This window comes from Quercus suber, unplaced genomic scaffold (genome assembly GCF_002906115.3).
Source record: "Quercus suber isolate HL8 unplaced genomic scaffold, Cork oak 2.0 scaffold_104, whole genome shotgun sequence".
NCBI classification, from domain to species: domain Eukaryota; kingdom Viridiplantae; phylum Streptophyta; class Magnoliopsida; order Fagales; family Fagaceae; genus Quercus; species Quercus suber.
The window spans coordinates 792,201-855,881 of NW_027069569.1; the positions used below are offsets into that span (position 1 = coordinate 792,201).

Consider the following 63,681-nt stretch of genomic DNA (forward strand, 5'->3'; position numbering starts at 1 on the left):
TCTCTAGATGAACGTTATATTTAATATTATATAAGTTGAAATGGGCTGTGTTACATTCGTATCAATCCAACACAACTCATTTATGAAGCGTGTCAAATGGGTTGGGTCGACACGAATATAACACAACCCAACCTACATAATATTAAATATAACCCAATACGACTCGTTTATTAAGCGTGTCAAATATGTTGGGTCAGGTCAACCCGCTTTATTAACAGGTCGGATTAGGGTTGAAAGATAATGACATGATTATTAAATTGGTCGGGTTAGGGTTGAGTCATATAGTCAAATACCCCACCTCGACATAACACAAAGCCGACATGCTAACCCGAATTGACACCTTTAATGTGCTTTAAGAATAAAAAGAATATATAATTGTGAGAGACTGCAAACTTCAGGTGCTCTCAAAAAAAGAGATTTGTGTGCTTTTTAAGGGCACCTCTCTTTTTCGGTAAGTGGTGTGGAGTCGCCACTTTTTTTTATACTAAAAAATAAGAAAAAAATTAAATACAACTTTACATGACGGAATTGTTCAATTCTCATTGATTGAATAAAAAAGTACAAACTTGATAAATTGAGTATTACATGGCTTTGGATCCTAGTTACGAACTATCAAAAATAAAAACAAAGATAAAGTCCAGGTCTACCTATCCAAAGACACTAAATTCGGAGGCTAGATTATGGAATAGGAAGGTGTTAGGCACCTATTCCACCCAAACAGAGTTTGGTCTTCTAGACTCTCATGACCAATGTATCCCTTTATGCATGATATGAATGATATGTTGCATACATGAGACACTCAACCAAACTAAGTCACATAAATCTATTTATGAATGTGTCTTCTTTTTTTAAGAAAAATTTAGATATGTTTTTGTGAATAAAAAATTCTAATTTGATTCATTAGAAAAAAGGAAAGAAAGAAAAAGAACCAGATCTGTTTTGGTATAGATAAAAAAAAATAAAAAATAAAAAAAAATAGTTTTGGTGAAGAAAAATCAAATCTGTTTTATTAAATAAAGCAAGGCTTTTTGCTTTAAAAAAAAAAATCAGATCTGTTTTGTAAGGTAAAAAAATAAATAAATAAAAAATCAGACCTGTTTTTATGTGAAATAAAATAAAAAATAATTTTTTAAAGGAGGACAACACTCATAAAGTAAACCTACACTAATTGCATTAAACAAAACAAACAAGACATCACTACTTATGAATCAAACAAACAAAACATTACTTCTTATGACTTTCTTTTTTTTATTTCAAAATCTATTATGTAAAGGAAGATACATATCTGTTTTTATGTTTTAAAAATCTCAAATCTTCATCTAAGGAAGATGCAGATCTATTTTTAGTCTTGAAAAAAGAAATTGTTAATGAGCAGATTTTGAAACTCAAAAAGGTAAATCATGATAACAAAAGCATTAAGAACATATTTCAACAAGAATATTAACAACACATGGCATGAACATTAGAAATTAAAACTAAAAGAATATTTATATCATGCATCATCAAAATAAAAGAAAACTTAAAAAAAAAAAAAAAAAAAAAAAAAAAAAAAAACACACACACACACACACACACACACACCTTGCATGGACGTACTCTTCTTATTGAGGGAATATTTTAGGGTTCAAAAAAATTTATTCAATTATCTTTGAAACCTAAAATACCTTGCTTACAAAAAATAAATTCTTAAGGCTAGAACCTCTAGAATGTCTTTAATGTAAGAGGGAAAACAATAAAAATGAGAGTCAGAAAGAGGGGAAATCAGAGAGTGTGAAAAAGTGTGCTTAATTTTGAGATGCAATCTCTATTTATAGACGTTGGGAGGCTCGAAAAAATAGTTAAATGATCAGAATACAAACTAGGACACATCCTTATCTCTAAAAAATTGAAAATGATGAGTTTTATCTCAACCTAAGTGCCCTCAGGCCGAGGCCCAAATTTGTGCCAATCGGCACTCCAAAAGTGCCGAATGGTGCCAGACCCACTTTTGAGTTCTAGTCCATTTTGGACTCCTTTTTTGAGATTTTTTGAGCCGAGACTTGCACCTAGACGCGTTTTTAATCCACTTTCTAAAAATTAAGCTCTTTTCTCAATAATTCAGATCTTTTCGGCAATGATTATCTTATAGCTAAATACTCCAAAAAGTCTTAATTATCCTCAATTTTATTGTTATCTGATTATCCCATTTATTCCTATGCAATCAAGCCTATTTTTAACACTCACTAACAACTAATCACAAAATTATTTAACTAATTTTAATTGTTTAGCCAATTAGAATTAATTTAAATTAATCATGTGTGGTTGATTCTACCTAAACACAATGCATGCTAACCGTGCAAACTTAATTATGCACTATCGTTCAATCCGACGGTCCAATTTGGAAATCGGGCATACCGTCACGAACATTAGAATCTCAAGATCATTTTTATGATATGCATTGAATGAATTAATGCATGTAATGCAATCATGAATTTTGGGTATTTGATTGGTCATTCTAGTCATCTTTCTTGACTAAATTATGAGTGCAAAATCGAGTGTCTACAATAATAAATTAAAACAATTAAAATTTTCAAAATTAAAACCATAAAAAGTTATTAAGTAGTAGCTTAAAAGTGGAAGATCTACAAGGAAAATCATAGCACCACATATATGTTACTTACCTCTTTTGCTATTACCCCAAAACATGGCCGAAACAACTTATTCTCTTGTAAGCCCTAGGCCAAAAAATTAGAGAACATGAAAATTTAAATGCTTAAAAAGCCCACTTCTTAAAGCACTAGCATTCGAGAATGTACAAAAAAGAAAAACATATTTTGTATCCCCAAACACTACTTTATCTATTTTACTAACTCACCCTACATCTCAGTTTTTATTTTTACATATAACCCAATAAAATAATATAAACAACCTAATAAAATAATAAAAAATATTTTTATCTCTCTCTTTCTTCCCACTATCTTTTTCTCTTCAGACACAACCATAAGATTTTTTTTTTTTTCTTTACAACCTATGAATAGTAAGGTTGCATATATGCAACCATACTATTCATAGGTTCTAAATTTTTTTAGGTATACAAACCTGGATGGAGTGGGTTTTTGCAGTTTTAGATTGTAAAATGGCAACTGGGAGGTGTTTACACCCCCCAATGCTAGTGCTCTTAAGATCATGTTGCTAACTCCTAGCGTACAATCCCTACCTATCAGAGCCAATTATTTTCCAAATTTGCCACTTTTTTAAGAGAGAATAATTTACCACATTTAAATCTTACTATAACCTTCATAAACCTTTTTTTAGGATCTACTAAAACTACTAAACTAATAATGTATCGTTACCAAGAGTCCTGTAGCTCAACTGATGTATATCTTTTAGTGTTTCCAATAAAGATATCCAAAGTTCAATTCCTCCTTTCTCGTTATAACTATCAAATAAATAAATAATGTTACTCTTCATTAATAGTTACATGAGGTATCTACACTTACGCACCCAATAAGCTTATCTAGTTAGCCATATTCTTGCATCTAATTAAACTCTAGTTTTGTTTTTAGAGAAAAAATTACCTCATCTAAATCTAGTTGGCCATATTTTTTTGAGAGATGCTATGTCCACAACATTTTTACAATATTTTCATAACAAATCATAAGTAGTTAGTTATTATTGGTTCAAATTTGAACCTAACATTAAAATTACTTTTTTGCCCTAACAATAACAACTAGTAACAACCTGCCACTTAAAATTTGTTGTAAAAATGTTGTGAAAATATTGTGGACATATCATTTCTCTATATTTTTTTTTCCTTCCTTTTGTAATAACTAATATGACAAAAACAATTTAACTTTGCAATTAAATCACATGGTCCACACATTTAATTTAATTTTTCAAAAAAAATAACAATAGGGAAATGTGGGATTTCACATTAATTTCACTTAAACACATTTTAAGATAAGATCTAGAAACCAAATTGCTTAATCAACCCATCTCGGACTTTGGATCGGAAGTCTATCCATAAATAAGCAACTCCACTTTTCAAGATTCGAGATCCAATGTGAGCAAGGAAGTTGTCTTTTAAATATTGGAAAATGAGTCCGATGTAGACACCCTATTTTGTGTCAATAAACTTAGAGAAATGATATGTCTATAACATTTTTACAACAAATCCTAAGTGGCAGGTTGTTACTAGTTGTTATTGTTGAGGCAAAAAAATAATCTTAGTGTTAGTTTTAAATTTGAACCAATAACAACTAACTACCTATGATTTGTTGTAAAAATGTTGTAGATCCAGCATCTTTCATAAACTTATGCCTTTAGTCTCAATGAGAAATAATCCCAACACGTTGAGAAGGCTTAACTAAAAAATAGTTCATCTAAAAAAAAAGGGCTTAACTAAAAAATAATATTTTTTTTACAAACATTAAAGCAATCTTGGTTGAAGCGTAACACCACTTCCTAGCAAAAACCCCTAATTTTTCAAATCCAATATTCTTTTATACTCATTGTGAGGATCCTAGTCATTTCCATTGTTTTTGGTCCTATATACAATTGAAGAATCAAAAAGTACATTGTTTTGGTCCTAAATACAATCTAAAATTAAAAAAAAAAAATACATTACTTTGGATTCTAGTTACAATATGGGGAAAAACAAATATTACATTGATAAGAAATGGTCTACGAGCTCAAGATCTAAATTTGGAGGCCACGTCATGAAAATGGGAAACGTGTTTGCAACCATTTCACCCAATTCAAAGATTGATGCTTGAAATTAATAGCCATATTATGCTATGAACTTATCCAATCATATTATCATGCTATGCATTGTGAGAAATTCAATATCCTCAACATGTGAATTTAAACACACACAAAAAAAAAAAAGTGAATTTAACATAAATTAAAATCTAGGCTTATATGCATGAACATGTTAATCAACCCGTATTGTTAAAAATTATGATTTCATACAATCAATGATGATGAGAATTAAATTAATTTTGGATCCTTACTGACATGCACGGCCTCTTGCAAATGATATGATGGTGGATCATCTAGCAAATATGAAATAAGTTGGTTGATCAACGTCCGATTGCAAAATGGAATGTGTATGCGTATATAATCTCATCATATTTCATTTCATCGTGTTTGAGTTTTATTCTAAGAAGCATGTTAATTATTCAACCCATGTCATCAATGCGAAGCATGTTATGTGTAATTAATTAAAAAATTATAATAATAATTGTAGGGTTAGGATTTGTGGCCCAACCCCAAAAACAATAAATTTGTAGAGCGTGGGTGATAGAGCTAGGTTAACTATGGAGCTAACAACGGTTGATCACAGCATACAAGTATAAACTAGCATCAAAATACACGTAAAGACCAAGTAAGTTCAAGTCCGAAGAGACTTATGATAGATTGGATACGGGTTACAATTTTTTTTGTTACAATTTGACCCCCTTCTCATTAGGAACCCTTCTTCTTTATATATCTTCCTCCACTACCATCCCCATCGTCCACTTGTTCTTCATCCAGCTCCCTACTTGAGTGCATGTCATGTCATGTATCTCCCTTAACTTTTGTGAATGACGGTAGCTCAAGTTGTACTGTTCAAAGGTCTTCTCCACATAAATGCAGCCAGAAAAGTTGCTGCAGTGCATTTAATACGGTGGTGGCAGCTTTTCCTTTTAGATATTTCTCCGTTCCTCTTATCTCCAAGCGTGTCTAAAGTTTATCCAAATTGCTGAAGTCATTAGTAACTCATTTAAACCCCTCAGATATTTACATGACCCCAAAATCCTTTCATCCGAGGATAGTCATCTCTTCGGAACACTGATACTCTCTTCGGACGGAGTTTCTTCGTCCCCATGTATCCTTCTTACACGCGAAATAAACCTCGACAATTTTATCCTCCTCGGACATACACTAATCTTTACCTTAGGCTTTAGGCCCATTACGTATGCCTGGGCTTTACCCCCCCACAATAGCCCCTCAAAATTTTAATTTTTCCTTCACCTCCGAAGAGAAAAAATGAGATTTTGATTTACTACAAAATAAAAATCAGGAATGCACAAATATCTTAATTCACACGTGTAGTAGCATGGATTTGCGCGCTTCATAATTGCTGCTGTTGTTTTAAGGTTTCCAAAGCGCCATTAATTACTCCAGGTGGCATTTTGTCTTTGCCATCTAACAGTGGGCTACTGGTCCAACGGACGCGATCCTTCCTCGAAATTTGGGCGGGATAACTCCTTCTCCCTCGTTTGTCTCCATATAAAGCCCTAGAGGAGGTTTTTTCTCCCTTACTTTACATATTTTCAGACTTTCCAGTGAACAGAGGCATTCAAATCGACCAAACTCTACGATCATCAAATCCAAAATTTCCAAGCATCTCCACAAGCTCAGATATCATTTTCGATCCGGTTCGTGTAAGTCCTCATATATTCGTCTTTATTCCTCTCTTCAGACACTCTTTTTGTCCTTCGAGTAGTCACCCCCTAGTCACCACGTTTAGAGTTCCTCCTATCTCGTTTGTTTAGGATGGGTAAGTATCAGTATCTGGTGGACAGTCCCGCTCAGATGGAGAAGTTTAGAGCCACATACCGCATTCCTGAAGACGTGGGTTTGAGATATAGCCCCCCAGAAAAAGTTCTAACAGATCGGAAAGAGGGTGAAGTAATAATCCCCATCATCGCCTTCCTGGAAGGAGGAATGACGATTCCTATGGGCTTTATCACCACTAACTACTTTCTAAACCATAGGCTTAGCCCCGAGCAGTGTGCACCAAACGTTTTTAGGATATTAGGGGTCGTTGATGATCTGAACCGCCATCTGGGCTTGGGGCTCACCTGGCTAGACGTGGAGCATATGTACAAGTGCCATAGCTAGAAAGGAGCGAGATATTATTTGAAATCCCGATCCGACGCTGTTAGGCTCGTTTCCTGCCTTCCCAAGTCTAACAAGGGAATGAAAGACAATTATTTGATCGTCTCGGGTGCGTTTCACTGCCCAACCACGCTAGGAGAACTAGGTGGGGGCATCTTAGATTTAGGCTTGCTAACATTAGATTTAGGATTGACTTTCATTGCAACTTAGTCTTCTCGGTCTTATTGTTGCCAACTTTCTGATCGAGTTTTCCTGTAATGTTGACAGATAAAAGAAACGTTACTCCTCGGCTGAGCCTTACCAACACTGTTGCGCTCAACTATTTGTTGCGATTGAAGATTTTTGTAAGTGAAGATGGGCAACTCTGATCGGTCCCCCTTATTCTCGGTTACAACTCCAAACCATCCGATTTGCAGCCGGTCGGGAACACGATAAGGCAAGGAGACTATCGCCTCAACCGAATCGACGTTGGTCTGAAGGACTTTTTGGCCCCATTTGATCTCCCTCCAGTGCCACATCCAAACCCTCAGGGTGTACCACTACTCATCCAGCTAGTTCAGCAAGTCCCCCTTGAACCGGTGGTGGTAGGCGAAAGGATTGGCTCTTCGACCTCCTCAGTAGAAGAGCAGATAGATAAATTTAGATTCAAGGGAGAAGCTTCAGGAGGGGTTCAGGTGATACCATCCTCAGAGTCCAAGGAGGATATTGATAGGCAATCCAGTGTCCATCCTCCAATTCTGATAACTACTCTTCTAGAGGACTTCTCGGAAGAAGAAGAAATGTCGAATTTAAAGGCTTTAATGAGGAACAGGGGTAAGAAGGCCGAGCCGAAAGGCATTAAGACTTCCCAACCCGTGGTGAGTCTGCCTCCACCTTTTCCTCAGGTTCCTGACCTTGGCTTAAAGCCCATACCGGACCTGAAGAAGAAAAGGCCCCTCAAGACTGAGGAGAGGGAGGTGGTGGTGCCACCGAAGACAACCAAGCAACAGAAGGTGGCGAGAGACCATCGGAGCAAAAGGGCCTCATCCACAGAGAGCCAGGATGAGCCTCCTGTTGCTGATGTGCGCCAAATGCTACGCACATGGTCTCCCAAGTTTGAGCTGGATGGTGCTCCTATTTCTTGGGAGACCTCCCTCAGAAATTACAATGGGGGAAGANTTATTGTTCTCTTCTTCCTGTTTTTCTTTTATGTAAGCGATTGTAAACTATCCTCTTTTGATCAATGAAACATTTTCTCTTCTACTTTTGGTGTCTTTATTGCATATCATATGACTTACTTTTGCTACAAATAACTGTACTTTGTAATTATGGTAATGTAAGTAAACATAATCACCATATCATGCTAATAATGCACATAACTAAGATTGGCATTGAAAAGAACAGTTTGTATAAGAACTACTACTAAATACTGAATACGACAAGTATTATAAAAGCTTCAAAGATCTTTTTGAACATGCACAAAGAAGGCTAACATAAGTTAGAGTTAATTTAAATACATTCAAGGATGTCAGACAAGACTCATTCCAGAGTTAAACCTCAATAATAATAACAACACAATGGTGTTGATTAACCTATACTATCTGATCCAAGGATTGCAGGCATGTGAAGGAGTGTTAACTAATCGAAATCATCTGGTCCGAAGACTGCAGGCATGATTGGATTTTAGTTTAAACACTTAGAGAATCAATAAGGATTGTTAACTAACCTAAATCATCTGGTTCGAAGACTACAGGCATGATTAGATTTAAGTTTAAACACTTAGAAAACCGATAAGGAGTGTTAACTAACCCAAATCATCTAGTCCGAGGACTATAGGCATGATTGGATTTAAGTTTAAACACTTAGAGAACCGATAAGGAGTGTTAACTAACCCAAATCATCTGGTCTGAGGACTACAGGCATGATTGGATTTAAATTTAAACACTTAGAGAATCGATAAGGAGTGTTAACTAACCCAAATCATCTGGTCCAAGAACTACAAGTTATGATTGGATTTAAGTTTAAACACTTAAAGAACCGATAAGGAGTGTTAACTAAACCAAATCATCTGGTCCGAGGACTACAGGCATGATTGGATTTAAGTTTAAACACTTAGAGAACCGATAAGGAGTGTTAACTAACCCAAATCATCTGGTCCGAGGACTACAGGCATGATTTGATTTAAGTTTAAACACTCAGAGAACCAATAAGGAGTACAAATTGTCATAGTGGCTAAAGAGAAGATTCAATTAATAATAGTACCTTTTGAGGTTATTTACATTCAAAGGGTGCGGTATTACATGACTATCTAAGTCCTCCAGGAAATATGCCCCAATGCCAGCCCCTAAAGTAATACAATATGGCCCTTCCCAATTGGGTCCTAGCTTCCCCCCTGTTGGGTTTTTCGTAATGCCCACAACTTTCCTAAGTACCAAATCACCAGGTTCTAGGGGCCTTAACTTTACGTTGGCATTATAGCCTTGCCTGAACTTTTGTTGATAATGCGCCAATCGAACCATTGCATTTTCTCTCCTTTCTTCAATCAAATCCAAACTCCTTTCTAGAAGTTCATCATTGCTGGTCGGACTGAATAAATTGGTTTTCAGAGTTTTAAATCCAATTTCCAGAGGGATGACAGCTTCAGCCCTATAAGTCATCGAGAAAGGGGTTTCTCCAGTAGATCTGCGAGGCGTAGTTCTGTAAGCCCAAAGTACGTGTGGCAACTCTTCCACCCACTTGCCCTTCACATCATCTAATCTCTTCTTCAATCCATTAACTATGACTTTGTTAACTGCTTCTGCTTGTCCGTTCCCCTGGGGATAGGCAGGGGTGGAGTATCTGTTCTTGATTCCCAATTCATTACAATAATTCTGAAATGCTTTACTGTCAAACTATAGGCCATTGTCCGAGATGAGAATATGAGGAACTCAGAAACGAGTAACAATATTCTTCCATACAAATCTTTGCACATCTACGTCTCAAATGTTGGCCAGAGGTTCAGCTTCAACCCATTTGGTGAAATAGTTTGTGCTGACCAGAAGATACTTCTTGTTTCCTACGGCCTTTGGGAATGGACCCACTATATCTAAGCCCCATTGAGCGAACAGCCATGGACTAGATAGTAGGTTGAGGACTCCACCTGGTTGATGTATGTTTGGCGCAAATCGTTGACATTGATCGCACTTCTTAACATACTCATGGGCCTCTTTTTGCATATTTGGCCATCAATAACCTTGAGTAATGGCTCGGTGAGCTAAAGATCTACCTCCGGTGTGACTCCTACAAATTCCTTTATGCAACTCCTCTAGTAACAACTCAGCCGCTTCAGGATGAATACATAACAGGTACGGTCCTGAATAGGATCGTTTGTATAATTTTTGGTCTTCGGACAGCCAGAATCTGGTCACCTTCCTCCGAATTTTGTCGGATTCCCCCTTTTCTTCAGACAGAATGTCTTCTTTCAAGAATTTGACTATAGGGTCCATCCAGTAGAGCCCGGTTCTGATTTGGTGAACTTGGACTGCATCTCTTCCTACCTCAGTAGGCCCATGCAAGTCCTCGACGAGGATAACTCTGAACAAATTTTGTGCCGAAGAGGTAGCGAGTGTGGCCAAAGAATCAGCATGTGCGTTCCCACCTCTGGGAATATGTAGCAAGCTGAAAAATTCGAATTCCGACTGCAGACGTTTAACTCGACTCAAGTATCCCTGCATCCTTTCATCCTTTGCTTCAAACTCCCCCTGTACTTGACCCACAACTAACCTTGAGTCCGAGAACAACTCCACTGCCTTTCCTCTCATTCTTTACACCATAGATATTCCCATCAATAGGGCTTCGTACTCCGCCTCATTATTTGTTGCCAAGAAATCCAACCTTAACGATTTTTCAATGATGATTCTCTCTGGAGATATCAATACTAGCCCCACTCCAGAACCTTTCTGGTTCGCTGCACCATCCACATACACTTCCCAGCGAGTATGGCCTTGTTGAGAAATCATGCCAACCGATTTTCCATCCATGTCCTTCTCTACCGTTATTTCTTCTAAACTAGGTTTCGTGAACTCGGCCACCAAATCTGCAAGGATCTGCCCTTTGACTGAAGTGCGAGGCATGTACTTGATATCGAAAGCCCTCAGGATAGTGCCCCACTTGGCTATTCTCCTTGTGTAGTCGGCACTTCGAAGTACGGATTTAAGCGGGAGTTGTGTGAGCACGACGACCGTATGTGCTTGAAAGTCATGGGGCAATTTTCGTGTTCTAAGTACTACTGCCAAAATAGCTTTCTCCAGTGGCAAGTACCTAATCTCGGCCTCATGTAAAGATTTACTCACATAGTAAACTGGCCTTTGCACACCTTGATCCACACGTATCAATACTAGACTTACAGCATAGGGAACCACAGCAATATAGGCAAACAGGACCCCATCTGGTTCAGGGCTAGACATAATCGGTGGCCGAGCCAAGTAGTCTTTAAGTTGTTGAAAAGCCGAGGCACATTCTTCAATCCATTCAAACCCTTTCCACTTGTTGATCAGTGAGAAGAAAGGTTTACACCTATCCACGGACCTAGAGACGATCGGTTCAGGGCAACCATCATCCCTGTCAACTTTTGAACCTCTTTCGGATTTCGAGGAGGTTGTAGATTTTGAATAGCCTTTATTTGATTGGGGTTAACCTCAATTCCCCTGTGTGTCACCATGTAACTCAAAAATTTGTCTGACCCTACACCAAATGAGCATTTGGAAGCATTCAGGCGCAACTTGTTTCTTTTTAGGATTTCAAAAGTGTTGTCAAGGTCCTTCATATGCTCAGAAATGACTTTGCTTTTTACCACCATGTCATCTATATAGACCTCAATACTTTTGCCTAACTGTGATTCAAACATCCTTGTCATCATTCACTGGTAAATAGAGCCTGCATTTTTCAGACCGAATGGCATCACTTTATAATGGTAATTACCAGTAGGGGTAACAAAAGCGGTCTTCTCTTGGTCATCTGGGGCTAATGGTATTTAATGGTAACCTTATAAAGCATCCAAGAAATTCATTCGAGGATGGTCGACAGTAGCATCTACTAGCTGATCAATTTTCGACATGGGGAAAAGATCCTTATGACAAGCCTTATTTAAGTCAATGAAGTCTACACAAACTCACCACTTCCCGCTCTTCTTCTTCACCATCACAGTATTTGCTAACCACTCGGGGTAAAATACTTCTTTAATAGCTCCAGCCTGTTTGAGCTTCGTTACTTCTTCTTTGACTGCATCTGCATGTTTTTTAAATGGCCACCGAGGAGGCTGCTTCTTGGGGACAATCAATGGGTTGACCCTCAGATGATGGCAAATGAACTCTAGATCTACTCCTGGGGCTTCGTAAGCACTCCAAGCAAATACGTCAATATTTCTTTTAAGGAAATCAATTAGCTCTTATCTTTCTGGTTGAGGCATCTAAGATCCGACTTGAAAGAACCTTTCAGGATTGTCCCTAATTAAAACTTTTACCAAATCCTTGCATCTAACGCCTTCATCAAGATCTTCGACGGATGACACCTGACTTTTTAACTGCTATAAGTCTCCCTCAGCCCTGACTGAGGACTTAGTTTCGGGCTTGTGTTGGATGGCAGTCACCAAGCATTGTCTAACTAATGATTGATCTCCATGGATTTTACAAACCTGCCCTTCGGATGGATATTTAACTTTTTGATGTAGAGTCGAGGAAACAGCCCCTAGCGTATGTAGCCAAGGTTTGGCTACAATTGCCGTATAAGGGAAATAAACATTTATGACAATGAAGTCTACTTCCACTACTTCCAAGCTAGTTTGTACAAGCAGCCGTATTTGGCCCTTCGGGGTGACAATTCTTCCCTCGAAACTAACCAAGGGAGAACAGTATGATGTTAAGTCATCAGGTTTGAGGTTCAACCCCTTGTAGAGGTCAGACTACATTATCTCCACCGCACTACCCTGGTCTACCATTACCCTCTTCACATCATATTCTCCAATTCTGAAGGTGACTACCAAAGCGTCATCATGAGGTTGAATGGTTCCAACCTTATCTTCGTCTGAAAAGCCTAAAACTGGCTGGACAACCGATCTAATGCTCCTCAAATCTCGACCAAAGTCCCCTTCCGGTAATTGAGCTACTGACTTAACCTTGGACGGCCAAGACCCTGTTCTTCCTGGTGCTGCGAAAATGACGTTAATAGTTCCTAATGAAGGTCTCACAGAATCAATCCTTTCAGGCTCGGAATTCATCTGACCTCCTTGGCCATTAGAGTGATGCAAGAGATGCCTCAACCTGCCTTCGCGGACCAGTTGGTCCAAATGATCCCACAAACTTCTGCAGTCTTCAGTGGTATGCCCATGGTCTTGGTGGTATTGGCAATAGAGATTGTGATTGCACCTCTCAGGATTTCCCACCATCTTACTTGGCCACCTAAAGAATGGTTCATTCTTGATCTTTTCCAAAACTTGGTGGACTGGCTCCTTGAACACTGTATTGACTACTTGAGCATTTGTTGATCCCGACTGCCTAGCGAAATCTCTCCGTGGCTTGTTGTTGTTGTAACGATCTGACCTAAAATCCTTCCTCTCCTGGGGGATAACCTTGTCCTTACCCTTCCCTTGTTACTGATCCTCTTCAACCTTTTTGTACTTTTTAATACGGTCCATGAGTTGACGCATGTTAGTAACAGGTTTACCGGACAAGAACGTCCTTAAACTGTGGTCAATAGGGAGGCCAAGCTTGAACGTGTCAAGGGCCATTGCAACAAAGTTGCCCTCTATATCATTAAACATCTCCCAATACCTATCTGAGTACACCTTCAGGGTCTCACCCTCACGCATGCTCAAGGATAGCAGAGAAGACAAGGGCCTGGCCACTCTTTGGCATGTGACAAAACGTAAACCAAAAGCTTTAGTGAGCTCTTAGTAGGAATTGATGGAATCTGCTTTCAGGCTGTCGAACCACCTCATAGCAACCGGTCCAAGACTAGAGGGGTAGACCTTACACATCAGAACTTCATCTCTAGAATAGACAGCCATCATTTGATTAAAGTGGCTCACATGCTCCACAAGACCCGTTTTACCATTACAAATGGTAAAGGTTGACTGGTTAAAATGCCGAGGAAGTCTCGCTCCTTCGATCCTGTGCATGAAGGGTGACCTAGAGATTTGATTCAGAGCCTTACTCATAGCATCGTTTCCTACCCCTCCACGTGATGGGCTCCGAAGTTGCTTTTTGTGACAGTGCTCCTCTTCGTATGAGAAGGATTCACTGATTGGTGTTCGAGACCTCTGCTCGTAAGTGACATCTTGCTCTTCATCCCAATCCTCATCAAAATGCGAAGAAATACGTTTTCTTTTTGCATGGCGCAACTCCTTCCTTAACCTCTCAATTTCCATGTTCTTCTCTGCATGAGACACGTGACTTCCTCCATGCAGTTGACTTCGCTCAGGGTGCATAGTATGCATACTGCCTCCACGATCTTGTCTCTGCTCCAAATTGAGAAAAGGGTTTATGTGTTGGGACACCCCGGATTCTGCTGGTTGTTGCCCTGGTTCAGCCATTATCGACTGCTGTTGCTTCCACTTATACTCAAGCTTTTCCCACAGACGGCGCCAATTGTAGGGTTAGGATTTGTGGCCCAAGCCCAAAAATAATAAATTTGTAGAGTGTGGGTGATAAAGCTAGGTTAACTATGGAGCTAACAACGGTTGATCACAGCATACAAGTATAAAACAGCATAAAAGTACACGTAAAGACCAAGTAAGTTCAAGTCCGAAGAGACTTATGATAGATTGGATACAGGTTACAATTCTTTTTGTTACAGTTCGACCCCCTTCTCATTAGGAACCCTTCTTCTTTATATATCTTCCTCCACTACCATCCCCATCATCCACTTGTTTTTCATTCAGCTCCCTACTTGAGTGCATGTTATGTCATGTCATGGATCTCCCTTAACTTTTGTGAATGACGGTAGCTCAAGTTGTACTGTTCAGAGGTCTTCTCCACATAAATGCGGCCAGAAAAGTTGCTACAGTGCATTTAATACGGTGGTGGTAGTCCTTTTAGATATTTCTCCGTTCCTCTTATCTCCAGGCGTGTCTAAAGTTTATTCAAATTGCTAAAGTCACTAGTAACTCATTTGAACCCCCCAGATATTTACATGACCCCAAAATCCTTTCATCCAAGGATAGTCATCTCTTCGGAATACTGATACTTTCTTCGGACGGAGTTTCTTCGTCCCCATGTATCCTTCTTCCACGCGATATAAACCTCGACAATTTTATCCTCCTCGGACATACACTAATCTTTACCTTGGGCTTTAGGCCCATTACGTATGGCTGGGCTTTACCCCCCACAATAATAATAAAGAGTTTAGAGATATACATGCTTGCACTACCTCTTGCAAAAGACTTGGTGACAGATTACCTTTGGTTTCTCTCAGTGCCTTTCTCTCCTTTGGATAACTGTTCCCTTGCTTGGATGAAAGGGAGTTCCGCCTTGACTGTCTTTGATTGTTGGTTAGATGAATGTGACCGCATGCTCTTTTAGATTTTGATGATTGGAATTCTCTGAGAACTAAATTGTGTTTCTTAATTATTTGTGGTGATTCATGATATGTGATTTTTATATGGTGGAAAAGAAAGAATTGTGTGAAGTGTAAAAATGGTCTCTCTCTCTCTCTCTCTCTCTCTCAATGTTTAACTTTCCATTCCCTTGAATCCCCCTTTCTCAGTTGATTAAAGTTAGGTCGTTTAAATAAGTGTGCAAATAAAAAAACATAGGCCAAAAAACATAGACCGCATACTCTTTCGAAGTGTTGTTTGGCACTCTACCCTTTGGGGATCAAAGTGTTCAATCTTTATCTTGTTTTAAATTTATATTATTTTCTAATAAAATTTTGGGAAAAACACGAGTTTTGATATAATTTTTAGCTACTTTTTAGTCATATAATGCTACGGATTATATAGGATTTTTAAAGTTTAGCTAACCAATTAGTTTTTAAAGATAATAATCAATTAATAATCCTAAAACCCCAATTATCTGTTGGAATTATCTTGCAATTCTTATGCTAAAAGTTGAGTCAATGAGATTTTGACTTGTAATTAATTAAAGTTAATTAGTTTAAGAATCAATCATAATTAAATAGTCATAATCCCATGCATTTACCCTAAATTCCAAGAATTCATGTGGATTGATCTTTTAATCCAGGAATCTGATTTTAGCATTAAAGATGTCATTTTGAACTCTAATGTGATTTAAAATTAATTGCTTGCTTATCTAATGACTTAAACGACATTTTTATTCTTTCCTTGTTGGAACTACCATTTTACCATTAGTTTGTGAACTGACCCCAATTATAAAATGGGGTGTCTACAGTTCGACATAATGGCGGCACTTCCAATTGGTGGTTGGTGGTTGAAATAGAGATAGAGGGAGACAAATTTTGGCAAAGTAGGTTGAAAGGGAAAAAAGGAGGGGAGAAAAATGTACTTACATGAATCTCATCTTTTAAAGATATCAGATTGATGTGGACCATATTTTTTTAAATTAGCCACATCAATTTACCTTGATTAGCATGATGCGTTGATGTCTTGTCTCTTGAAAAGGCGAGGTACAAAAAAATGCTACTTCTCCAAATAACTTTCAAAAAGTGCTATTTCACCAAATTATTTTAAAACATGTATTTATAAGAGGGAGGAAGCCTTACATCCAAACCATACAACATTCTCTTTTTTAAGACATTATATCCTACAAACTTTAAACCACCCCTTTAGGCTTCATTTGAGAGTTCACAAGAAAATGAAATAAAATGATCATAAGGAAGTAGAAAGGAATTAAATGGAATGGAATGTATTTAAGTAAGGAAAATGAATGAAAAAAAATGGAATGGAATGGAATGGAATTAAGTAAGCTTGATTAGATATTTTAAAATAAAGGAATGAAAATGAATTAAAATGAATGGAATATAAGTAATTTTGTTTTGGAGTAACATGGAGGGAATGGAATAAAATTATTTTATTACAATATTACTATTAGACCCCTATTTTAAAATAAATTGTTGAATATATAGGGGTATTTTGGGAGTTTTAGTAAAAAAATTATTAAATCTAATTTCATACCTTTCCATTTCTCCCAATTTCGGGATGAGTGAAAATTTAACGTTTTAAGAGAATAGAGAGGAATGAGTATTCTCTCCTATCCATTCTATTCTTTCTTACTTAAACTCTCAAACAATGGAATAGACTTTTTATTCTCTCCATTAAAACTTCCAAACAGGGGAATGAAAGAATATTCTAAAGTTATTCTTTTCATTCATTTTCATTTCACTACATTTCCTCCTCCCAAACGAGACCTTATTTAAGAACAAATAAATAAATAACAAGTTCACAAATTTTTTTTTTGGGGTCCAATTTTTTTTATTATAAAAAATATACACTTTTTTCCATAAGCACAACCATCACTTAACATCGTTTAATATATTCATCTACTCTTTTACAACCAAGACAAGGCATTGGAAGGAAGTAGAAAACTTAAAAAAAAAAAAAAAATAGGGGGCTTTCAAACTGTGCTTAGTGTTTTTATTTATGTTCTTGTTCGGGAGCAAATCAGATATTTTTGAGAAGTCTAGGTAGTAGCTAGTTACCCTAGACCTCACAAGTAGTTTTTGTATTTATTATGAGAAATTCTTATTTTACATTATATGATACAATATAATTTATATTATAGACACATAAAAAGTGATAAATATTAAGCACATTTGCAAATAGAGATAAATATTGTACATTTTTTTGTAAATATATACGATATTTGCAACCTTTTGTATGTTTTACGGTCTAAATTTATATTGCAAATACAATAGAAGCATATAGTGGACCTTTAATTTTTTTTTTTTTTTTTTTTTTTGAGGTAAGAGGACCTAATTAGTAATTAGTACGGAGTACAATGTAAACATACAAAAAGACCTTCAATTATTTAATTTCTTTGATTCTAAAATAAACACACACAAAAAAAAAAAAAAAAAAAAACCCCACTTTCATCTCTTCTTTTTCATAACTGGAAAAACTGCATAGAAAGAAACCTGACATATGCTGATTACACCCCAAGAGGGGAAAAATACATCACAGTTCACAAGTAGCTTTCAGGCTCTCTCCTATTTTTCCTTTTTCGTGCGCCAACTGTTTCTCTCTCTCTCTCTCTCTGAAGTCCGTGGGGAAGATACTGTACCATCTCATCGTAGCCAATCTGTGTCCATTGCAAGAAAGCTAAGCATTTCCACAAAGAGGTACTCTCACTCTTACTCTCACACTCACAAGCATTCAATTTTCACATAATCCCCATAAAACATTTCTTGGGTTTTGCTTAAAATTTTATATAGCCTTTATTTTGCTCAATCTTTTCATAAATGAATACCCTTTTGTTCATAGAGAAATAAATACCTTTCTTTTTACAATCAGGCATTATTATGTGTAATGAGGCAGCTCAGTCTCTATTTTTTTTTTAATTATTGATTTTTTTTTGGGTTTAATTTTAAGTCTTGGTTGGTGTGAATGTTGGAAAGATGGGTTGTCGATTTTAGCAAATATACCTTGTTCCCTCAAATGGGTTTTCTTGATTTTTTGTGTTCTGAGTTTGGTTTAGGGTTTTAGATTTTTGGGTATTGCTTTGTTTGGATCCAACGAAATTGCTGATGTTGCTTTGAGGATCTAAATTTTTCCAAAATTTTGGGATGCAGTTAGACATGTCAGCTTATGAACTCACAAATTGTCTGGCTCTCAGTTTTGTGATTTTCTTTGAGTTGATCTTTACCTTGGGGTTTATGTGAGAATGTGGAGATTTATGTATTAAAGCCTGGTTCTTTGTCCTTTATAAAGAATGTGTTTTGTGTTTGTAGCACTTGCTTGCTGTGATGTTAATATCTATAGCCTTTTGTTTCTAGCTTTGTGAATGTGAATTTTTTTCCTGACTGTTATTTTAGTTTAGTCACTCCCGATGCCAGTTCCTATAGTAGGGGTGTAAGTGCTTGTAATCTTTTTAAAATCCTATCGCGTTCACCCTTAACCCACCCATCAACACTCTGTGGCAAAGAGAATAAATGCTAGAAGCCATCTTATTTATGACTGGTTTTTATCTTTGTTGGATCACATTGTGGAGCTTCTTTTAATGAATAATAGAAATTTTATTAAGGGTCAATTACATTGACATCTCTGAGGAATGGCAAAATTAGACTTGTTATAACCATTTTTCAAGAAATGATGCTCTCAAATGGTCAAAGTAATTGACACTCTACCCTCATTTTTGAATTATTTTGGGTTGGAGTATCATTTCTTAAGATTTGGGTATAGCGGTCTAATTTAGTTATACCTCAGGTTGCTCATTGTAATTTACCCTTTTATTAAAGACAAAGCTTAGTACATGCGAAGTATACAAGAGCAACTCAAGAAAAAACTAAGACCTAAAATTATGATGATTTAAAAATTTTCGGCAAAGAGGAATTTCCCCCAACCAATCAGACAAAGATCTGAGAAATAAGAGTTTCAATTGAAGCAAGGAGATCTCCATTCTGAAAAACATCTACAAAGGAATCACATGCCACACATTTAAACTTTGAAGTCTCTCAAAACTGTCTCTCCAACAAAAAGCTCATTAATCAATTTAGGCATTACCTAATAAACTCCCAATAGCGTAAAGCTCCAAGCTATATCACAGTGTAGAAAAAGTTCAACTAACCAACTCTCCAGCACCAATCAACAATGATTATATTACGCTTTCTTAGATTGTCCATTATTAGGATTTTACCCTGAGTGACCTTTATCAGAACTTTTGCCTTCCATATTGCTTGTCATGGGAAGTCCACAACACATCCCCTTGTAAAGTCTGATTGCCAGACCTCACATCAAACTTTTTATTCTTAGATATTACCACCCAACCCATCCTATTCATTCCATTCCCATTTCTATGATCCACAAAAAGTGAAAAGAATTCTCAACAGATTCAAGCTCCTAATCATGCAATTCCTGAGAGAAAGTGGGACACACTCTGTCCATGTAATTTGCTATAGCAATGTCTTTATTCACTGCAATGGCAAACAAAGTAGGTAAAAGAACTCTTAAGAGGCAAATCACTACACCATAAAATCATGCCAAAAACGAATGCAACTACCATCCCCCACTAAATATCTAATTTACTTCAAGAACCTCTCCCAACCATGCCTAATATTCTTCCATAAACTCACAGCATGAGCACCACTAACCTCCGCAAAATGCCTATGACCCCCACATCTCTTTGTACTCAGCCCCTATGACCCTCCTACATAGACATAGCTTTGTATTATTCTGGCTACCTCATTTTTATTTTCCCATGGAGTAGTCTTTTTTATTGATATCTTATTTTACCTATCAAAAAATAATAATAATTTGGGTAAAAGTGCCAAGCTTTCCTCTTCTTTACTCACCATTCTCTTATCCCATATCAAGAACACACCCCTTGCCTGACCCAAAGAAACCCAATCAATCTTCTTTTTTATCAACTCAATGGGTCTCCATTGCTGCAGCCTGCAGCATATTCTTAACCACTGCTCTTTTCCTAGTATCATTAGTCTCCCTAACATTGGATAATATTCAAAGTTTCATTTTGTAACTAATCGATACCCTGTGACTTTTGCCTCCTCCCTACCATCATAATTGGTAGAAAAAGATAATCTCCAATTCTCAATTACCCTTTACTGTGTTTTTGTCCCTTTCTTCTTATTACTAGAGGAGCCATCATTCTCTTGCCATCCTTTTTCAATAGCAGCTAATCCTCATAGGAGATGCCTAAAAACTCACTCAATCCTTGATACGCTTCATGACTCACTTTGAAACATCATCATTAACCATTTTCTCCTTTGAAATAACAACTGCATGGGGATCAATAAATTGCCACTGGAGTACAGGTGATCGGGCTCAGTCAATTATCATCACCATTCATGGAAGGAAGCAATTTCACTTCCAAATCTGTTCTCGAGAATATCTGTAATGGTGACCACAAAATCTTTCTGTTAATATCAATTTTTTTTAAAGAAAATCTTGAAGGTGTAAAGACATCTCGTTGGTTCTTGCAAGTCTATTGATTTGTTTAGGTGCTAACAGAACATTGGTGATTATGTCATTAATATCATTTAATCGTATCACAGCAATAATGTGATTAAAAGTAAGGCCTGTTTGTCTCGCTCATCTGTTGGGACCTAGATATTCCATGGTTTGTTGTTTTTCAATTTTTAGTGGTTTTACTTTTAAGAGATGTGGGAGATAATTTTGAGTATTCTTGTTCTGGCATTTCAACAGATGGCCTTGCAAACTGCAAATCCTCCTACTACCCCCAGTGCCAAGTGGTTGGAAATGCTTTTGTTGAGCAGTACTACCATATTCTTCACCACTCACCAGAATTGGTCTATAGATTCTATCAAGATTCAAGTGTGCTAAGCCGGCCTGATTCTAATGGTGTGATGAGCTCAGTGACAACCATGCAAGTACGTTTCTTGATTCATTACTAATTGGGTTTGTATAACTTTTTCAGTGAATTATCCGAAAGATAAATATTGGAATCAGTTATTGTCAATTGAATAGAAGAGCCATTGTTCATAGTTCTTTATGTTGTTATAACTGTTTAGGTTAGATGACAAGGTCATTCTATGGCATAGAAATTGATCAAGTATTCAGAAGTTATCATCATTTGCACAATATGATACACCAGGACTTGTTTTCCTATTTAATGTGACCTTTTGTTGGCTTAAAAAAAAAATACTTGATGTATGCTGCTTTAAAATGCTCATACTGCATGATTCTGCCAATCAAAAAGGCTAAGTGCTCTGTTTATTATAGCATCTAGGCAGCTAGCTTATATCAGATTCTAACTAATGCCTTTGGTTAGAATAACTTGTTGCAAGTTAAACAAATTCATCATAAGGATAATTTGAAGTTAGAGAAAATAAATTTTATATTTAAATATAATTGTTAAATTACCGATTCTCCCAAAAGTTTAAGCTGTTAGGAAATGATAAATTTATAATTTAACATGATATCAGAGTAGGAAATATTGAGTTAGATTCCTGTCTCTACTTTACCTCCCATTTAAAATGTTAAAACCCCACATGTTGAGCCCTATTTATTAAGAGGGAGTTTAAGCAACACAGGAAGGGGAGTGTTAAAATTGTGGTTAAATGATTAAATTTATTTCCTAATAGTTTAAGCTTTGGGAGAATCAGTAATTTAACAATAACATTTGACATTCTATTTGTGAAACCAAAGTTGATAATTTGTACCAGAGATCATTTAAGTGGACTAGTGTACCGTTTCGGGATTGTGTGTGTGGTATTTATACTGTTTAGTGGTCAGTACAGTAAATATTGATTGGTACAGTATGGTGTTGACAATTTTATGTGGAACTTATATATATATATATATATATGCAGATGTAAAATGGACTATTAAAGTAATTTACTAATATTCCAATCTTGAAATAAAATTTCACCAGTAAATAGAGGGTAACAATTTACTAGTTTCATTTTTAACCATTCCATGACAAAAACAACATTCAATGTGCTGGTAAATTTTGACTTGGTTGCACCTTGTATTTTAGCAACTCTCTCTAGTAATATTTAAAACCTAGTCTTAAAGAAATATTTGTTAACTTGATTGGCCGTAAACCATTCTGTGGGATCTTTAACAACTATCAGCCAATTGAAACTGGTAAAGGGCATCACCTGGTGTTAACCTGTAAAGGTGCAAGGTGCAGCCTGGTGGTTGGAGGCTTGGGATGAGATTTAGACCCAGATATCCTGGGTTCAATCCCCACTAGGAGTTCTCCTAGATTACCTAATACACGGTTTTGGCGTTGTGGTCATGTATCCCTACCTTGGTGAGCCACGTCATAATAAAAAAGGGCATCACCTGGTGTAAAGACAATAACAAAGATATAACAGGTTATTATTTTCTTTAGATGCTTAACCCACCCCCCCCCCCCCCCCCCAGCGGAAAAAAAGAAAAGTAAGGGTGATAATTGGGAAAATGACATAGCAAGTTATTATTTTCTTTAGAGCCTGCAATTTTGCTGCACTTTGTATCATAGCTACTCTCCCTGGTGCAATCACCAGATACTAACTGGGCCCAGTTGAGATTATTATACATTATAAAATTTATAGGATTTAATTTTTATTTCCACTTAAGTAATTGGTCAAGAATTATTTATACCTATTAGGTTTAGGACTTTATATTCTTTACTTGCTTGGTTAGAAATGTAGCTTGGGACTTCTATTGACAGCCCCAAGTTTCAGTATTGTTATGCTTGATTTGGTTATAAGATTTCTTTGGGATTTTCTAATTGCTTGGTGTTGACTCTAAGAATCCTACGTGCTGACTCATCAGTTTTCAATCCCACTTGGTGCTGACTTCAGGCCACCCACTCTAGGTGTTGACTCCTAAGTTTTATTCTTCTTCTTCTTCTTCTTTTTTTCTTTTTCTTTTTTCTTTTTTTTTTTTTTTTTTTTTTTTTTTTTTTTTTTTTTTTTTTTTTTTTTTTTTTTGAGTTTTACTTTAAAAAAAAAAATTCTTTTTGAGTTGCATCAAATTTGGTAAAAGAGCAATCCTCGATCCACCACAGTCACCACCCGCAGACACCAACATTGAAACACCACCTTTGATCAAGAATTCCACCAGCAACTCCCACGCCCAGATGATAAGCCACCCACAATCTAATGAGTCACCATCACCCACTCAAGTAACCAAGGAAAATCACCCATACTGTTATCCAACAAAATACACAAACAAAAAGAATGTACCGTCCTTCCATTGATAAAAAGTCAAAAAATAGCTAAGTCAGCTTCAATCACAAGACTGACACTGATAGTGTAAGATGAGTTGAGAAAAGTGTCGTGGTCTTCAAGTATTGTCGTTTCAGTCATTGTCTTTGTGCATCACTGCCAAAACCAAGGTTTGCACCCTGAGTGCCTCCTAAACTGAGCTATTCAATTGTCACTTAAGTTGAGGCTTGCCACAAGGACATCTGTAATCATCACCGGACTGGCTAAGTCAGCTTCAATCACAAGATTGACACTGATAGTGTACGATGAGTCGAGAAAAGCCTCATGGTCTTCAAGTGTTGTTGTTTCGCTCCTAGTCTTTGTGCATCACTGCCAAAACCAAGGTTTGCACCCCAAGTGCCTACTAAACTGAGCCATTGCCTTGAGCATCTCTTCAAATTGATTTGCATTCGTAAGCAATTTTATTGTAATATTTGGGAAACTTCCCCATTGGTTCTTTAATTTCAAGGTTTTGTTTGTAAATGTTGATTTGGAATTGATTTGAAAGGGAGGAAATCTTTGTTAAGTGATGGACAGGAGGTCCTTGGGTATGAAAGCCCATACATCTAGGTCCACATATCCTAATGTTGGGCCCTTTTGGTATTCAAAAAGTACATAGCTCTTGTAGTAACCAACAGGGACGGAGATAGGGACGGACCCAGGTGGGGGCCCGGGCCCCCTGGGTCCATAATTTTTTTTTATTTTTTATAGTTATTATATATTTCATTTTTACAATTGGACCCCCTTCCAAAACCTTAGGGCCCCCTTCTCCTTAATAAGCCTAGCTAACCTCACCCAAATAACAACTATCCAAACCCAAAACTTAACAAAAACAATAAAAACATTCACAATGGTGATTGTATTTTAGCTAAAAAAAAAAAAACTATTTTATCACCAAAGAACCAAAAAATCATGTGTTATTGGAGAAGATAAAGCTAAATTTTTTGCAATTACAGTAAACTGATATAAATACTAGTTGACTGTAGCAAGTTGTTAAAAATAAAATACAATATTTTATTAAGATTATCTCTTCAATTAAAAAACTCAGATTCTCTCTCTTCCTTTATTATTTTAATGAGTTGTTTATATTATTTTAAATGAAGTAAATATAAAAATTGAACATTTGATATTGGGTGTATTGTAAAGTAAGGTGGTAAAATAGATAAATTAACTTTTTGAAGTGTTAAAAGCTAAAATTTTTATCACCGCCGCTGTGAATGCTCTAACTTCAACAAAAAAAAAAAAAAATTCGTAGCCAGCCTAGTATTAAAAAATATATATATATATATATATATTACTTTGTTTTTGTCTTTGTCTTTGTTGGTAAATCTTTGCATCTTAATGTATTTAGAAACAACGATTTTGTGTATTTATAAATTTTTAATACTATATAGATGCCTATTTAGAGTTTTTTTTTTTTTTCCCCCTTTATACTCCGGCCCAACTTAAAATCCTAGGTCCGTCCCTAGTAACCAATCAAGTCCAGGTTAGCAATATCCTTTAACCTAGGTCTGAACTTCCTCTTTCTATAGCGGATTCAATTTACCATTTAAATCTCATCATTATTTTCTTTATGTAGGCACTTAATCCTCATTATTAACCATTGAGCTAGCTTAGAAAGTTGACTTTGATTTGGACACCTTCTGTACTGTGAACTCTATCACTACCTGATTGCAATTTATCAGTTTGAAGTATGGACCAAGTTTCCTGGAAAATTTTGTAAAACTATATTATTTAATTACAATTATTTATATTGGTACTGTTTTGAAGTTATTGGGGGATCTAGCCTTTTCTTTTTTCTTTTTTTTTTAAAAAGTGTTTTGAAAACACAACTTCACTTAAAATTCTACTGAATTGGATGAGCTAATGTGAAATTATGTTTTGAAAAAACTTGATTTTAACACTTAAAATCATGTTTCCAAAACATGATTTTAGAAATAAGGCCTAGATTCCCAAATGATTTCAAAACAGTGGAAATTTAAATAATTAATATTAAAAAGGTATTAGTTTTCTAATTTTGCCACTTGTATTTGTTAGCCTTTATTTTATATTGAAAACTAAACTGTGAAGGGTTTTGTTTATTAATCTCAATTGCAGCTATATTGAGCATGCCCCATGAATGCATTTGCGTAGTGGTCTCATATTTTCTTGTTACGAGTCTTAGTTTACCATGGAACAAACTCTAAATATTTTGAAAGTTATCCAAGATTTGTTTGCAAAGGCCAAGAAGTTGGACACTAGGTTTGATTCCCTTGATGCCTGTTTGATTCATCAAAAGCGTCCTTCCAAAGAAAGGCCTATAGCAATGAAGGCACATTCCACGCAGGAGGCAATAACATACCACCCCTCTGGGCAAAATAGTGAAGGTAATTTTAATAGGGATCAAGGCATAGGTCAGGGATAATATAATCATGATGATCCCAGGGAACCTAGAAATTCTAATGGAAGGATAAGAGGGAACATAAGAGTTGAATTGCCTACATTTGGCAGTCATCTTGATCCACTAGTGTTGACTAACTGGTTACATGAGATGGATACTTTGGCCAGTGAATCATAGCTGAATTGTCAGCTTGTTTTCCCATAATAATGGAATGAAGGGTGAGGTCATGGATTCAAGACCCACTGGGTGTATGTGTAGCTTACCAATAAAAAAAAAATGAATTGCTTCATTGAGTGTTATAAGTTGCTTTAGGAATTAGGACTAAGAGTCAAATTTTCCAAAATAAAACTCATAAGTAGAACAAAACTTTTATGGAAAAGTATTGAACAACTATTTGCTTGAATATACGAACCCCTTATACTTTATTGGGAAGAAATGAAGGCAAAGCTCTATGAGAAATACCTACCCCAAATCTACCAAGTTAAGCTTCCTAATCAATGGAACAACCCGAGACAAAGAAATAGGCCTGTCTCTGACTACATGGCACAATTTGATGAGTACATGATGAAATGCAGTATACTTAATGATGAGACAATTACCTTGAGGATGCAGAAGGTTTAGGAAAGGTCTGAATAAAGACCTCAAGAAGGAACTTGTTCTACAGGAGGTCAAACACCTTAGCCCAAGCATATACCGTGTTCAAAACTATGAATTGGTAACCAGACCCCAGTTTGTGAGGTGACTTGAAACCCAACCCACATATAGTAACCCTCAGTCGTCAGGTAGCAAGTCTTTGGTAGGTCCACATAAGCTCTGGCCCAAACCCAACAACACACCTTTAAGCAAAGATTACTAAAGAAAAGTGGCTAATGAACCTCCTAAACAAAATTCCCAAGCTTGATGCTTTAGATGCCTAGTCTCTGGTCATGTACTAGCCTGTCCCAATAAAACTCTCCTGTTTAAGGGACAAGAAGAAGAGGATGCAAGGAAATTCTTGAAGAAACCAGTTAATAAGTCTAACATTGATGAAATCCAAGGCATAGATGAAGAGTAAGAGGGTAACCCTAACTATCAAGGTAGCATTTAAGCTATAGCACCTCAATTAGAGTCCTTAGAAAGTAGTCTTGATGCACCTAAGATGAGTGAAGTTGACTGTACATTAGAACTGCCTAAAAATGTAACTAAGAAAAATGGCTTAAAGCATTATAAAACTAAAAGAGCTTGAGAAGGAAAAGAATGATGATTTTATTTCCCCCACCACCCAATTTGCATATGATAGTCATATCGCTATGTCTATAGGAATGACTTTGTTTGAAGGCATACATGGTCAAAACCATAGGAAGCCTTTAGATCCCCTCTTGATCACCATCTGTTAAAGGCATATGAGTCAGTAGGGACATTGACACTTCATATCCAAAAATTACAACATGAGATCAGTAAGCAATCTCCAAGTGTACATGAAATCCAGGTTGATTAATTATATGTTATTTCCTGTGGGGGATTATTTCATGGTTCCAATTAAGCCTGAACAGTTTCCCTCCAAAACAGTTTTGCAACTTCAAGCCTATAGTGCCAAACTTTTTTTTTTTTTGGGATAAGTAACGAAAATTTTATTAAAATAAGAAAACAACCTACCCAAATACATTGGGAATGTACTATGGGGGCACAAATCAAGAACCAAAATTACAACAATCAAGTAAAACAGTATGGGAAGAACAAGAAAGATGACAAAAGACCACATTCCGATCAAGGAGAGTGTGTAAAAACAAAGACTTAATCTCTAGCGTAAAGCATTCACATCCCTCAAAGCTTCTAGCATTTCTTTCACGTCAAATACACCATATCAAGCAATGAGGCACAAGTCTCCACAAATCTATGTTTCGATGTTGTCCAAACATACCCTGCCAAGACTTAAACAACTCAATAACCTTGTGAGGCATAACCCAGTGGATTCCAAACAAACAAAACACCAACGACCACAACTTACATGCTATGGGGCAGTGAAGAAGAAGATGATCCACTGACTCCCCACAACTCTTAAACATATAGCACCAATCAAAACTAGCACACGCCTTTTGCGAAGGTTATCTGTTGTTAAAATCTTTCCTAAGGAAGCAAACCATGAAAAGAAAGCTACCCTTGGAGGAACCTTCGATTGTCATATCATTCTCCAAGGGAAGGATAAGAGAGTAGGAGGGTAGAAAGAAAGATAGAATCCTCTAACCTCAAAACCTCTACTCCTTGCTGGCTTCCTACAAACCCTATCAAGACCCAACCCCCGTACAGTCGAAGAGTAAACCATATCCATAAAAAGATCAAAGGATTCTTGTTCCCAATCTTGTGGTGGACAACGAAATTTAACATCCAATGAATCCTCCCACTAGACCAACACATAACCTCCGCTACTAAAGAATCCTTTGTCCTACTAATACAATAAAGTTCCGGAAAAGCCTCTTGGAGAGTAAGATCTCCACACCACACATGCTTCCAAAACTTCACTCTAATACCATCCCCCACATCATACAGAATGAGTTTAGAAAAATTCAGCCAACCACTTCTAATAAATCTCCACAAGCTAACACCATAAGCACTGATCACCCTTTTCTTGCACCAACCACCCCCAGCATTCCCATATTTCACCTCAATAACCCTCCTCCATAGAGCATCGGTCTCCATGCCTTTTTTTTTTTTTGATAAGTAAAAAGATGTATATTCAAAGAGCTACCTCATGAAAAACAAAAGGTAGAGCAAGGAGTACAGAGAAGGAAACAAACAACAAGAAAAAACAACAAAACAAACAAAAGCCAACATAAGAACTAAGTACAGAGCAGAGAATTAAGGAACAAAGGGAGAGAGTCACTAGAGGTGATTCCTCAAGCCCTAGTCCAATAAAAAAGAGAACCACTAAAGAAAGCGAGCAACTGATTATTGGATTTGTCCGTATCCTCAAAAGTTCTCCAATTCCGCTCTCTCCAGATACACCACATAAGGCACAAAGGAGCTAAATTCCAAATGCTAGAAGAATGCTTTCCAAACCAATTCCACCAACCAAAAAGCGTATCTGCAACCGATCTTGGCAGAACCCAAGAGATCCCAAAAGTTCTAAAAACCAAGCTCCACAACAGATAAGCTTTTTCACAATGAAGAAGTAGATGATTCACCGTCTCCCCATTACTATGACACATAATGCACCAGTCAACAAAAGCCACTCCTCTACACCTCAGAATGTCTCCTGTAAGAATCTTCTCCCAAGTTGCAGTGCCAAACTGTTCAAAGTATTGAAACGGTTGGCTCCACATTGACCTTTTATCTGGTTAATGACATTAGCTCTACTTTTAATATAAAGGACTTAGCAATTATTCTAGATATCCCTTTTGATGAGTCTTCTCATGATCCCAGTGACATATCTATACTTGATCCTGCACCTATAAATCTTTCACCCACAAGTTAAAAAAACATATTGATTCTATTTTGGATGAGTAGATTATTTTCAACATGGATGGAGAAGTGTAGTGCTACCTAATTCATTGGAAAGGATGACCATGGTCGCACTTCGTTTGGATCACCAGAGAGGAGCTGCAACAATTAGATCCTGATTTGCTAGACTACTATTACTGCTGGCAGAAGCCAAACTAGATGCTGTTGAATTTGTCCCACCCCAAGAGAGTTGGAGCAAACACCAGATGCATGCCCCTGATCACATGGCTAGACAATGGATTCCTGTTACTAATTGGGCCCAATTGATATTTATTAGAAAATACTATAATTTATAGGATTTAAGTTGTATTTGCATTTATGTAACTGGTCAAGAATTATTTTTTCCTATTAGGTTTAGGGCTTTATTTCATATCTTGCTTGGTTAGAAAATTAGTCTTGTAGCTTGAGAATTCTATTTAAAGGTCCCAAGGTTTAGTATTGTTATGCTTGAGTTAATATCAAATTTTTTTGCAATCGCATGGTGTTGACTCCTTGGTTTTCTATCTTGTTTTGTGCTGACTCCAAGCAACCTTAGGTGCTAACTCTTAGGATATATCCTTTTTTTTTTTTTTCTTTCTTTTGTTTCTTTCTGCAAATTTCATTTTGATTTCTGTGTTGCATAACTCCCCCCAGCCCCCAAAAAATAAAAAAATTCTAGTCTTAAAGAAATATTTGTTAACTTGATTGGCCGTAAACCATTCTGTGGGATCTTTAACAACTATCAGCCAATTGAAACTGGTAAAGGGCATTACTTTGTGCAAAGACAATAAAGTGTTTTTTTTTTTTGGGTCAAGGGTATCAACGAGAAGATTCTATCCTTGGATTACAAAGACTTTAAGGCTGAGATAAAGACTGCAGATGCTCAGAAATCTTATAAGGATGGAGTAACTGTGTTAGTAACTGGATGTCTAACGGGCAAGGATAACTTGAGAAGGAAATTTGCGCAATCGTTTTTTCTTGCTCCACAAGACAATGGATACTTTGTCCTTAATGATGTTTTTAGGTATGTAGAAGATGGTGAGCCATTGGACAACCATGCAGTTAATGGAGTTAATGATGTGACAACAGTCCCCATAATTTCTGAACGAGGTAAGGTTATACCACTGTTATTATTGCTTTTGTTATTCCATTCTGACATTGCATCAGGAATACCTTTAATGTTGTCTTTTTTTTTTTTTTTTTTTTTGCCAGAGCCCACTCATGTTTCTGATCCTCCAGCAACAGATCCTGAAACCTCTCCTGTGGAAGAGGATGGAAATGTTGTTGAGAAATCTTATGACCCATCCGAGCATGAGATACAATTGGCTATTGAAAAGGAGGCTGTGCAGCCTCCATCTCATTCAAATGGTGATGATGTTTCCATAGCTGTAGAATCATCTTCTTCAGTGCAGGATGATACTCCAAAGCAGTCTTATGCATCAATTGTGAGTTCATATAAAGACTTCTCTCCAGCAAGCATTGCCATAGAATTATTTCTTAAAGTTTATTATTTATTCATGTAGGTCAGAGTAATAAAAGGGAGTCCAGGGCCAAGTACTACTAATACAATGAAGGTGGTTCCTAAGAAGAGTGAGAATCAGTCACTTGGATCAGTGCCACCTACTTCTATTCCAGAAGCATCAGCCCCAAGTAGTGTCGGTACTCCCGAAAGTGGCAATACTCAAGAGGATGGTATATTATATCTTTGTGGCTTTCTTTTCCTTTGCATGTGTTGTACAATACATTGTGGTCTTCCCCATGAAAGCACTTGTATTTAAATTTTGACAATACCTCCATGGTTTGGCGTCTCAGTGTCCTGCTTCTCATTAACACTTCGCCAAAATCTGTGCGATTTTGATATCTACATTTTAATTCTCACAGTTGAGGGCTACTCTATCTACATTCGTAATCTGCCCTTCAGCATGACAGCTGAGCAGCTTGAGGTGGAATTCAAGAAATTTGGGCCAATCAAGCCAGGAGGCATCCAAGTCAGAAATAATAAGGTTGGTATCGGATGCATAAAATGCATAGAATATATTCTCAGCTCAGCATTTCCTGACATGGTTTTATCTCCCCCCTGCCTCTCTTGGGGGCTTTGGGTCTGTGCAGCAGCAGGGATACTGTTTTGGCTTTGTTGAATTTCAGTCATTTAGCTCCGTGAATAGAGCAATTGAGGTATTGTCCTTGTTATACTCAATTTTCATTGAAATTTTTTTGTTGTTTTTGGAATTTGGATGTTGCAAGTGATTGGTTTCCATCTGTCATCCCAGCTGCCATCAGGATCAAACATGTTTTCTCTTTTTCCCTTTTTTGGCTATTCTAATCCAATTGAGGACTATAATCAACTTATAGGCCATCACGCTGTTTACCAAGCTTTAGATCATTCTCTTTTGAGCTGCTGATTGACATTGGTTTGACATAAATCTTCTTTTTGCATGGAATGTAAGTAGAATACTGTTAAAAGGATTCTTTATAGTTCTTGCCATGTATTCTTGGCTCAAATGGTGCTTCCTTCCCTTGTAGAACAAGGTGAGGATGAGGTTGTGGGTTCAAAATTTGGGTGCATGTGTAATTTAACAATCCAAAATAATTCTCTCTTGCCTTTATAGTCACAGTTTGACCAAGCTGCTATCTCAATTATTTTTATTTTTATTTTTTTTATAACATAATAGAACTTCACTTAGATTGGTTGCATGTTGCAGAGCATACTGTACAACAATCATTGGGGTTTATGTCTCTGATTTTATGCCTGTGTGATATTTCAGAATTCACCTATCACTATTGGCGGGCGTAAGGCTGTTGTTGAAATAAAGAGAACTACCACACGAGGTAATTGGGAATGAATTAGCATATGGATTCTCATCCAAATATAAAGAAAATTTTGATACAGTTAATTCAAAGCTTATTATACTTGGAGAAGGAAAATGTCAAGAGCCTTGTAGCTTAATTGATTGGCATCTCCTGGTGTGTTTATGACATCTAGTGCTTGAATTCCCCCTCCCTTGTTGTAACTATTGAATTATAAAAATAAAATAATGAAAAAAACTTGGAGAAGGGAAATGATATTAACTAATATTTGGCTGTTAAAGAGGCTGCATATCATTTTGGATTATCAAACTCTATGCTGGGTTGACATAGTTCATGTTCTTGTTTCTTGCAGTTGGTAGTAGTGGAAGAGGTAGGTTCTCTTCTGGAAGGGGATTGTATCGTAATGACAGCTTCAAGAGCCGTGGAAGTTATGGTGGTGGCCGGGGATATGGTAGAAGTGATTACGGAAACAGGGGTGACTTCTCTGGTCGAGGTAGTGACTTCTCTGGTCGGGGTAGGGGTCCTGCTGGGCGTGGCGAAGGTTATCAGCAAGGCAGAGGGAGAGGAGGCCGTTCCAGTGGACCAAAGCAAAATGTTTCCTCATGAAACTCTAGTGGTGAATTTTGGAAGCCAGTTTTGACAAAATTGTTTCTATGGTCAGTGCTAGCATCAAAGAACTGAAAGTGATTTAATCAGATAGTTTAACCTTTGGACTCTGAAGTTGGAGTGACATTGAGATGGAAAGGCATTTTCAGTAGATTAGTTTTTTTTTTTTTTAATTATTTTTTTTTTTTACCCTAGTTAAAAATGTTTAGAGCTCTTTTTCCCTGTTGGGTTCAAAGGTAGCTTTGCATCTTCAGGTCATCCTCCAGCCCCACCAAGAAACTTTTGATGATAACTCTCAATGGAAGTTGCATAGTTGTAGTTTTTCTAATGGGATGATCTTAACCATTGAGTAGATGTGATGTTTTTCTGATTCTTTATTTTTATTTTTTTTGGGAATGCATTCCGTTAATGATTGGCTATAATATACTTTGGGGTTAATCAGTCTTCGTCTAAAATAATCTTGGATTGATGAATTTAGACATTCAACCTCGATGAAATCTTAACGTGATGTAAAAACCTCTGGAGAGTGTTCCAAGTGTGTTGGTTGGAAGTTGGAACTACTAGATAATTTACATGTTCTTCCTATATTCTCAAATTATTCTGGGATTAACCTATAGCTCAAAGAACTTAAAAAAAAAAAAACGTCATTTTTGTTTGTTCCTGCCTTTCATATGCGTGTTCTCCATTTACATTATTTTATGTGTTATTAGCCTCAAGCCCCCGTAGTAGCAGCAACCTTGTCTCCCTCAGACGCATGAACCATCAGTGAACCTATTAATCCCATGAATACCTACCTACCCTCTGCTTTCCCGAGTCTGTGTATGAAGGGACTATCAGTACCGTTTGACCAACAAGCACCTTTCAAGATTGGTTGCGAGTTATACAATATTGTTAGGAGTGAGGAACCTTTAGCCAATGTTTTCACTGTCCTACTATAGCCCATTTTGGTTTAGTTAGGCAAATGAAATATTCCAGTACTAGTCTATTCTGGCTGATATATGTTTTGAGATTACCGATGTAATATAGGATAATATGTATATATACTCAATAAATTAATATAAGTGTTGCGATTAAAACCCAAAAAAATTTCTAAGGATGTCTAAAATTGTAAGTCATATTCCAATAAATGGCAAACTCTAGCTTAACATACTAGACTAATAAAATAAATACTTATTACTTCAATAAATAAATAATATTAATATTATTTTGAACATTTTTATAGCATTAATTAAATGACTAATTATTATAGAATCTCAAAATTCTTATATAATGTGTCAAAGGTCTTATAATTCATAAGCGTAAGCACTAGTTGGTCAGGTTTAGGTTACCTATAAACCTATCATCCAACTTGAAGATGTTAGTTGAGATATTTTTAGAACTTGTTTCCAATTGATGCATTGGTCGAAAACAACTGCATTCTAGTTTTGGTTGAAAGTGTGGGTGTGGGTTTAATTGCCCTGTAACTTGACTAATTATTATGTGATTTCAAAATTCTTATATAATGTGTGCCAAAGGTCCAATAATTCATAATATTAGGGGTGAGCACAAGTTGGACTGATTTAGACTACTCATAAACTTGTCACCCAACTCAAAGATGTTTGGTGAGAGATTCTCAAACTACTTGCCAATCAACGCAACGGTCAAAAATATCCGCACCATAGTTTTGAGGGAAGGTGAGTTGAATTTCGTATAACCTCCCAAAATAGAACACATAAATTAACTTAAATAACACACATTACCCATTGTACATTTTATTTATGATTAGCCTTAATTCACATGGAATGATTTTTTGTATCTAAATAGGTTTAGTTACAACTTATTTTGATTCAATTGTGATTCATCAAGGGTGTGAATTGAAACAATTTAATTTTAATTAAAATTTACTAAAGTTTAGGGTTTAACTTGAAACACCTAGGCCCAAACTAAGAGGGAATTATATAATAAGAAAATCTTGAATGAAGAGTAGTCCTTTGGAACAAGAAGAGAAAAAAAAGAAAAAAGAAGAGTGCAACCATTATTCATAGCATGAAAATAGTTATGTGGCACAATGATAATCCCTAGAACTCCACTTTTATTATAGGGTCATGCTAACGAGTGCCCTTAGGGCACTTATTAATAATCCATTTCAGGAAAGTTTAGATACCACTTTTATGGGAAATGAAATAAATTTCAACCAAAATTAGAGAATGCAATTTGCATGTTTGCCTTTAAATAAAGAGGAGGACATGTTAAAAATTTTATTTATTGACTTTTTAAAGAGGACTTTATTTTGGGACATCCAAAAATAGAATACAAGTCAAACAAATTGGGATGGAGGGAATATATAATAGTGATACAGATATTTAACTTTTCCCTCCCGTTGTTGTAACCACTAAAAAAAGTATCTAAAATGATAGATCTAAAGCACAAAATATGCATGAAAAAACCTCACACAATAGCTATGTGAGGAGGGTACAAAAGACAGGGTTTTTTTTTTTTTTTTTAAAGAGTAAAATACAAGGCAAGTTGACAATAGAAAATCATCAAAGTGTGAATAACCCTTTTAGTTGGATTCCATTACTATTTTTTCTTTTGGCAAGTTGATTTCAATAAATTCGTTTTATTCTTCTTCCTCTCTCTCTCTCTCTCTCTCTCTCTCTCTCTCCCATTGTCTTCTTCCTCTTTTTAAAATACTGGTATTTTTTTTTCTCCACTGCTTTGTGAAAGGGGGGTTGGAGAGTTTCAATTTAAAAAGGAATTATTGTGACTTGTGAGGAGAGCTTTTGCGTGGGATGAAGGAAACATAGTTTAGCACACTAGTACTATGGAATTTTTTGTTGAATTGTTAGGCAGTGATTACGATCTTTTATACCATCAAACAATATATGAAATTGTTTAATTGTGTTTAAACACGCTTTTGTTTAACTCTGAACCTTTTTTGGGCCATGACACTTTTGTCTTCTTTAAAAATTCGTCTTTTTGACTCCATTCAACAAACTCAAAAGGTTTATTTAGGAACAGTAACTCCATTATATGAATTTTGAATACATACTATTTAGAAAATACTTGTATTGCAGTTACAGCGCAAACAAACAGTGCAAAAACACATTATTTCTTTACTTTCAATCATTTTATTTATGAATTCAATCAATAACTTTTAGGTCAACTGACGCCTTTTAAAGTTTCAAACAAAACCGTTCAAGTACTTGACAATATTTTTTTTTTTTTTTGGAGAAAGTCTTGACAATATTTAAAAATAAATATTTAACCAAGGATTTGTATAAAATCAAATTTGGCGCTTGATGGATGATAAATCAAAGCTTGAAATCCATTTATATATGACTAAGCCAAATAACAAAATTATACATAAGTAGGTACTTCTCGCAATTATTGGTATAGAGATATTATTTAAGGTGTGGTGTACTGATTATAATTATAATCGAAGATCTGAAAGACTGAAAAGGCCAATATATGAGACGTTCACAAAATATTTCTATCATGCAATAAAATTGATATTAAAAATAATAATAATAAAAAATAAAACTCAACTAAGAGAAAGCCATGAGCCATCCAAGCTTGCTATAAAAGATTCTCAAAGATAAGGTAAGTTAGGACATGCGCATTGTTGGTACAATCAAAATGATCTGTGCATGTTCTCATCCATTTTGATTTTACACATTAACTTCTCACCATACAATCCGTACTCATAAAATGCCATTAATCTTATTATACCAAAAATTATATATCATTAATCTTATATGATTTTTAAACAAAGTGAATACTAGTATTTTTATATCCCCTTGATTGGATGTGAATCATGTGATATTTTGCATCAAGGGAATATTTAACACCCCAATCACCCCGCCAGGTAAAAAAAACCCTCTATTCAATGGCCCATTAATTCTCTATTAAATGCAATGGATAATACATATGTTTAAAATTTCAAAAAAATTATACTTCAAATTACATTTTACACTCTAAATTTTCAAAATTCAAAGTTAGCACCTTAAATTATAGTACACGATACTAGTATTTTGATTTCCCCTTGATTGGATGTGAATCATGTGATATTTTGCATCAAGGGAATATTTAACACCCCACCCACCCCACCAGAGAAAAAAAACCCTATATTCAATGACCCATTAATTCTCTATTGAATGCTATGGATAATACATATGTTTAAAATTTCAAAGAAATTACATCTCAAATTATAGTTTACACCCTAAATTTTCAAAATTCATAGTTAGCACCTTAAATTATAGCAAACGATACATTTTGCACTATGCCGTCAATTCTTATGTCATCTTGGATGACATCTATCTTCTCAATTCTACCGTTATTTTAGATGAAAAACCAAAATTTATAATACAAAGTATACTTTAAGGTTTAATCTAAAATGGCAAAGTACAATTACCCATAAAATTCTTGATAAACAAGAGAAACACTCATTTATGCATGCAAAAAAATACATATATACATACATACATATATAAATATGTGTGTGTATATATATATATATATATATATCTATATATAACACATTAAAAAATGAAAAAGAAAAAAAGAATGCATAAATTTTCTTGGTTGGAATGATTTGATTCTCACTCTAGTTCTAGTAGGAATCATTCAAAGTTGAAACACATATATAGTGAAGCCTAGCATAGCATATTTAACCAAAAAAGAAGAAGCCTAGCATAGCATAGCATAGCATAGCATAGGCAAGTTGTGGTTAGCCAAGTACAAGATTAGACAGATGTCACCCAAAACACACACCAACCCGTTACATCCACCACACACTCTCTCTCTTTCTTCTCTCTCACTCTCACTCACCCAACCGTCTTTATCAAACGTGAATCAAAACAAACCGGCTTTCCGACACAACGCGTGCGTACGACACGCCGCACCACGTCATTTCCACCTTTATCTTTTCTCTTTTTTCGAAACCAAAAATAAATAAATAAATAATTCAGGACATGTCGCTCTCGAACAACTTGAACTCTTTTTTTTTCTTTTTTTATTGCTCTGCTTAGCTGTGCATGTGCAACTGTATCCTGACACGTGTCCAATAAATGCATCAGCGACACGTGGCGATGACCCAGATAGATTACACTGACGCCAAAATCTAAGATAATAATCCTAAAATATCTAAATCATAAATAAACAGTGTGCAACTTGTTCCTCTTGGGCCCCACGCTCGATCTTCATCTCTGATTTTCTTGCCTTTTTGCCGTGTCCCCCGGAGATTCTTTTGGGCTTCTCTAATCTACACATTACACACACACACCACTTATTTTAGAGTTTTTGATTTTCGCTGGTTGTGGGGACATTCATTCCTGGCCGTTCGATGTAACTAAAAAGTGTGGTCATTACGTGGACCATTTTGCTCTTGGGCTTATCTGATGGCTTACATTTATTAAAAGCCAACGATATATTCTCTATTGGATTTGTTTAATACGTTCATCACACTGTGCAGGATTGTAAGAATTTAGAACCCCACCATTTGAGATTTGAGATTTGAGGTGAGTTTCTTAATCTGTGATTTCTTTTTTTTTTTCTTTTTTATTAAGATTGTGAATAACGAGGTTATTTTTATAGTGTCTTTTAAGATCTTAACTTGGGATGTATCCAATAACATTTCCTAGGTGTTATTCAATTCTTCTTTCCAATATAAAAGTATGACTCTATGAGGTTTTAGCAGCATTTTCTTATTCCCCTTGTCTGTACTGAGGGTAACTTTCTTCTGGGTGGCGTTTGGTTTAATATTATATTATTGTAATTTAAATATAAAAATATAGCTTTACATTGTTTAGGAATGTGATATGATATATTTTGTAATTTTAAATTATAGTAATGTGGGAAAAAATAAATTAAATAAAAAATTTCAATGTCATATCGTCATAATGTGCATCATATTAAGGGTACTTCATAGCAAACCAAACATTCATTTGATGTAATGTGACAAAACTGATTTGTATAAATTTTGAATAGAGATATATGAGAAGAATTTATACAATTATGAGATTATCGTTGGTTTTCTATTAATGTGGCTATCATATAACATTTAATTAATTATTATTGTGTATAACCTGTCTTTTGAATTTTAAATAGTAAGAAGCTACTTAATCAATTTCTTCTTTCAAAAGTAATTGTTTATAAATCCCATCAAAACCAATTATACAAAGACAAAACAAATCCTATAAGATGAATTCGAATTATGTTTTTTTTTTTTAGAATGAAAGACATGAACTTTATTAACTAAAGCAAGCCAAATCAGCTTGTACAAGATGTTGAATGTGTGGTGGAACATCCTCCATTCACACTAAAAAATCTAATATGCTAATAGCATATCTAGCCAGACTATGTGCTACAAAATTGCCTTCTCTTTTTGTATGAGAGTAAAGCATTGTGTCAAATCTTTGGGAAAACAATCTGACATCCTCTAGTAAAATACCTGAAGGAGATAAAGGATACTCGAACTCTTTCAATGCTCTAATGACAGCCATAGAGTCCCCCTTCAAGGATAGCTAGCTCGCCTTACGCCCAACTCGCTTGCAAGAACTAAGGCTATTGTTGTGACATTGCTTCGATCTCCATTGCACTATAAGCTTGGGACAAGCACTTAGTACAAGAGCCTAACACCAACCCATTTTCACTCGTGACCACCACACCTATCCCTGATTTATTTTCCTTTGAGAACTTCGTGCTGTAGAAATTTATTTTAACCAAGTTCACTAGAGGAGGCAGCCATTTTGTTTGTAAACGGTGACTACAAGGCTCAACTTGTGATTCAGTGTCCGATAACCTGGAGTGGTATTTAGTCAAAGAAATTCATGATACCTCAGCAACTTGGTGAAGCGCTGTTGCAGATGCTCAGACCTAGACTTCATTGCGCTGATGCCAGATTAACTAGACCGTAAATGCAAAGAGCTTGAGTTTTTTTCCTTCTTCAACTATCCATGACACTAGCTGCTTAAAATCGACAAAACCAACATGACTTCTAAATTCCCATGAGGTCTGATCAGCCCACACAATATCAATCTTTGAACAACATGTGCAAGGGACTTTCAGTAGCAATTCTACATTTTTCACATGTTGGGTCGGTGATGATATTTCTTTTTACCAAAGCTTGCTTCGTCGACATGGCATTATGTTACAACTGAATATATTATTTCAACCATAAAGGGGGAATCCATCTCTATAAGCCCATAACAATAGTAGGATCAACCATCCACCTATAAGCCTAGTTTTGGTATTTGTTAAAAGCTAACCTACAATCATAGCAATAGGCCTATAAAGAAATTCTCGTAAATCATAAGAGCCTCGGTTGACTTGGCAGGTGTCGCTGATTAGGAGGCTTGTTCAACATTGACCTATTGGAATGGGAGCAGTTTGGGTCCAATGTCCAGTGACACTGGACCCATTGAGATGGTGACACATGTTCCTTTTTGGACACATGTCACAATCTGACCTGGTCAAGTTTACTAGAAACACTGGACCTAATCCATACCCTATTGGAGTTTACCTTTAAATTGCTAGATAAGAAATAATATGACATGAACATCACAAGATTGGGGTTATGGAGAGTCATATTGCTACTTCAACCATTCCCCTAAAATTTTCATTTAATATCTTCCAATTACCATCAAGTTGCATCAAATGCTAATTGACTATCATCTTAACCTAGTTCCCATATGATTTTGGTGGATGGGAGATCATCCCACATTCTCACATTCTCAAGAATACCCAAAGGAGATGACATGAGTATGGTGTTTAAGCACAATTGACATAGCTAAGAATAGGAGAAAGAACCAACTTTTCCTTGGAGCAATCACTATAAATAGGGGAGAGTTATAAATCCAATGTATGAAAAATGACAAATACTTGTTACTCAACTCAAACTTTTACTCTATTCCCCCCCCCCCCCCCCTCTCAGGAAAACTTTTACTCCTTTAATCTAACTTTGACAATAGGGTATCCTTGATCAACCCCACTAGTTGATATAAGGGTCTAGCGAGTGAGCTTCTTTTTTACTTCATTTCAAGAGCTTTCCATAATTTCCCAAGGATAGAAAAATCATTGGAGATTAGGTTTTGCATTGTGACTTCCTTATTAACATGCCCCCCCCCCCCCCCCAACACAAAAAAAAAAAAAAAAAAAAAAAGCCATTTTACACATAAGAAGCCTTTTTTTTTTTTTTTTTTTTTGCAATTAGATGTCTTTCTTTGATCCGTCCACATAGGAAATAAAATTTCATCGCATTAAGTGTGATGTGAAGTTGCATGCAATTAATACAAAGTTGATTGCATCTCTGAACCACTGGCACTCCTTTTAAGGTGAAACCGTCGGTTTCTTTATGAAATTGGATGGATAACCTAGAATTGAATGGTAGTCTACTGGATAGTTTTCGTTAATAATTACTTTAGTTTGTTTAAGTCATTAGGTCAGTTGCATTTTAGTTTGACCCCTATATGATCTAAGCATAAGAGCATCTTCAATAGATTAGCTAAATCTATTTTTTAGAGAAGAAACCCCAAAAATCAGCTCCAACAGATTATCCAAATGCAAAACTTTTCCAAAATTTTTTGAAGTTGCTACCGTGCTTCTCTAAATATAGAAAACACTATAGCAACTCTGAATGAATTTTTCTACTTAAAAAAATCATACAACTCAATTAAAAACAATTCTTTCTCTCTCCTTTCACTATGGCTACAAACATTCACAACAACTACTGTAGGGGCTTTTTTGTGTTGTGCGTTAGGTTGGGCTGCCTCTTGCGGTGATGAGCCCGAGTATTCTGAGTAGGAAAGTTGAGACCGGCCCAACTGTAACTCACTTTGGGCCGACTTGTACGCAAACTAGGCCTCGTCTGCTAGGAGTGTACTTATGGCAGGCAGAGCTGTTTCAAATTATTTACGGCAGGCAGATATAACAATAGCAGAAGAACAAAGATATAGTGTGATAGGTCACAAACTGAATGACCCATTGTGATTAACCTTAATTAATTAATTTAGCCAAGTAATTAATTAATCAATTAATCATGCAATTTTATGGAAGCACAAACAAATCACCAATCAACTAAATATGCAGCGGAAAATAAATAACACGGTGATTTGTTTACGAATGGGGAAAACCCTAATGGCAAAAACCCCACCGGTGATTTTCAGGTCACCACTCCCGAAACTCCACTATTATCAAATCAAGCAGTTACAAGTAAAGGAATCCCAAGTACCTTACCAACCTACAGTTGAACCCTTACCCCAATACCAATTGGACTTGATTTGTAGTGACAGTCTCCACCTTTGATGCACGGCTCCCAAGTACGTGACTAACCAATGTGCGGATCCAAGTACGCGACTTCAGAACACCAACTGAGGAAGAATGGTTGGCTGCAAAGTTCTTCAGATCATCCTTTCTGATGAATAGCAGGAAGATGCTTGGTTACAAAACCCTATGGTGCAAATACACAGCAACTTCTTGATGGAAGATGAACTAGGTCAAGAACTTCATCTGTTGATCACAATTTGCTTAAACAGAGATTGCTCAATGATAATGCAACTTGTGTCACCCAAAACGGCTCTTAAAATAATCCTTTTATATGTTTAGGGTTAGAAGAAAAGAAGGCCCAAAAACATATTCACGGATCCCAAGAAAATCATATTGGAAATCTGACTTTTTAAATCTCAACAGATAGCAGGTGTCGAGGTAGCTGTCAAGAGGTGTCGAGCTTTATAAATTTTGCACTTCAACTTGCTTTCTCTTGGACAGACTTGATGACTTCAACACTTGATCTCGAAACATTGTTTCTTGAAGTATTAAAAACACCTAGAACTACCCAATTACAAGCAAAGTGCGTTTTGTCAAAGGATTAGCCAATTTACATAATTAAGTGACATATGTTCTTAAACAAGTTAAAACATATATGTCCTAACATAGTGACCTGTTCTTAAATGAAAAATGACTAAGTAATCCCTATTTATGACAATCACAATAATAACAATAGCGTTTACAAAAGAAGTAAAGAATTAAGTGACAATATGAGTTAATCGAAGAAATAATATCAAGTCAAGTTTGGGTCCGTAAAGGCAAAGACCAAAGAGGAAGAACACCTCCTCTCAATGAAACTAATCTCCTAGGAAAAAGATCCTGCCGTGGCGATTAATAACTTTGAAGGAACCAGACTTAAATGATTAATGCCCAAAGGAATCTCTATTGTTTACTTGCCTCCAAGAGAGTGGGATTTCGAGGGGGAGAGAAGGGAACGACCTACTAGTGCATGCCCATTATATTATATTTCTTTTACTTTCTGTTTTCTCTCTTATCTTTTTTCTCTTTTCTTTATTTTCCTTTTGTTTTCTTTTCACTTCGTAATACCTCTGTTTTTTGATCCTCCATACAGGGCACGGCAAGGGTCCTTTTATAAGGCCTGTCGTGACCGAATTTTACTACTTTACCCCTTAACCACCTTTGTCTGGTCTGGGCGTACTTGTCGACCACCAAAGAGTTCGTCTGTGTATCACTTACCCTCGCCAGACAAAGGTAGGTTTATGTCGTTTGTTAGTCCGCCGTGACACCCTTTCCTGCCACGGCGTAAATGCTTTCTTTCTCTCTCCCTCATGGCATGCACCCAACGGTTCTCCCCTTAACCTTGCCTTTTTTGGGCGGTCTTTTATCCCAGCAGGACGTACCTCCCAAAAGGGCTTGGGCATGAACTGCAGAATAGGTCTTTTCCCCTCTCCCCACCACCAAACCATACCCCCTTTACCTCTTACCTCTAACCCATGGCCCCACGACGTCTCATATTGGCTGGGTACAGGCTGGTGGTGCTTGAGCCTTGCGCGTGCTTCCCTCTCATGTATGTCCAAAATCTGTCTACTGCTCATGCGTTTGTCGCGGTCTAGAGCTTTGTTTGCACAGTCTGCCGCACCTCTTCGTTCTTTTATGCGGGCCATTTTATAATTCACTGTTTTCTTTTGGGGCTGGGTTTCATTTAATATTGGGTTTTACATTTCTCTTGGCCCATTTCTTGATTGTTATCATGTCCTACAATATTATTCTGTCATTCCTACTATAATGACTTAGTTCTACTGGTCATCTTTTAGACCTGCCGCTTACCCTCTTCCCCAAATGGCTTTGCATGGCCATGGGCTTTCTTGCTTAGGGGCTCCTATGTCCCCTTGGGCATCTGCGACCCATTTACTTGTTTTGGACATCCTCGGCCCATTTACTTGTTTTGGGCTTCCTCGGCCATTTTCCGAACTTTGTGTTCCCATGGGCTTTTACTTACTTCATTGGGCTTCCCCGGCCCAATTACTTCATACTCATCCTTGGGGTTTGTGGTCTTGCCAACAATTCCCTACTCTCTTTACTTACATTACTTTAAGCCTGTCGTGGCCCATTCTTACCTTTTCACATCATACACTACCCATGAGTTTGTTATTCTCTCTTTCCGGGCCTTTCGAGCCCACTTGCTTTCTCAAGACCCATTTATTTAGTTTATGGGCCTATGACTCATTATTCCTGCCGCTTAGGCTTAATGGTTTCTTTCTATGCTTGCCACTTCTATTTCCTGCCTGCATTGCTGAGTTGGGCTTCCTTCCTTCTATTTATGTTTTACAAAAATGAACCTCAACAACTACAAACACAAACGCAACAATCCTCTCTTAAACATCTCTAAACTAAAGCATAATCAAAATACAAACTCAAAAACACAATCATAAAATTAATCAAATCATAACAATAAAAGCCAAAAAAGAAAAGAAATGAAAAGAAAAAGACAGAGAGCTAGCAACAGTGGAGTAAGCAAGATTCTACGCCTGCCTGTGTCCTTCGATCAACAGTGGAGCAAGCAAGATATCTCTTTCTTGTTCTTTCTCTGTTTCTTATCACATAGAGAGTTAGAGAATGTTCTAGAATCAATTAGAAAAAGAGAGAGCTAGAGAGAGAAAGAGAGAGAGAGAGAGCTGGAGAAAGTGATCTAGAATCAAGTAGAAAAAGAAAAAGAAGGGAGCTAGAGTGGGTATACGTGTGTGGTGGAGAAAAAACAAGAGAAAAAAAAATGTATGGATGAAATTGAAAGAAAATATAATATAAAGAATAAGAAATGACAATTAAGAAATGCTATCACAATATTTTTACAATAAATTTTAAGTAACAAATTGTTATTAGCTAATATTAGCGAGTAAAAAAAGAATTTCAGTAATGAGTTCAAATTAGAACTAGTAACAATTTTTCACATAAGATTTTGTTGTGATTTTTGTGAAAGTATTGCAAAAAATGTTGTGGATATAACACTTCTCATTGAAAAATATAGTTGTTGGGATTGAACATAGGAAGAATAAATGATGATTAAAAAAAGAATAAAAAATGAATGAAGAAATAATATTTAAATGAGATGGAGAAAATGATAGAGAATTTATTGAAAAATATATTTGAAAAAGTAGGTAGGTAAAAAATAAATGTCACTGTTCACTGTCTAAACAGTACAAAAATTTAAATAAACTGCTAGAAATGCTCTAACCCAACTCAAACATTCAACCCATCCAAATCCTCTTATGTACAGGCCAAGAGAGAGGAGAAATGAGAGCTGGCTTTGGTAAGAAAGAAAAAAGAAAGAAGATTTTTTTTATTTTTTTAGCATAGACTATATATATACAAATTAACAAGTATTTTTAGTATTAAAAGGCTACAAGTTGAAAATAGAGTAAAACTATGATGTTAGGAAGTTAAGGGTGACCCAATTAAGTACGGAATGACTAAATGTTTACAAGTATGAGAACGAAATGATAAAAATTAAAACTCTAGAATTAAAATTAGGACATTTTTTTCTCAAAAAAAAAAAAATGAGGACCTTTTTATTGAATAATTTTTTTATTTATAAAAATGATGTTGTAAAATATGATTGTTCTAAAACATTTTAAGAAACAACCTTTCCATCTTGGAATTCATCTCTTTAGAGAAACTTCTATTGAAAACACAAAACTAGTATTTTCAAAAAAGCATTGGCAAACATATATTTTTTTTTATATTTATGCCATAATAAAAATCTGCTATAATAAATGAATTCTAAAAGTGGGGAAGAAAAAAACGCTTACGTTACGTTCCTTATTAATTATCCTGTCTACCAAACGGTTGGTAACAATTTGGCAAATTTTTTTTTTTTTTTTTTTTTTTTTTTAAAAAAAAAAAAAAAAAAAAAAAAAAAAAAAAAGATCCAGTAGGTCAGCTTCCACAACTCCCACTAGCTTTGTCTTGAATTACGGAAATGCCATTATTGAAACGTGTCCTATCTCTGCCAGCGAGTACTCATCGAATTCGGACGTCGCGACAGCCTTCTTTATTTGGGACAGCGAGACTCGTGGGGCTAAACCTAAAGATACGGCTACGAAAACACTCTGACCCAAATCCCGAGCATTTCTGCTTACGTGTCACCTTCTACATCAACCCCATCTAGTACTTGCAGCTATTTCAAGAATTTGATTAATGTTTGTTTTTCATTTATATCCTTTCTATTTTAAACTTTTTTTATTTGATCTTTTATTGATTTATTTTTGTATTGGCTAAATTATCAATTTTTTATATATAGTAATTTAACTGTTTTTATTTATTTATGTACAAATTAATAATCTGATTACTCTATTTTATTTGTAATTGTAGTGAAGAATTTGAATTTGAAAGTACAAAGAGTCTTGATAATATTTTGATTGTAGATTAATAATAGTAATAAAAAAAAAGATAAAAGGAGTACTGTTCATTAAGTTACATATTTGGCTTTTAAAATGATTTAAAGCTATTTTATTCTAACCTATGATGTGACAGTTAAAAAATTATTCATATATAATTTTAGACACAAAATTTATTAAAGAAATCACGTGTTTTCATTCTTATAAAAAATGATTTATTTTTAAATAATACACATTTTTCTTTTAAAAATAATACATTTATAAATTAAGATATAATAGGTTGAAAAAGATAACCCAAACCAGTATAAAGTCATAGATCTCACAAATAAATATTGTTCATCAAATTATTAAAAGAGTGGTTAAATTTGTGTTTAGTATATTAGAATGTGAATACTTGTTCAATTTTAAATATATCTATATTTTAACATGTCAAGTGCACTAATCCATTGGGATAAATAACGTCTTTAAAAGAAATGGATAATAAGATATAAATAGGAAAACAAAATCAAATATGTTAGAGGGTGGTAAAAATAGAAATTAACGAAAACAACCCTAAAATCAAAAGTAAACTTTAGTCATCAAATTTCAGAGAGAGAGAGAGAGAGTAGCGTTACCATTGCGATTTACGAGGTGGGAGATAATAAATCTAGGACACGTGGTAGTTGTTGGAGTTCCTGATTCATAGGACGACACGTGGGATCTATATAATGAGAACAAAGCCAATCCATCAGTGTCTTCTTGTCTTTCAGGCTTTTCGAAGAATAACCAAACAGGTGTCGATGTTTGTTTTGTTTTTTGTTTTGATAAAGCTCTTTGTCCTTCCACCTCGAGATCCGTTTCTCTTACGCACGTGGCACTCTATTCCTCTTCATGATCTCCACGTGTCACCTATTCACCCACTTCCAACATTCTCAAACCCCCCCCCAGGGGTCTTTTCGTCATTTCACTCCTGACCCCCCTCCTGCTCTTTGATTATTATTGTAACTGAGGAAAATATAATTTGATTTCCATTTTGTCAAAAGTAATATATTTTCTCTCTGATTGTTTTGCTTTGCGTCTCTCTCTCTCTCTCGTGTCTCTCTGTCTGTCTGTTTTCCGGGAAAAGTATTTTTGCCGGGAAAGTTGCAGAGGAAAAAAATGTGGTATTTCTCTTTCTGGGTCTTAAAGAAACAATGTTGGAATTGATTTTTCAAAAGGAAAAAAAAATGGAGCTTATGAGCTATTCTCAACGAAGTCCAGATAAAATTCTGCTTTGTTATCAAGTTTTCTCATTTGGGTGTTTCTAAAATTAATCAAAGTTTGCTTCTTGTTTTTTTTTTTTTTTTTTTGAATGGCGCAAGCTGAGAATATTGGAAGCAGAGAAATAAGCCGACGAATTCCCATGCAAATGAGGGATTTCCCGAGGGATCTGTTGCCGAGAATTATGGCTGGGAATCATTTTCATGAGAAAATGGAAGTGGAAGAGGGAAGCGATGAGGATAAGGAGGAGATAGAGTTAAGTCTTGGGCTTTCACTGAATGGTCGGTTTGGGGTGGACCCTGAAAGAGCAAAGAAGCTTATGAGGTCGTCTTCGATACCAGACTTTGTGAAGGAAGAAAAAGAGACAACGTGTGTGGTACCTATGGCTTGTGCACCAACACCTTTGATAAGGACTTGTTCTTTGCCTACGGAGACAGAGGAGCAGTGGAGGAAGAGGAAGGAGTTGCAGAGTCTGAGAAGATTGGAAGCGAAGAGGAAAAGGTCGGAGAAGCAAAGGAATTGGAAGGATAAGAGGGTGGACAATACTAATAATAATAACAATAATAGTAGTAATAATAGTAATGATCAGAAAGAGAAAGAGCAGTGTGTGAAGCTTTTGAACGAGTTTTCTTGGGGTTGTGAAAAAGGAAATGGCTTGGAGGGGTTTTCACAACAACCAATACCCTTATCACAAGGCTCAATTGGTTCCCAAGGGAGTGCCTCTTCTGGGATTTCTGAATCCGAAAGCCAACCAACTCAGCCTCAAGGTAATTCCATTGCAATATCATGAATTTTATTTTTCAATATAACTGTTTTTGCTTATGTTATTGAACATCTTATGCTTATTGCGTAATCGTACGTTTGGCAAACAAGAAAATTTGGATACTGGTGGCATATTTGGTGGTTGCATCTGTTTATTCTATTGACTTTCTGTCCTCAATTAAAAAAGAAAAAAGAAAAAGAAAAAAGAAAGTGGAATGATCAAGATTGATACAATGGATGTGTTTTATTTGGTTTAGTTGGCTTGCATTATACAGTTTGTGAATGACTGGCTGGCTCGCTGGCTGGCTGTTGACTCGTATTAATATGAAGGTAGCTGAGATCCAAAAAGACTGATTGTAATTTTAGAAGGATTTTTCTATGCAATGGAGACCTTTTATTTGCCTTTACCTTATGAAAAGAATGAGAATTTTGATTCTTTTTGAGTTGAGTAGGATTGAAATTCTATATTGTTTTGATAATTTCATTTGGGGATCTTTTGTTTTGTTTTTTGTTTTTTTGTTTTGGTACGCCTTGTTAAATAAGCAAATGTATTGATGTGTTTAGTTAAAATGTTTATTCTTATTGACTATGTTATCACGAAATTGATTTTAATTGCAAATGAATTTTGTCGTATAAGGTATCCTAGACCATGTTTGACACATAATACTAGTATTATTCACACACTATACTGTTTAGCCAAACCTGCATTAAGTAACATCTGGGTATTAATTATATATTTAATAGCATAAATGTCCAGTTGGTATGAGAAATTATTAGGTCTACTACGAGGAATGCTAACGTGGTCCTCCATGACCTCCCAACCAATAAAATACTGTTATTTATGCAAATGTGACATCATTTAGTAATTTTTATTTTTTATTCTTTGTACCGGTTAGGAAGCTCACACATACATTTGCATAAATGACATCATCACATTGGTCTGGGAGGACCACATCAGCTGTCCTCTCGGTGTAAATAATAATTTCTCCAGTTGCTCCTGCCTAATTTGCATCTGTTGAAGAACAAGAACGGAAGATAAATCATATAAAGCTAAATTACGGGATAGTAATAATTGATTCTACATACTTTGGGTTTTACTCTTGAAGGGAATCAATGTTCAGAATCCCAGTGCATACCCCTCTCTCACAGGGCACCCCTAGTCATTCTACCATAGGAAAAAGAAAAAAAAGAGAAGAAAAGAATTATAAGGAGAAAGAAAAGTTCTGATGCACAGAACTAGATTTACATTGAGCATCATCCTGTAAGTGACTTGGAACTAGGAAATTATATGATGATATTTATGCCCCTGGGTGACGAATTAAGTGGCTACTGAATCTGGAAAAGGTGAGATGTGCATGGACCATGTATATTAAATTATCAATTGTTTATATAGAAACATTAGACCTGAGGAAAGAGGACACAATCAAATTTTTTACTGCTATTTGAGTTGTAAAACAAGCGATTATTGATGTTCTATTACAAATGGTTCACTGTTACTAATGTGCATTTCTAGGTCAAAGCCATGCTAAATATTGTCAAAAAGTCTCTTTGCAACTGTAGAACATGAACACTCATCACTTCAAGATGGAGAGAATCCATTTCTAACAGAGATATGGAGAAAAATTTGCTTGTTCTAAATTTGATTATTAAAATGATCACAATTGCATCAGCTTATGAGATTTCTAGCACAGGCATCCAGTTATGTGGCACATTTTTTCCTGTCAGTGTGTCTTGTACTGCTCCAATTGAGTTACACATCAACTGTAACTAATAGGGAAATTCAACTGAAGCTGGGATTGAACTCGGAACTTGACCCTTGCTTATGGGGGAGAAGATTCGATTTGGTCCAAAGCAATTGGCGAGTTCACACAGTTTCCCAGCCAAATGAACTTGAGTTTCTTATGAAAATTTGATTTTCAGTGCAACAGATGATGCCCAAGTGAGAAACGATTGTTTGAATAGATTGCTCACTTATATTTATTTGTTAATTGCATCTTTTTAATTGTGTTACTTAGGAAGCCACGGAAAACCTGGTTAACTCACTGGTTTCATTACTCTTAAAAACCTGATAGAGCAATTTCTTTTTTAATTAAATATATATATATATATATATATATATGTATTAAAAAAACCTGATAGAGCAATTTCTTTTTTAATTAAATATATATATATATATATATATATATGTATTATTTCTGTACTAATTCTATGTCATAACTTTCTACTGCTCTGCATGCAAGCAGATATTATCTGACCACCCTAATGACATCCCAAGCTAAACCAGAAATTTCTTCCTAAAGCTAAAATTGAGGGCTGCATCAGATGTGGCTTTTGGTTTTGAATGGTCAATATTTTGATTTTTCACATGGGATGCACTGTTAATGACTGTGTCCAACTATCAGGCATTTCATCCTTCCAATCTGTATTGTATATAGGCTTATCTGAAAGTTTCTTGTCAGTAATCTTATGAAATGTTGGTAGAACAATTGTAATCATATTCTGCAGATGTTCACTACGGTTTCTCACAGTCTGCATGCATGAGCTATTATTGGATTCTTTGATCAATCCACTCATGCTTTACTTGTTTTGGGTTATGCAGCAGGAATGAACAAGTGCATAGAAGTGAGAAGTCCCACCAGTGTTCACTCAACAGAAAGTGACCAGAAACCACCACTCTACAATGGAATGACAATCGCCGAAAAATCAAGCAGGTGTGGTGCAGCTCTGATGGAAAATCAATCTAAAAAACCTACGGATGCTGACAAGGGAGTAGCTAAGGAGATTGTGAGAGATGTGTTGGAAGATATGCCTTGTGTGTCTACCAAAGGTGACGGCCCCAATGGAAAAAGGATAGAAGGTTTTCTTTACAGATATAGGAAAGGTGAGGAAGTGAGGATAGTGTGCGTTTGTCATGGCAGCTTTCTAACTCCCGCAGAGTTTGTCAAGCATGCTGGTGGTGGTGATGTGGCACACCCTCTAAAACATATAGTTGTTAACACCACTCCCTTTTTGTAATGTTTATCCTGTATCCATGTGAGGAAGACTACCAAAACGGTGGATTCATTTTCTCTTTCATGTTTTTTAGTTTTCAATTTTCTTGTCTTTCAATGGAGTGGCACTCGTATTGTATCCAGTCAGTACATGAAGCCTCTCGTTCAAAAGGTTAAAATGGATATAGAGCATTTTAAGTCCTTTCTTTTAGTTTGTAATTTCATTGCATGTCTATCCTATGCACAAACTAGAGGATGTAGCCTGTAATTTATTTGAATTCTCAAACGACCACAGTTTGGTCTTGCAACTGTATATTAGCAGATTAAAAAGACTGTTAAGTATTGTTGCTAATGAATCACCCGAAGTGAATTTGACATATATTGAAAATTTATAAAAATAATGGTATCCATGTTTTCTTCTCTACTGCCCAACTACAAGATAATCCCAAGGGGTTTTGAGGATTTTTTTCCCCCCAATCAATAGGGGCCTCCACCACATTCATGGGAAGGGTTTATAACCTCTGAACCCTTAACTGTTTTCGAAAAATAGAATTTAGTTCATGATTGTCCACTTTTAATTAAAAAAATTCTCTGAATTTGAAAGTGATAACTTGGTAAGTTTCTTTACGGCTCAACCAATTCAAGAATGTGCAGGAAAATCCTCCTAGCAAAGCCAGGGAAAATAGTTGTTAAGTGCGGGTGCAAAGGCATATGGGTCCCTGAATCAGATTAGGAGATACCTTATTTGTTGCGTTATAATAGATACCCTAATTTGTTGCTTTATAATTAATTAATTAAAAACATTAATGCAAAGAGTTTAGGCATTTTTTCCCCCCTTTATAGCTCGAATCCCTTCACAGTTCCATTTTATATTATCCATATCCACCATCAAAACTCGGGCGTTGCCAGCTGCCTACGAATTTGGACCTCATTTTCTTTCGGTTTCCAGGGAAAACTAAAAGGGGAGCTAAGTATTCTTCCAAGATCATTCAACCTTATCCCATTGTCTCCATTCTCCATATGATTCCAAGGCAATAGCCCAAGGCTGGTTCTGTGTCTGACAATGCCGATTAGACGAAAGAGGAGGTATACCAGGAATCCTGAAACATATATTTTGAAAGATCCGGTTTAGAAGAAAGAGGAGGTATACCTGGAATCCTGAAACATATATTTTTGAAAGATCAGGAAACTCGTTATCGACACACCCTATCTAGATTTAATGATGAATATGGAGGATCAACAAATTTTTATCACAAAGATCTAAGATCATTTCATATATTCAGCGCTTTCTTGACAATCTTGATTTCTTGGAGGTCAGTTGCTTGTCTGGATCTTTGATTACTCAATTCATCCAGGTGGTATCTACATGTGGCACCAAGACTTTTTTCTTTATCTTCAATGTTATTTTCACTGTCAGGTTGAAACTCCAATGATGAACATGATTGCTGGTGGAGCAGCTGCTCATCCATTTGTGATCCATCACAATGACCTGAACATGAAACTGTTCATGGCATTGCGCTGGAGCTCTATCTCAAGGAGCTTGTTGTTCGACTTGACTGTTTATTAGATTGGAAAACAATTCAGAAATGGGTATACGTTTCTGATTTGGAAGCAAAAACGCCACAAATCTTTCGAGGATATACCAATATGGATCAATTGTTGCATTAGCCAAAGATAGGAAAGAATTGAATTAAGTAATTAGCTAAGTTTCCCGGCAATATTTCTTCTATTCTATGGTTTTATTAAACAACAAATAAACCTGAAGTACAAGTATATAACGTGGAAAACAATATCTGCATTCTTCTGCAGATTCATCAGGAAGCCCCCCAATCAGGGAAGTAACTTGAAAAAATGGGGGCAAAACTATATTACAATTTACAAGTGGATTAACTACAATTTAGAACTCAAGCTAAGGGCACGAAGACCACCACGTGCACAAGCACAAATTACAATGGGGCTTACCTTCTACAAATTGCTATGTTAATAATTGAAAGTCTCACCAGGCACCTAACATGATGGGGGTTGAAGTTGCTTAAGCCGTCGTACAACTTGCTTCATTGTCGGCCTCGTAGAGAGAGAATCGACTGTACACACAACTGCCAAGTGTAAAACTTCTACTAAATCATCATGGGGACCTGCATCCCATAACCCTGCAGTAAAGAACTCCTTTGCGCGGCCCTGACGCAGGAGCATACATGCCCAAGCAACAATGTTGAAGCCATTCCCATATGAAGAGAATGAAGGATCTAGAGCTTTCTTGTCGGAGAGTAACTCAAGAAGCACCACACCATAACTGTACACATCAGCCTTATCGGAAACACGGCAAGTCATTGCATATTCTGGAGCAACATAACCAAAAGTTCCAGCCACACCAGTGGTAGCATGGGTTTCTGAAGTTCCCAATAGCCTGGCCAATCCAAAGTCAGAGAGATAAGCATTGAAATCATCATCCAACAGAATATTGCTGGGCTTGACGTCACGGTGGAGCACCCGTGGTACACACTGATCATGTAAGTAGGCAAGTGCACGGGCTATATCCAGTGCAATCTTGTGAAGTATCCTCCAATCCACTGCCCTGGTGGACCTTTCCTGTATAAACTTTTCCAAATTACCACCTGGCAAATAATTATAGATAAGGAACATCTCTGTTTCACTGGCATGGTAACCTATCAAAGTGACAAGATTTGGATGGCGGAGCCTTCCAAGAGTTTTAATTTCTGCACGGAACTGTTCAATGCCTTGGAACCTTCCAACGGCAAGCCGTTTTATGGCCACTAGGACTCCAGGGGAGATCTCTGCCTTGTAGGTTGCCCCAAAACCTCCATTCCCAATGCAGTTGCTTGCATTGAAATTTGCTGTAGCCCGTACAACACCTTCAAAGGTCAATGGAACCCCAATGTCTGTAAAAGGAATTACTTCCTTTCTGACAGACCCAGTAACTTTGGACTTTGGGTTCCACTTTCGGGTATAGAAGAACAGGATGATCAGAGCAATAAGAACTGAAACAATGGCTGAGGCAGATGTTATGGATGCTATCTCAATTGAATTGAAACCAGGACTCCCACTTCCTTGGTTTGTATCTCCTGATGGTGGAGAAGCAGTAATAGATTGTGAATTGCCATCGCTTCCTTGCAGATCTGAAGATGGCACAGCCAAATTATACATACGGCAAGACTGCAGATATGGATTACCAAGAGCACTACTGCATTTCATTGAGTTATTATTTGATGGCAATGAACCAGACAAATTATTGAAGGAAACATTGAATGCTGAGAGCATGGTTACTTTGGCCAAATCAGCAGGGATCTGCCCAGAGAGATTATTGTTGTTAAGCAGCAGAACAGTCAGCCGTTTCAAGTTTACAAGATCCTTTGGAATTTCCCCAGTGAGTGAGTTTGAAGAAAGGTCCAGCTCTTCCAAAGACTGCAACTTCCCCAAGCTGGAAGGAACGGAGCCAGTGAGGTTATTACCAGCCAAAGAGAGATACTTCTGGTCCCTCATCAGACCGAGACTGGTTGGAATTTGACCTTGCAACAGGTTCCAACTGAAATTAAGGGCAACAAGTGACACCATCTCTCCTAAACTCTGGGGAATGGGTCCAGTAATCTGATTTACAGATGCATCCAAAACTTTAAGAGATTTGCACGCAGTACCAATTTGAGCTGGAATTGAACCAGATATCTCGTTGTTGCTAACATTGACAATCAGTGCATCCAATCCTTCACACTTCTCAAACAAGTTGTTAGGAAATGGTCCAGCAAGCTTGTTTTCTCCAGCAAGAAATGAGTAAACAGTCTGCTTTCCTAGTCTTTCAGGTGCAATTGGCATATACTGGATAGTGCCATTAAAGTTATTGTGTCCAAAATTGTGATATATTGCAAGACCACTTTCTTCTCCAAGTGACTGAGAAGGAGTTCCAACTAGGGCTTTAGAAGTAAAAAATGATAGATACAGAGTGGATAGGTCACTGCCAGGCTTGGAAGGACTTACATTTGAGGAAAGAACAGGAGGACAAGTGCTGTTATAAAATTTGGGGATCATACCTGACAAGGCATTCCCACTGACATCAAATACAGTCATACAAGGAACTGGCAGTCCCTCCAAAAGCTCCCCAGTAAGCCTGTTTGAGCTTATGTCAAGAAATTGCAGCTTCTTGCAGCGGCTGAGCCCATCAGAAACTTCCCCAGTGAAATAGTTCTGAGCCAGATTGATCATCTCTAAGTTCTCACAAGCACCCCAACTGGTTGGAAACCTGCCCTCAAGAGTTGCCCTTGGTGCCCATAATACTCTCAGCTTAGGAAGCATTATAATTTCCACAGGAATCGTACCTTGGAAATAATTAAAATCATCAATTGATGAACCCTGTTGGTCCATCAAAGAGTCCTCTTTTGTGTTATTAACTTGCGGAAGTGGATCAAACAGATTTGATAGTACAAGGGCAGACAATTGAGAACAATTGCCAAGCTCAGAAGGTATCGAACCACTCAAACTATTCCTCGAAACATCCAATACTTGAAGCTTCTGAAGCCGGCCCAGTTCAGCCGGAAGAACCTCTTCCAACAAATTCGAATACAACAAAAGCGATTGCAACTGACCACAACTCCCCAAACTCCCTGGAATCCCACCAACCAAGAAATTACCTGAAAAGTCCACATGCTCAAGCTTCCCACAATTCTCCCCAATCTTACTAGGAATGCCCCCGCTAAGCCGATTAAACGACAGATACACCCCTCTCAACCTGCCAACAAACCCCGGAATGGTCCCGTTGACATGATTTCCCGCTAAATTCAAGATCTCTAACCTGACACAACTCGAAAGCGAGCTGGGTATCTCCCCAACAATCCTATTAAACCCGAGATTCAAAACCCGCAAATTCCTCAACCCGTAGAACTGGACAGGAATCGACCCATTTACCGAATTTCCCTCTAGATCAAGAACCTCAAGCTTTTCCATACCCCAAATATCAGCAGGAATTTCACCATGAAAACCATTAAAGGGCAGTGACAAAATCCTAAGCTCAGTAAGCTGAGCAATCACAGGCAACAGTTTCCCAACCAATTTTCCACTACTAGTCCAACAGTCCCTCCTAGTCCCAAACCCATAAAGCGGAAATTGAGCAAAGTTGGAACAAGAATTACCTCTGTGCTCGTTCCCAGTAATGTTCAGTGAAACTACACGGGAATTATAGTCGCAGGAGACACCGAACCACGAGCAGTAATCATCAGAGTCCCAAGTAGAGAGCAAAGCTGATGGGTCAGAGACCGATTTCTTCAACTGGAGGAGCACCGATTTGTCTGAATCGGCAAAGACGAAACCTTTTTGAGAAAGAGAGAAAGCCCATAAGAGAAACATAGACTTCAGTAGAACAAGTATTGGAGACATGGGGTTGTGAAAAAAGTGCCATTTGATCACCGAAGAGGAAAACGAAGAGGAACCCATTTCAGAACACCCAAAAGGGTATCCAAAAACACTCTCAGTTGAACCCACCCTATACCGTCACTTGCACAGCAAAGATTAGGGTTTTTTTTTTTTTTTTTTTCCCTTTTCTTCTGTGAAAACCCTAACCCTAATTTTTGGTTCTTTGGAGAGAGAAAGTGAGAGACAGAGACAGAGAGAGAGACGAAGACAGTGAAGAGAGAGAAGATTCAACGCTGTTCTTTTGAGAAAACGCGTCTTTCTTCCTTTCCTTTTTCTTCTTTTTTTTTTTTTTTTTTTAAAAAAAAAAAAAAAAAAAAAAAAAAAAAAAAAAAAAAAGGCTTAGTTCTTGTTCTTCGTCTTCTTTGGCTTTTCTTTCTTTCTTTTTTCCTTTTTTTTTTTGGGTTTTGGATTATTTTTAAAAAATAGAAAATTAGGGTTTTTGTCGGTTTTGGGTGGGTGATGTGGGACCAGTGGACATACCCGGGGACCGGGGTAGAAATGGGGTCCACTGCCGGTCAATAAATGCATCAGCCACTTCAACTTTGGGGTTCTGCTTAGCCTTGTTGGTGCTTATTGGTTAGGCTTTCCTAATTTTCTTTAAGTAATCTACTAGGAAATAGGATGAGGGGGCTTCTTGTCGGTCTAACTTGTAAAATTTTTAATAGTTGAATGAGGGGTTTAAAATTTAATTTTTATCTAAATTAAAAATTAATTAGTGTTTTAATTTAATAATATAAAGTTATCATTAAAAGTGGATGTAGGTTAAAACTCATAAATTTTTTTTTAAAAAAAGCCTTGCACCAAAAAAAAAAAAATTGTTATAGAATTTCACACATGGTTAATATGAGATTGTTAATAGTAAATAATAAAAAATGATGTCAAAGATGGATTTAAATAAAAAATTAATAAAAATTTGTCAATTTAACTGTAGCGTCTATAACATTACTTTTTTTTTTTTTTTTGATAACGTCTATAACATTACTTATACATGAATACATCCCAATTTTCATAGCATGCTATAGAAATTGAGATAATATACTTTTATTTATTTTCATTTTAAGTCATTATTGATGTTATTTTATCATCTATTAACATTATTTTATTATCTATCATTTCTATATAATAATAAAAAAACTTATCTATCAATAATAACTTGCCAAGTATCTCTATAGACATAATCATTTTTATAATATAATAACTTGCTAAGTAATTCTATAAACATAATGATTTTTATAATTTTTTTTTTTTAATAATTGAGTTGATAAGTTTTATATGAGTCCACCACTGCATATATTTTAACATATGAATAATGTTAAAAACACAATAATTCACAATAAAACTTAAGTTATAAGTTTTTATTAGTTCTTGTCTAAACTTACTAATAATGATATCATTGTTTTATCTATAATTAACAACTTATCATCTAAACCTTATTATAAAGTTATTGTGAAAATATTTTAGTCATAATTTTATTCTTCTATCTGCTAAGCAATAAATTTTTTGTGCGAACTTGCATCTCCACTCTTATGAAATATTTTGCGAAAGCTGTTGCTTTTTATTTTATATTAAATATTCCTTTTTCATAAAATAAAAAAAAAATTAAAAAAAGAAAAGAAAAGAAAAGGGAAGAAAATTTTGGGGGGTATGGTCTTTAGGCTTTTAATGAGGTTAAAAAGATTCCTTAAAGTAGCAACACGTGGATACAGATAAAGGAGCCCACGTGGGATGTTATTCCAGAAGGTGAGAGAGGGCCCACAGACCTTTTGGTAGCGTAGGTCCAGGATTCATGAGGTCCAGATAGGCTAGAGGGCCCTATAGTAAGCCCAGTGGAATTTTTAGCTGCCCTTCTAGGTTAGAGTGTGATTGATGTGAGCGTTTGCATTATTAAACTAAAATGTTCAAAAATAGAAAAAGAATAAATAAAATTTTCATTTATTTATATACAAAGGGTCCGACTAACGAAAAAAAAGTTTGAAAATTTTTTATTAGAAATTAAAAAAAAATTGTTAAAATTTTTTCAATTTTTGATAAACTTTTTTTAGAATTAGTTTATTATTGTATGACTTAGAGTACATATTAATAAAAACCCAAGTAGGTAGCAAGAATGAGAAGAGATGAAGTTCAGACTATGAATTCAAGGCACTATAAAAAATTGTGATTATAATTGGGCTATCACTTAACACTAAAAAAAAAAAAAAAAAACTAAAAATGCATAAAAGACAAACATAAATAGTAGATATTGATCAATGTCACTGTGAATAGCTAAATCGTATACTTACTCATTCAACCAACATAACTAATTGGAATTAAGTCTTGTTCAATTTTTTAAAGAAAAAAGGCTCACATTTTGTTATCAAATTGAGCATTTGAGTTTGAATTCAATTGTTAATAGTTTTATAACTGAATTAACACATTTTTAAATACAAAGTGTTATTACAGAGTCAGCACAACATATTGTAAACTAAAAAAAAAAGAGTTTGAATCCAACTTATGTCAAAAATTAATTGATATTTTAGTCTAATGATAAGAGTAATTATAATTTTAACAAAAAAAGTCATCATTATAGAACAAACACCATAAATATAAATCCTATCATATCTTTAATTAAAAAAGAATTATAAAAAATTTATAAAAAAAAAAAAAACTCATATTTTGGTCCGACCCAAATCCATTCCTTTGAATAAAACGAAACATGGACGAACGGACTAGGACAAGTTCTTTCTTTAATCATACAAAAATGATCATAATTCATAGTGGCATATTACTATATATATATATATATATAATAGTTGCTTTTTCCTTTCTGGATTACTATAACAGTTACAAGCAAAATAAACATGCACATTTTCATTGGCTAACATAAAACACACTTTATTGTAAAGTAAATTGTCATATATTACAAGAATCTACATAGGGTGCTTGGTTCCAATTGTCATGTATCAAGTTCAACATTACGAAAAAGCCAAAACTCCTACTGTTACAGATTTTCATAACTCATATCTATGATCTTGAGGTCTATATTATTAACAAAAAAATAAATGACGGAGAGTGACATCATCTAACTTAATGTGGCTAAGTAATTTTCCTTAGCTTATCCAAAAAAGCAAAAATTAAATTATTTTATGATTATTTTTTTTATTTAATGATGACTAGTAGGTGGATAAATTTTCTCAGCAAGTTTCTTAATTTGGTGTTTTCCCCCATTGACAACTCTATTTTTATATAAATAAACAAAGTATCTATAAAGATATGAGCATTAATCTTCCAAATTATTTAACGAAGAGAAAATGATAATATGTACATCTTTTGTTGCCAAGGTTTACATTGGCCTTTTTAAGAAAATAATTTAATTTACATCTAATATTTTTTAAATTAGAATATCCTTTTATTTAATGAGAAACTGTTACGTCACTTACTAACTAAATAAAATGTGGAGATTAAAACTTACTGCTACTTACTATTGTGTATTTAAAACAAAAAGAGACCTCCAATTAAAAAAGTATTAGATGTAAGCCAAACCTTTAAGAAATATAAGAGAAAATTACAAGTGAACACATATATTAATATGAAAATAGGAACTTGAAATATACATAAGAATCTATTTGGCTTAAGCTTATAAATTTAGATTTTAAATTTATATATAACTTTTTAAAATCTCATTTTTTTCTCACTTCAACAAAAAGTTAGATAAATTATCTTAGAAGGTAGTTATTTTCTCTCTACTAAAGCTACCCTAGGCCAAGAAATCAGAAAGTAAGAGGCTTTTTAATTAAGGGTAAAGCTCCTTTGGCTTGTTTCTTTCAAGAAAAGAGAGGAGAAAAGATTGGTTTGGTTGGAGAGAGTGAATCTAAAAGCTGTGCATGTTTTGAGTGATGAGATTTAAAGGGTTTTTATTTTTATTTTCCTTCTACTATAGTTATTGAGTTTTTTAGTTTGTGTTGTTATGCTTGTGACTACTGACTAGGCTACCTTGTTCTTTACCTTACAACATTAGTTTCTTCCCCTTTTGATAGTAGCGGATAGGCTCGTTCCCTCCATACAGAGAGCACACTTTCCCAACTTTGTTTGAATTGCCTAGGACAGAGTGAGCTTCCAATTGGTTTTTAAGGCACAAGCTTTACCGGAAATTAAGGGTGGGAAAATCGCTCATAACACTAACTTTACATTTTTTTGATAAACTAGCACTAACTTTATAGGGAACAAAAAATCTTGTAAAATAATGAATTGTACTATTTTTGTCACAATTATTCATGCAGTTGACGATAATTAGTGGAGAAAAAGTGGTGAGTTTATATAGGAAAATTGTGGCAAAAATTGTGATTTTGTTTGTAGAAGTAGAAAAACTCAAAGTGTGTTTTCGACATTGGCTTAAAAAACCAGTTTTTTTTATTATTTAAGTTATTTTTGCTACTATTCATGGATCTCATTACGCTTTTTGGTACTATTCATGAATCTTACTATACTATTTCAACTATCTTTTAGCTTTATTTATAGTATTTTCAGTAAAAAAATTCAATTTCAACTAAATAAACTGTTCTCAAACTGGCCTTAAAAAAAAAAAGATTTCGGATTCAACATATTTGAACAAGAGTAATGTCCCTTACACATGGCACATACACACTCCTGCACAAGCACAAAAATGACTTAAAAATCTTGACTCAAGAATGTGTGTATTTACTATTTACTTATTTAGTGAAGGTGTAACAAAATTTTCCCATCTGAACAAAGTCACGTCATATGTTAGAACTTATGAGTAGGTTGATTCAGGGTGAGGACAAAGAGAGTTGTTGAGGTCAGTTAATGCTAATGGTGGACAGCTCTTTAGTCTTTTGGACGATGGGCTTGAGGAGAAAGTATTAGAACATGACATGCATTTAGTCCTTTTAGAAGTTTCGTGGATATTTTGAATATTTGGGGTGAATATTAGTTATTTTAGTAATTCCAATAATATTTTGGTATTTTTAGTAATTTTTGGGTATTTTAGAATTGAATGATTTAGTAAAAGATAGTTGGGTTTAATTGGGTTTAATTAGGTCAGTACTTATTTGAAAAAATTAATAATTGAGTGAGTTTAGGTGGATTTTGCAACCCTATACTATTTGGAGGTCAATTTGGGTCTAATGGACTTTGGCTAGTCCACTATCTTGGACCAAATTTGTGGCCTGGGGTCTTGAACCCTAAAGACTAAATTGGTCATGAACAGCATGCAATCTATCACCGTTTGACTTCTACAAGAAGATATTTTAATCTTTTGTTTTATTTAATTGAATTTAAATATTTTCAATGTTCATTCAGTTAATGTATTCTTAACTCAATGAACATTCTTATGCTAGTAGCTAAATAACAGATGTCCAGACTTATGATTTTTTTTTAAATTTATATATATATATATATATTGACAATCTATTTATTTATATTTTTTGGATATAATACTTGTGGTCTTAATATGTGTAACATATGAATCAATTGGAAAGAAAATCAAATCGGTAAATTTTGCATATCATGGCGAACCAAACACTCCTTAAGACAGGCTCTTATCTGAACATGGTTCATTTTGTATTGCCTGCTCGTTTGTTTTATTCCCAACATATCTTACTCTAATCATTGCATGTGGCTATAATTTGAAGGAAGTTAAGAAACTATCAGAGTTTGATAAGTATATTAACATAACAGGCAACTGCCTCCTCTACTTCATTAGTACTATCACAACTCAGAAAATCATTATATGAACTTAACTTAGGAAAAAACTCTTATGAGCCAAGTGTTGGATAATTTATTTGACTTTAGTTTAGTGACAGAGTAAATCTTCCTATATAGATTAGTATTGTTATTTATTTGTGTTCAATATAATTCCTATGTTTTAGGATTTGTTGATGAGGTTATCTCATCCTCCACCATAGTTGTCAGTATCATACGATATGCGATACGTATCGTACGATACATATTGTATCGTGTACAAAAAGTTTCGTATCGTAAAGGCATATCATTAGTATTCATGAATCATACGTATCGTACGATACATAGACATGTGGGCTAAAAATGAGTTTTTTGTTAAAATTTGTGGTTTTATTTGATTTAAACAAGTTATTAGACTTTTTTAACACAAAATTATTGGGAAACTTAATTCAGTCTAATAAAATAGCAAGTCCATGAGTTTTTTTCCTCCCTTCTCTTTCTCCTACAAAATTTAGACTATACTCATAAGACTCACTTTCATATGTGCATATTTATATTTCTATGCTATTAATAATGTATTAAATAAAAATATAATTATCTTTTGTTTTGTTATTATTATTTTGAGTCTAAAAAGCTAGAATGCCAAGAAAAAATATAAGGACAAATTATTAGAATAAAAAAACCAAAAATAAAAACTAAATGTTGATAATAATGAAGAAAATGTCTATGAAAAAATAATTTGGCAAGATGCTGAACATGATGATAACATTGACTTAGATGGAGTTGATTAGCCAAGATGATGAAAAGATATTATTATTTTGATTTATATATCATGTATTACTTATGAGTTTAATCAATTTGAATGTGCATGTAATAAACATAAGTTAATTTGATTTATTTAGTTAGTTTTGTTAAATTTTATTACAAAGTAATGATTAAATTGGTTATTAGTTGAATATATTTCGAATTTATAATGAATATACCTTTTATAAATGTATATCTA

At 35.6% G+C, this 63,681-nt stretch overlaps 5 protein-coding genes across 6 annotated transcripts; 2 read left to right on the forward strand and 3 right to left on the reverse strand.

The window, feature by feature from the left end:
* Positions 1 to 9,092: 9,092 nt before the first annotated feature.
* Positions 9,093 to 10,643, reverse strand: LOC136068203 (uncharacterized). Its single transcript, XM_065775044.1, has 3 exons — positions 10,076 to 10,643; positions 9,879 to 9,982; positions 9,093 to 9,734 (listed from the first exon to the last, which is right to left on the reverse strand). The coding sequence occupies exons 1-3, from the start codon at positions 10,641 to 10,643 to the stop codon at positions 9,093 to 9,095; spliced, it is 1,314 nt and encodes a 437-aa protein (XP_065631116.1).
* Positions 10,644 to 12,781: 2,138 nt separating this feature from the next.
* Positions 12,782 to 13,264, reverse strand: LOC136068204 (uncharacterized). The gene has a single exon (XM_065775045.1). It carries the CDS (start codon positions 13,262 to 13,264, stop codon positions 12,782 to 12,784), a length of 483 nt encoding a protein of 160 aa, XP_065631117.1.
* Positions 13,265 to 21,172: 7,908 nt separating this feature from the next.
* LOC112013003 (nuclear transport factor 2) lies at positions 21,173 to 33,376 on the forward strand. Its single transcript, XM_065775061.1, is given in 9 exon segments — positions 21,173 to 21,209; positions 21,212 to 21,357; positions 30,337 to 30,631; positions 30,734 to 30,966; positions 31,045 to 31,213; positions 31,403 to 31,524; positions 31,631 to 31,696; positions 32,287 to 32,350; positions 32,682 to 33,376. Coding segments are annotated over 9 exon segments (1,386 nt in total). The 3' UTR covers positions 32,936 to 33,376.
* Positions 33,377 to 47,521: 14,145 nt separating this feature from the next.
* LOC112012997 (ninja-family protein AFP3) lies at positions 47,522 to 51,897 on the forward strand. Of its 2 annotated transcripts, none has more exons than XM_024045377.2 (2): positions 47,522 to 48,599; positions 51,197 to 51,897. In XM_024045377.2, the coding sequence occupies exons 1-2, from the start codon at positions 47,924 to 47,926 to the stop codon at positions 51,607 to 51,609; spliced, it is 1,089 nt and encodes a 362-aa protein (XP_023901145.1). In that variant the 5' UTR covers positions 47,522 to 47,923; the 3' UTR covers positions 51,610 to 51,897. The 2 variants fall into 2 exon arrangements, with proteins under 2 accessions (XP_023901145.1, XP_023901144.1); XM_024045376.2 differs by having other exon boundaries at positions 47,524 to 48,599; positions 51,194 to 51,795.
* A 1,394-nt stretch (positions 51,898 to 53,291) lies between these two features.
* Positions 53,292 to 57,337, reverse strand: LOC112012998 (LRR receptor-like serine/threonine-protein kinase RPK2). Its single transcript, XM_024045378.2, has one exon. The coding sequence runs from the start codon at positions 57,021 to 57,023 to the stop codon at positions 53,592 to 53,594; it is 3,432 nt and encodes a 1,143-aa protein (XP_023901146.1). The 5' UTR covers positions 57,024 to 57,337; the 3' UTR covers positions 53,292 to 53,591.
* Between the last annotated feature and the right edge of the window lie 6,344 nt (positions 57,338 to 63,681).

What these genes read in the sequence shown, in the direction of transcription:
- LOC136068204 (XM_065775045.1), bottom strand. Translation starts at nt 13,264, where the DNA reads ATGGTGGGAAATCCTGAGAGGTGCAATCACAATCTCTATTGCCAATAC.
- LOC112012998 (XM_024045378.2), bottom strand. Translation starts at nt 57,023, where the DNA reads ATGGGTTCCTCTTCGTTTTCCTCTTCGGTGATCAAATGGCACTTTTTT.
- LOC136068203 (XM_065775044.1), bottom strand. Translation starts at nt 10,643, where the DNA reads ATGAGAGGAAAGGCAGTGGAGTTGTTCTCGGACTCAAGGTTAGTTGTG. An exon ending in TCACCGAGCCATTACTCAAG is followed by an intron (nt 9,983 to 10,075) that starts GTTATTGATGGC and finishes TACATCAACCAG; the next exon opens with GTGGAGTCCTCAACCTACTA. An exon ending in GAAACAAGAAGTATCTTCTG is followed by an intron (nt 9,735 to 9,878) that starts GTCAGCACAAAC and finishes AATGGCCTATAG; the next exon opens with TTTGACAGTAAAGCATTTCA.
- LOC112012997 (XM_024045376.2), top strand. Translation starts at nt 47,924, where the DNA reads ATGGCGCAAGCTGAGAATATTGGAAGCAGAGAAATAAGCCGACGAATT. An exon ending in CCAACCAACTCAGCCTCAAG is followed by an intron (nt 48,600 to 51,193) that starts GTAATTCCATTG and finishes TGGGTTATGCAG; the next exon opens with CAGGAATGAACAAGTGCATA.